Source organism: Micromesistius poutassou (assembly GCF_964030765.1).
Source record: "Micromesistius poutassou genome assembly, chromosome: 5".
Classification (NCBI taxonomy): domain Eukaryota; kingdom Metazoa; phylum Chordata; class Actinopteri; order Gadiformes; family Gadidae; genus Micromesistius; species Micromesistius poutassou.
In genome coordinates, this window is record NC_140275.1 from 15,326,238 (window position 1) to 15,397,986 (window position 71,749).

Genomic DNA, 71,749 nt, shown 5'->3' on the forward strand with positions numbered 1-71,749 from the left:
CGCGACAATCAAAGCCACAGCAAGCCTCAATCTTAATGTGTATCACGTTGTGTTTCGATTGCAACAGCTGGGAATTGAGCATGTTGAATGTGAATTATGTATTGCACACAATGAACGGAAAGAGAACGTTCTGCCCAGACCATAGGTTGAGAGGGTAGAAGAAATGCAACATGTTTTGACTGGAGCATAGCCGGTTCAACGTTCCTTCTGATTACACACACCAGTGGAGGGAGCAGCTTCCAGGCTGGCTGCCTGTGCCCTGTAGGGCCGCTGGAGCTGCAGTCTGCAGGGAGGAGGCTGAGCACCCACTCCCCCATCATGACTCAGGGCTGATTCACCTACACTGACCCACTCCCTAAAGCTTGCAACCCAACTCTCGCAACCCGACTCTCGCTCTTTATCTTTCCCCCATATGATCTCTCTCTCTTCATCTTTCTTACCCTTTATTCTCTCTGTCTTTTTTACCCTCTATTATCTCTCTATCTCTCTTTCTTACACTCTATTCTCTTTCTTTTACTTACCCTCTATTCGTTCTCACTCTCTCTCTCTCTCTCTCTCTCTCTCTCTCTCTCTCTCTCTCTCTCTCTCTCTCTCTCTCTCTCTCTCTCTCTCTCTCTCTCTCTCTCTCTCACCCTCTCTCTCTCTCTCCCTCACACACACATAGATTATTTCTCTCCAGATTGTTATCCGTTTGTTTCGTCCATCCATCTTGTTGTTCTCATGGCGGCTCTGTTGCTCTTCCCGAGCCGGGATGACGCTCGCCTCCCACTCTGCAGCAGCTGCATGCTCGCGGCCCCGACGCGCTCAGCACATCCCCCTTTGCGCGCGTGTGGGTGGGGTGGGTGGGGGAGCTATTATTAAAGAGCTGATCTGATCCAGTGTGCGGGGAAAGAAAGAATGAGCTTGTGCATTTTTATTGACTTGTGGTGACCCACCCCTCCACACACACACACACACACAGATACGTGCCCCCCGCCCCCACCTCTTTAACATACGCTATCATGGGATGCAGTTTTGTTGGCCGATATGTAAAAATGTTCGACGAGGATACAAGTTTAGTTGAGAAGCCGGAAAGTACATTGCTTGTGTGTTTTTGTTTGCTTGTGTGTGCATGCGTGAATGTGTGTGAATGTGTGGGTCCGTGTGTGTGTTTCTGCTGTGGACAGATTCACCATGGCTGAATGTTAAGTAGATCAGTTGGGCCATATTGCTTTAAATTCCAAATCCAAATCAGAAAACAACTGAACAGAAGAAGAAGAAAAATTTACCGAAATGAGCTGGCATTGACATCAAATTAACGATCCGATTGACTTGAGCAAGAGGCGTCCGATGCAGCTCTTAGATCATGCTCTCAGCTCCTCAGTTATTTTGCCTATCTGGCTTAGAGGAGCTTGTATTGGCTCAAACCGAATTCCAAAACCTTTCTCATTATTTCACTGAGCCTTGGGGATCCTCCACGACCTAACAAGGAGTCTCCACCTAGACCTGTAAAATATTAATTCCTCTTCCATCCAGCGGTTCATAATGCAGGATTTATTAGGGACCAGCAAGAAGGTGGTGTAGGTGCAGGGATCGAGCCGACAAGACTACAGTGGGTGTGGTTGTGTCATGATAACGTATGAAATACACATGTACTTTCTCCAGGGAAACGTTTTTGTACGAAAGGCTAAAGTGCTGAAAACACAAGATGAATTAACACTTGGTCACTATATATATATATATTCAATATGCAGTATGAGTATATATATATATATATATATGTCATATAAAGGCCTACATGTGTTTAATTGCTATTGGGAATGGAATTGACCTTGAAAAGCCTCTATTTGGGTAAGGAGGTGGCAAGAGCCCCCTGATGGGCCGATGAGAGCGTTGTGGTCTTAACTCTTCCAGTGATAATGCAGTCTGAAACATCTGACTTGCCAAATTTGTTTTGTTTTTCCTCCTACTTCACTTGCCCTCGTGTGTAGCCGAGGAATACCTTTTTCCTTTTTGTATATACTATGCATATTTATGCCGTTTAGACAAATATGGTGTTAGACAAGCAAATAGCCATGTCATGCTCACAATTGCTGTGAACATGCCATGACAAAATATTTGCATCTTGGCAGCTGCAGGGTCTACATCCTCAGATTATTGCTGCTGTGGTAATTAACACGATGACACCCAGCTCTCCACAGACAACATGATGTCACCCTGCTCGCCGCAAACCACGCAGAGGGTGCATCTGCTGGGGAGGTGTTTCTTTTGTGTCTGGCCTGTAGTTGACCTTTGACCCCCTCAGTGCAAAGTGCTTGCTGAGTGCCCGAGGGGTGATCTCCAAATGCTTTTAAGCATAATTGATGGTGTGACCACGAAGACACATAATGTCACGACAGCTTAGGGTTGCCAGTCTAAATCATAATCTCATTCAGTTGATGTGAACACCGCCCTACTTAGCAGCAAACGGAAGTCATTGGTCATATAGGATAGAAGCAGTCATCTAGAGAGCAGGCAAACCTTGTTTACTGACCAGGGGCTGGTTGGCTCTGCTGGATCCACTGACCTGTGATGATTGCAGCCGTTACCTTGGGCTGTGTTGGGCTGGCATCAGATAGACAGATTCATAGTCAATTAATGTAATGATTATTTAGTCTATAAATTGTCATAAATAATAGCAAATAATGTCACAATTTCAAGAATCCAAAGTGATGTGTTAAAAGTGCTTGCTTTATCTGACAGGCAGCCAAGAAACACTAAACTATTCATTTTATAATGATCCATGAACCAAATATTGGAATTAAAAGGCTAAATTAAGCAGCAAATATTTGTCATTTATACTTGATAAATGACTTAAACGGTTAATCATTCTATTTTTTTCTGCCAATCGAAAAATGTATCAACTGAATGATGTAGCCCTTGCAGTCAGTGCCAATTTATAACTCTCCGTTGTTACTGTATAACCAATTCTAGCTGTTTGTTGAATCTATTATCACTCATGAGTCTTTTCATCTAAGGTGTTGTCTTTAGTTATCGTGCTTGTTTACATTCCAGCGAGCAACACAATGCACAATACAAACCAACAAACATGTCAGTGTCAACAGCAGATTTTCCAATGAATATTAATAAGCTTTTTTCCTGTCAGAATATTGTTGGCGTTTTGTCATCCAAGATCGTATGTGTGTTTTTACTCATTCCTCGTCTACTTTCATTTGTTTATCCCTCTCAATTGTCTGAACTTCGTTAAAGGCCTTGAAGATAACATTTGAAATATGTTAAAGAGACTTAAAGATTGAACACAAGTGAAAGCAAAATGATTGTGTTGTCTACAGCCCAAGGCATCACATCTGCACTGGAGTAATGTGACATTACATAAAGAACGCAGAAAAGAAAACACACTTGACCTACATACTGTACCCACAAGTAAATTGTGCTAGTATTATACATGGATGCTGGCTTGTCTAGTGCACTGTTTTGCCTTTTGCCTTACATGTCCAAGGCAAAAATGTGTATGTGTGTGGGTGTGCATGCCTGTGTGTGTGTGCCCCAATGTTTGTATGGGCGTATGTGCGTGCACGCCTGTCAATGTGTGTATCCTTAGCTACATAAAAACAATACATTTTCTGTGTCTGTTCAAATGTGTGTGTGTTATGTGTTTTTAAATGAGGTAAAATGCGCATGACCACACTGTCCCTGTATGTGAACAATTTGTTAGGCAAGCGAGGTTGTGGGGAAACTAATTGAATCAGGGCCCCTTAACGCTTCTATGGAGCTTGTTAAAAACACTAAGGTGCATCAGCTGCACCTTGTTCTGGGTAAAGGAGAACCCAGTGTCCCCTAAAGTATCAGCAGTCACTGTGGCCCAGATGGGACCTAACTCCCTCCTCCACTCCTCAGAGAAAAGGCCCACTTCCAGAGCAGCCAAGAGGAAGGCTATTTTTCTTGTGAATTGGAAAGCTTTGTATTTCAGTCAGAATAAAACGGCCTGACAACCCAATTATATTAACTTGGATTAGTTTTGTGTGTGTGTGTGTGTGTGTGTGTGTGTGTGTGTGTGTGTGTGTGTGTGTGTGTGTGTGTGTGTGTGTGTGTGTGTGTGTGTGTGTATGTGTGCATGCATGTGTGTGCCCACTGGTTTGTGGGGGCGAGTGTGTGTGTGTGTGTGTGTGTGTGTGTGTGTGTGTGTGTGTGTGTGTGTGTGTGCGCACGCCTGTCACTGTGTGGGCCCTTTGCTACTTAAAAACAAGACATTTCTCTGTGACTGTTCAATGTATAACGTCATGTCTTCTGTTATCCTGCAGAGACCTTGGTGAAAAACGAAGAAGGAAGTTATTTTGTGAACTGGTCAGCTCCCATGTCGATTCACGAAAACGGTAACAGGTATTGGCTGAGCACATCCATCTCATTCCTCTATTTTATCGGGTTCTCCAACCATCAGAAGAGAAGAAGAGACAAGCTCTCCTCGCCATGGTAACCACGTTTTCTAATCGTGGTTGGATCAAAAAGGAACATAGTGGGCTAAGAAGTGTTAAACAGGAGAGGACAAGGTTGTAACCACATGGTAACAACAGAAACATATGTCCAGGCTCATGGTGTTACAGGTGCACATGATTACACCATGTGCATATTTTGTCAGGTGCAATAAAGATCATTTTATTGCATTCATGCAACATTATTTTTATTCTATGGTAACAGTTTGTGGTTCTGAAGGCCATGTGCTTGCTCAAGCACAGATTTTCTACATTTTAAACTTGTTTTGTTTTGTAAATAAGGTATTTTTGTATCTTACAATACCTTTTAGTGAAGAAGAAAAAAGAAATTCTCAAGTGTGAATAATGTTACTATCATCCCCGGTTTGAGCAACGGCTACAGCTGCTTCTGCTCTCTCTCCAGACTCCTCATCTATTATTCCTCTCTGAGGAAGGCCCTGCCTGGCTATGTGGGAAACAGGGTTCTTATATCAGCATATATCAGGCACATCAGAATGATGTCATTATGTGTTGCTCCGCACTCCACATGATGTGCATTATGACTGACTCGATGTCAGAAAAAATAATGGTTGGAAAGCGACGATGATGATGAGGATGGTGACGACGACGATGATGAAGATGAGACGATGACGATGCAGTCCAACAGACTATGTTGATAAAGCGTCTGAATCTATATACTCACCTGGTGCCACGCAAGCTGTTTCATGACAATATGGAGGGGATGTCTTGTGGCAGAAGCTACAGCTGTAGATGAATCCTTTTTACGAGGGGTATTAATTTGCATCAAATTTTCTTTGTATATAAATATAAATGTACATGTTTATTCTATATTTCCATCGTTTTTATGGAGACTTTAACATTTAAATAGATAATATTTTTGATAACGTGTTAAATGGGGGGGGGGGGGGTTAGGGCAATCAGATTTATCATGAGGTACATGATTTTTATTGCAGGGCATAAACAGAAATATATTGAAAGAGGTTATCATCATTGTATTCAATATTTTGAGATAAGTCTTGTGGAGGGGGTTGAACTGGCGTAAACCAAAATACCTAGTTGTGCTTTAGGAAAGCGGGGGGGGGGGGGGGGGGGTGGGGTGGGGGGGGGGGGGGGGGGGCATGACTATGAATGACCGCATGACTGACTCATTCACGTTGTCCTCCCATCACTGTGTTTATTTTCTATGCATCTCCCTGGAGAAGACAGTCGGACAGGGTGCCCAAATTTTATACATAACCGATGATAACCACGTCCGCCGCCCCCCCCCCCCCCCCCCCCCCCCCCCCCCCCCCCCCCCCCCCCCCCCCCAATCTATTTCCAATTATGATTAGAATAAGGTTACCTTTATTCCTGCCGCTAATCCGATTAATTTTAATCACTTCCTGGGTCAGGGCACAAACAATCGCGAGTACGGCTAGACACACAATAGAACACAATAGATAAGCAATTATCATATTGCGGGAGGGAGCAAACTATGGACCAACCAATAAGGTGAGCTGTGTTGACGGGGTCCACATTGAACATCGTTCACTTAAACAGCCGTGCTTAGGAAATGTTGATCGTTATGAATACTTGTCCTTTCCACAACTGTGTCGCAAGAATAATGTCGTTGAAATTAGGTGTTTTACTGATATCTATTTTTTTATTGGCTTAGAAACCAAATCCAAACCCAATTAAGGCATCTAGTTTGACAGTCGCTGTTTCACACAATTCGTAAACAGATGTTTTTTCTGTGTGTCTTGGTGATATTTAGAACAAAAGTTTGACTAACAAGGTATAGGCCTACCTAGGCCTTTAGAATCGACAGTCATGTTTAATTACGAGTGTCTGGATACAAACAATGGTCGACAGGGGCGAAACATCCAATGGAGAAGAACATCCAAACTGACCCTTCGCCAACACTCACTAAAAGACACCTTGACCGACCAATCCTGGACCAATTCAGAAGGTATGAAAGGTCAAGCAGATATCACTGATGTGTGTTATTGTGTGTATCCACAAACGTGATCAACTGTTGGATATGGAAAATAAATTGTGAGATGTACACACTTTGCACTTAAAACTTGTGTCTGTGTCGGTATGATAGTTTGACTCCTGCTGGAGTTTTGAAAAATGCAGTGTTTGTTGTTGTTTTTATTGAGGGAAACCCAGTATGAACTCCTCATTCTTTAGGAAAGTTAGCCTATACTATAGGCTAGTGTTGAGGATGTTTAAGTACTTTAATTTCCAAATGTTCCTTTAAATAAATCTGATTGATGATATCAAGACAGTAACCAGGACAACATTTATAAATACTTGAACTGATTCCAGCAGTAGGACATCCATGTTCCTGGAGCAGCACCCATATTATATAATATCACGGCCTATTGTATTATGTCATCATGCAGCATGACAACTAGCTAATTATCAATCATGCCGTATGTAGTTAGTTACTACTTTAATTATTTTAAGATAAATAGCCTAGTAGCCTTTTAAACTGAGCGCGTACACTGCCATGTGCCGCGTCTACGGGAGTGCGCACTAGCAGCCTGGTGAGCGTGGTCACGTGGCAGGAACATGATGAAGGGAAAAGGAGGATAAACCCTGATGAAAATATCTGACAGAGACAGAGGAGACGGCCGCTGCTTTAGGTACAAAACGCCGATTATATAACGGGTGCTGCATGATTATGTATGTGTACATCTATGTCACGTTAAAAAGTAACACAGTTGTTTGTAGTGAAGTTCCCTAAAAATGCTGACAGTGAATCGTTATAAAAAAAAAAATGCCTCAACATGTAGCCATCACAAGCTAGCCAATAATAAACACAATCACACAGGATTCTGACTTGAAACCCTGAAATATTTCCAGACAGTGAAGAAGTATCATGTTTTATTTGCGGCCGTATTAGAGCTGATGTGTCAAAAGCTTGTGACCAATGACGTTGAATCATTCCTGGATTAGCATGCATTTAACTACTGGGAAACTTGCAACTCTGCGTTCTGTGACTTCAAACGAAATGCGGATGTGCGTACCAATAAAAGGTGTTGTCTGCAGTGATCTCGATGCATCGGAGTTGTAAACAAAAGACTGTTGAGAAGAAACAGAAAGCAGAGATGCGAGATGTTGACTTGTAATACGCCGATAGAATTCCAAATAGCCCCTCGAGAGAGAAGTACGTGCCAATGAGATAAAGACGTAAGTGTATTTAAAATGTAACATTTGTATTACAAAGCCATTTGTGTAAGCCTATGCCTTTTCTGTGGTGAATAGCGTCTTTGTATGCTTTGTAAGCGTATAGGATTATTGAGTTTATCACATGTTGCTTGATCCCATTAATTAATGAGTTTTTCTAGATTCTTAGATTAGTTTTACACTTCATATATTCACTAACAACGCAATGTTTTGTTTGCCATTTATTCACATACTTTCATTACAAATTCCCAATATTATAACTAAAGCAATGTTCTTGGCTGTAGGGGGGCATCTTGACCTTGATATATAGACCCAGTGAATATACTAATCACTTATTAGATCAATACTTCCATACCCATAAGTGCAATACTTAGAAATACGTGGTCAATACGTTAAACCTACGTATTCTTTACATCAAATCTAGATTGAAAAATCCTCGGAGACGGAATGAAGTTGAACGAACGCAGTGTAGCGCACTATGCTACTTGTGAATCCCCGCCTGACAAGACTGGCTTCCTGGTCAAGAAGGGGGAGAGGAACACAGCCTACCACCGCCGCTGGTTCATCCTGAAGGGCAACATGCTCTTCTACTTTGAGGAGCGGGAGAGCCGGGAGCCCATCGGGGTCATCGTTCTGGAAGGATGCACCGTCGAGCTGTGCGAATCGGCCGAGGAGTTCGCCTTCGCCATCAAGTTTGACTGCGCCAAAGCCCGTGTCTACAAAATGGCAGCCGAAAACCAAGCGGCCATGGAGTCGTGGGTGAAGGCGCTGTCCCGGGCCAGTTTTGACTACATGAGACTGGTGGTGAAGGAGCTGGAGAGGCAGCTGGAGGAGATCCAGGAGGCCGGCAGAGGTGATTTGGTTGCGGTCGCTCCCGGGGGGGCGCTGGTAAAATCCAAATCCGCCAGGCGAAACCCATTGGCCCGCTCCAGATCTGGAGCATCCTCTGCCTCCTCCACATCTTCATCCTCCTCGTCCGGTGGAGCTCTCTCGACAGCGGTGTTCTCCAGCCAGAGGAGTGTCCAGGAAGAAACCCATCTCCCCTTAGGGCCCTCCAGAGAGAATGGAGTGGCGTGGAGCAAGCCGTCTGCTGCACTGACTAATGGCTTCGGGGACGGGGCCTCCTCCTGTGTGCCCTGGAATGGTTTTCCGGGCTCTGGGAACGGGGCTGATGGGACCCGGCCTCCCCCGGTGCCACCCAGGAGGAGAGGAGCATCCCTCGAGAGCCCGGTGTCGCCCGGGACCGTTTGCTTCTCAAAGCTCCATGAGTGGTACGGCCAGGAGGTGGAGCTGCTCAGAGGAGAGTGGCTACAGAGCCAATGATTGGAAAACAAACAAAAAAAACACTTCTTTACATTACTTTTTCATGTCATTCCTTCCAAAACATTCTACTCTGATGTTCCTCACATACATACATAATGTAAATCAAACAAACTCAATCAGAGAAATAAGATAAAATGATAGGAAGGGTTTTCCTTTGTCTGGCACAGAGGAACAAATTGAGTTGTGTATACCCGACCAAATAAGGAGAACAAAAACTTTTCACTTTAACAGCTGTGCCAAGTAAACAGGTTGATACGAGATGGTAAAATGTTAGGCATCTTAACTAAAATGTCAATGATCTTTTGGTACGGATGAGGACTTTTTTTATTGTGACCTCTTTGACCTCTAGAAACACACATTTCCGACATCACGTGGTCTTATTCAACCCAATCACAGGGCCAAAGAAGATAACATTTTGTATTTTGTATTATTCCGTGCTCTTTTATATTATTGATAGACAGAGTTCTACTACAACAGCAATCGTTTTGTTTCGTCTTGTGTGTGAGATGGCAATGATGATGCTCTTGGACTCTTCCCCCTACAATCCTCTCCCAACACCGGGGGTGAAATGGCCCTTGGCTAACCTCCCTATCAGGGTTAGCTTCAGCCTGGAGGCTATTGGTGCTTACAGTCAGAGAGCGTAACAACTCCGCCGACACTAGGGACCCCAGTGCCAGCTACACGCCTTGCTAAGAGCCCCGCTTTCCTGGTATTTTTAGCTCTTGTTTGCCAGCAGCTACATGATGCTGTGTCATCAACATTTGTCACTTAACTGCTGTTTGTTTCCATTCTTCCAAGGCAGTGATGGTTTATGGTGTCATTTCTTAACGCGTATGCTCATTTTAGTGTATGTTTGTATGTTTGTTTTGTAGAAACACTACTGCATTTGTTCTGGTAAATGGCCTGTGGGTGTTAAGAGAATGTGGTTCCTTCAACACACATTGGATTGTTTGCTGTCATTGTATTCAATGTCTATTAACATAGCATTTACCTGAAAATGGGAAATCATGTAAAACGACCATTGTTTCATTATAATCAATCACATAAGAGTTTAATCTTTTTTTTTTCAAACATATGCCTTATATTTGAACATCCCCCCACCCCCCAACACTTGTTTTCAGGCTTGTGTGTGTGTGTGTGTGTGTGTGTGTGTGTGTGTGTGTGTGTGTGTGTGTGTGTGTGTGTGTGTGTGTGTGTGTGTGTGTGTGTGTGTGTGTGTGTGTGTGTGTGTGTGTGTGTGTGTGTCTTTTCTTTTTCTACTGTTTGATTTATATGTTGTTGATTATCCAAGTCTCCCAATCCGCAATTGATTTGCGACAATAGCTGAGTATTTTCAGCCTGCTTAAGTGCACAAAGCTATCAGTGTTTATTATTGGAAAGAGAAGTTAAATGAGAAATAAAATGTGTTTTTACTGTTAGCCTAATGAACAGATTTTAAGAATCCAATACAAGGTTTCTTGATACTGTTGGATTTCAGTTTGAATGTAAATGTTGGTGGATTGGTGAATGTCTCAAAAGTAACTTTGTTGAAATGTCATTTACAGATTTGAGGGATATTTTGAGTGGATGTGACTTAATAAATAGTTTAATTAATCATAAGTCTTCTACATAAAAACATGTTTTCAATAATTGTACCAAAAAATATGCAGGGCAATTTAATAAACTAATCTGACTATGTTAATGATGTAAGCAGATCAATAAAGAACAATTAAGATCATTGTCTAAGTTTGATAATTTACTTGCTTAATAATTGGCTTCAGTCATACGTCTGTATCGTAGAATGGCCAAATGAAAAAATCTTAGAAGGATAGATCGGGGATTCTGGTAGAAAACCCGAGAAAATATTTTACAACCACAATATTTGGTGCTATTTTAAACAATGACCACCAGGTGTCTCACGTAATCAACTTTAGAGCTTATAGGTTGTATGGGCATTAACATATTGGTCTTCAGACGTTTATTTTATATTTTTAAAATAAATGTACATGCTATTGATCGTTCAATATCATGTCCTTCCTGGACACAAATTATACTTTAAAAGATATTCAATTTTAGTTTCTTTGTATCTATCTACATAATTGAAATGAGGTGTACTAAATTAACTGTAAATGTCGATAGTTTTTACGGTGCCATACTTTTTATTACTTTATTTGACTGTTTATTACTGTATTTATTGTAACAATTAATATCTACCGCCATGCGAATGGATCTACGATGTAAATCAGAAAATTATAAAGAATCTCCCCACAGCTTTCACTTTGGTTTGCTTAAAATAACTAAAATACTTCCTCCGGTTGTCAACATAAGTTATATTGACTAGCATCTTTCTCGTTTTGTCGTCATTGTTCACAGATTTTATGGTGGATTTATTGGGAATATGGGAAACAATATTAGTTAGTCAAGACAACACTATTAACACAGCCACTACCGCTATACTACTACCATTATATACAAAATAAAAGCACTGCATCGAATACCTCAAAAAGCCACTGATGAACGACGAAACATTTTTGAAGAGACAACATGTGACGTGGTAAAAGCGAGTGTCGGTGGAAGTGTAATTAAATAACTACCTAATCGTATATAATAAAATGACCAATTATTAAACAATAAAATATATTTCGTATCTAATGGAAAGGTTAAATATAGTCCAGAAAAGTTTTACGTTACAATTGCACAAATGAACGTCAGCTCCCGTGTATGTTACCGGTACTTGGCGTGCTGGACTTTTACTTTGGTAGCCATGTGACGCTATTGAACCATCGAGGAGCGCGCGGACCTCGCGGCACATTTTGACGAGTCGCCACTTTTCTTTCCGCGCATAAGTTTCCTTCCTGAAAGTTTTGGTGAAGAGGGATCTACTGCATGCATTCAATGCGATAGAGGCGCTAGCAGAAGATGTAGCATGCAAGTACCATTTCTATTCCATGTGTTTGTCTTCTTCACCGACGACGACGTCTGTTTGAAGTACTTTAAATGCTTCGCAACGCATTTCCGTTATGCGAAGTCCAACTTTCTGGTTTGTCGTCGTGCAGTGGTGGGTGCCTGTCCAAGATAACGGAGAACGTGAGTATGTTGTCAATAGAAAACCCCTCTGTCACAAAGTGCCCATGTTGTTTCCAAGTTACATCTACACGCCGCCCGGGACGCTCAAAAACGCCTCTGAACCTTATGCATCCCAACGGGACAAACATCATTTGTGTACAGTTTTAAAGCAGACATATATTTACTGACCAGATTATTCGTCGAATTATCTCAATGTTTGTGTGATGGTGGTGGCGTTTAAAGGGCTCCTTACTTTATAGACGGTATTGTTAGACTTTCGGCCGTATATTGTAGGCCTATTCTCGTATAAAACGTACTGGCCTGTACCCCCTGAGTGATTTTCAATTGTTATTACACAGTAATGCTTGCTTAGGTGAGCTTGTGTTCATTATTTATGTGCTGCCTTTTAAGTCTACTGGTCATAACGGGTTTTAGGGAGATTAGCTAAATAATAATGTAATTGCTTATGCTTGGCTATGGCTACTATGTGCGATTGTTTGTGGATAATACACTAATGTATGTACAGTCAAATAGATGGTTTGCATTGAAAATTATGAGTAAATGTTTCGTCCATTTTTAGTGAGAAAGACTTTTCAGGTTCAATGTGAATTTGTAGTAAAATAAACATGGGACGAGTGTGCGCCATCATGCGAGTGTCCGTGTCCCGTAATAGTACGATTGGATGATAATACACGAAAGCACTCAATCGTCATGCAAATCCACATTTCGGGTAAAATAGTAAGCTACTAGGTCTACATGTGCGGTTATAGTTCTACCAAAGCACCCACACAAGCTCCCTTTCCATCCATATGCGCCTAATGATGAATACATGTGGTTTTGTGCGCGCGCGCGTGCGTGCGTGCGTGCGTGTGTGTGTGCGTGTGTGCGTGTGTGTGTGTGTGTGTGTGTGTGTGTGTAGTCCTACGTGTGGATAACAGCAGCTAAACCAGTTTGCATTACTTTGTTTAGTATTCCTTTCCTATGGGGTCGAAGATTAGATGTTTTTAACGGACATCCAATGAGTTTATCGGTCAGTGTAACAGCCAGTGTAATTTCAATGCTGATGCACCCGTTCATAATAAGCAAGTCAGAGTTAGAATTGCAAATAAAAAATACTATGGAAGGATAGGTAACCAAATAGTTAAACTAAGCTTTATTGTTCTTTAAACGACCACTGTCTCAAACTGACTCGATCCAAAACCCATTAACCTAACAATCTTGAGTCAAAGTAGCTCTTTGCAAAAAGAGACAATGCAGTTTATGGCAAATGTAGTGCATATTCCTGTAAACACTTTAGCCATCCGATCACTCTATACCGCTCCAGACCATAATGAATATGTCTCAGCTCTTTGACACAACACCCAGAAAGTCATGTTATGAGATTGGAGATTGATTTAAAATACACCACAGACACACGCACACACGCACGCATGCATACACTACACGCTACACACACTGCACACTCTAGATTATTGACTATATCTTATGCCTTTGTTTGTGAACAATGATGACAAGTTTTGTCATTCAGATGTCTTTGTTGCTTCCTTTTTTTTGGAGCGTTGGAATATTTTAGTTCTAGCTTCACTTCTCTCTTACTCTGCATGCTATAGATACTGTAAATTATGAGTTTGCAATGTTTTTTCCATTAGCAGAATTAGTCCATGAATTTACACAGATATGCTATCCATTTGACTAATTAACAAATAGCATAAATTGCAAAAAAGTATTCATTATGTATTTCTGGACTTCCCAGCCACTCTTCAATACCATATTTCCGGACGTCTTTGAGACAGCATTTCAGCCATAGGCGTAGGCTAGGCTAGTTTTTAAATTTGATTATTGTACAACAGGCCTTATCGGTCTGTGTGTTTGTATAGACTCTTTTACAGTTTATGTCATTAAAAATATGTGCATGCATTTGACCAACTGAAGTGACGTTGTGCCCCATTCATTCAGATGATTATCAGACTATATATATTTAATTAAAACAGTTGGCAGAATCAAAATGACTGGTTGTTCTGTGTCTGGTTGTTAGAATTGATATCCTACCAGCTGACATTTCGTTCTACGGAATTCCGTCAGGACCACGAACATTTCAGAGCCACCGGCAACGTCTATGGCTTCAGGCCTATTAGATGTTCATATGACACCCCAAAAGCCTTTTAGCCTCTTGTCGACAATTGTCCTTGGCTGGGGAGGATTTCAAGACAGAAAACTGAGTTTAGGAAATATCTTTTGATGTTCTGTACGTGACCGCAGATGGCGTTGTCGTAAGCATTGCTCTGTCCATGTCCCGTTAACAAAGCCTAGTTCCGTTTAACATTTATTTTCAGAGTCAAATAGAAGTGATCAACAAAGTAGATCAAGGAAAATCATGCTTTCCAATTCATAATTGTCACTGGACACCGCCAGTACGGAAACTTGACTGTTAATGGGACATAGAAGAGCCAGTGAATTGTGTGGTTGTAATGTCTATCTGGTCTACACACTAGGTTTCTCCAGCAAATCTGTGAATATATCTGTCGACTTTGCCAGTGGCTTTTGTCTTCTAACTACTCACTAACTGTGCACGAATCTGAAAGTTCAGAGTCAATTTGTTCAGGTAGAATTCCTGATCTATGCTGGGTACTTTGCACACAAACCACGACACTATGCCACACAGTCGTTGCCTCATTGCGCACGCACACTACATACGTCACCATTGTTTGTAAACTGTTAAAGAGCCTATTGGCTACGTACTGTACATACTCTGCCACAGGCCACAGAGTGTAATATAGGTTTGTTTTCGGGCAGGTCTTCAGCCGTAGCTATCAGCAGCAGATCAGACTGTCACGCATGGCTCTGTGCCTCCGAACGAGATGTTAATCTCATGCTTGCACTTCCGCTCGCCCCCGGTTTCTAGGAATTCCACTGATGAGACCGCCAGGAAGGGACTTGATCCCGAGAGGCCCCTGGGGCCAAAGACAAGAAGAGAGGGAGAGAAGGGAGGAAAGGAAAGAGAGGGTGCGGGAGATGGATAAAAATAGGCAGTAGGAGAGGATTCTGGTCTAGAATTAGGAGGAGGGACCTGGGAGGTCATTTGTTCACACTATTTGTGTGCGCTTGTGAGATAAAATGATAGACACAGACACACACACACATACTTAAACACAAACGTATGACTCATATTTAATCTGTATGCAATACTTGACAATGACTCAAATTTCATCTGTATCCAATACATGACAATTACTCAAATTTAACTGTATCCAATGCATGACAAGTAAGAGAAGTGTTTGTGTGAGTGTGCGCATGTGTGTGTGTGTGTGTGTGTGTGCGTGTGTTGAGGTAAGTGAAGTCGTTACGCATGAAAGTGTTAATGACTCATTCAGAAAGTCTTTGCAGAATTATGGATGTTAAACAATATTAACTCAGTAGGCCTAGTGGCTAATGATGGATGTAGACTGAACATGTTAATGTTTTTGGGGCCTGTGTCCTCCCAGCTATCTCCTTTTTCCTTTCTCCCCTCCCTTACTCTCCCCTCTCCTCTCTTCTCTCCTCTCCTCTCTACCCTCCTCCTTTCCTATCCTCTTTCCTTCTCTACTCTACTATACTCAACTCTGCTCTACTCTACTGGGGAGGGAAAAGGTGAAGAGTGGTACTCTCCTATTCCCTCCTCTCTTCTCTTCTTGTTTTTTTCTTCACTTCTCAGCCCGTCATACTCGTATCTTTCTCTGTCATTATGTCTGTTTGCCCTGTACTTGTTTTTCACTCGACTTGCCAGGGTCTGTTCAGCTAATGAGAGGCTGAGCGACTATGCACAGATATTGTGTATTTGTCATTGCTTGACAGCTGGAAGTGTTGTACAAACCCTTTTTTTTCCTCTGGAATGTAACCAGTTTATACAGGAAGTATCACCTTCCTCTCACTTTAAACAAGTGTGAATACAGAGTGTGCCTGGTGTGGTTTAAATATCAATGTTGACGTATTACCTTGTTGTGGAAGACTTCTAACCTTTCCGTTCAATACCAACACGCACACGCACACACACATGCACACACGCACACACACACGTGCATGGCCTCAGATACAGTTCTCTATTCAAAAAGTCACATTTCCTTTACTTTCTCAACGTTCCGCATCCCCCTTTCAATAAGCTACACTTGGTTGTTCCCTGCCACAATTCTCTGTTTTCTCCCTCAGTCCTAGGCCTTTTAGCACAGCCTCTTTCTTTCCCCAATGCGCTCCTTCATTCCCAGACCACAGGAAATGGCCAGAGTGGCCGGGGACTTGTCTCTGTAGGCCTTAAGAATGGCGGCATTGTGTTGGGGTTTGAGCTAGCATTGTTTTGGAAAAGTCGAGGCAAACAAAGGCCCAATGTTGCCCAATGTGGTATTTTGCTGACATACGTAGACCTATGTATTTAAGCCATTGACTTGTGGATAGGTGATGCACAAACTTTGGGCCTGGTTGGACTGTAAGGCCACCAAGAGACTGGGGTGGAGGAAAGGGTGAGCTCATGTTATTAAATCCCATTTTAATATTGTATATAAAAATTACAATTGCTGCTTATTAGAAGAATGGGCCCATGACCTTAGTGCACTCTACGGAAGTCACAACCATAGTTATGTTATTCAATAATGCCCCATTACATCTAGGTTGATCCTCCTCGTTGAGAGAGAAGCACTGTTTTCAATTAATTTCTATAGTGTTTCTCTCACTCACTCACTCACTCACTCACTCACTCACTCACTCACTCACTCACTCACTCTCCCCAGATCAGCTGATGCTTGCCTCTAACTCTGGGAAGTAAGGCTGAGGTTATCTTGTGTTTCAGTAACACTTCCTCCTTCAAAATGTGTTCCTCAATTATGGAGGCCGCTCTGTTTTTTTTTCACTGGAGCACTCCTTCGCCACTTCCCATGCCTCCGACTCTGAGCATGTCAGCATGTGACCCTTGCCATACGGGTGCTTCTTCTAGCGATTCCGCCCATAATTGATCAGTTTTTAAAAACGTTTGGGTTGTGCTGGTACTGTCTAAATAATTTGATGATATTTAATATTATTTACAAAATTCTCTGTCGTAGTATACTCCCTCATGCATTGCCGGCCAATCCTTGTGCAACACGATGAATTTTTAAATATTAGAATTTCATCATCCATTTTCGGTGATCTATTTGTTAATGACGTTTTTCAATGTCATTAACATCAATGACACAATTTAGTTAATGTATTTGAGTTTATATGATATTGTGGTTGGATATTGATATTGCGTAAAGATTAGCCTGTCGAATATATTCAATTAACTGCGTGAATAAGTAAGGGATAATGTATAGAATGCCGGTCATTATCGGGAAAAATAGCCCCAACAGGGCAAACCGGACAAGGGGTTTACCCTGAAGGGGCTTATTTTCGATAATGACCGGCGAAGTTCTATACATTATCCCTCTTATTACACGACTACTTGCCAAAACAAAAAAATTACTTTTTACAATTTATTTGTTATTACCATTCGTAGTGTTGATCAGCAGAGAAATAGTCTGCCAAAGACGTTGACGTCGCTTAGCAACCGAATACGCTGGGGTTGACAAGTTACCGGACTACTTGTGGAGTGATACGAAAGATGTGAAAAAATAGATTTTCCGGTCATTATATGCTTAGCAATGGTCATTATTGAAAAATAATTCACCACCGGAAGTCGGGAAGACCCATGCAAGTGAACGGAGCGTTCCACAGCATTGAGAAGAGCCGTGTAATAATAATAATAATAATAATATTAGGGAATGGTATGGTAGGGTATGTGCAGCTTACATGCATCTCGGTTGAACATTCACTTGCTTAGTTGCTAATGTGTGCGTGTATACGTTCTGGAGGCGATTTTTGTGTATGTGTGTTTGTGTGTGTGTTTGGGTAGTGACGCTTGCAGGGCAGGGCTTCCTGTCCCTGTCCTTGCAGCCCTTTCAGGACAGTGTGGGGCTCAGGCCAGCTTAACTCTTGTTGTCTCAGGTTGGCCCCCAGAGCTCTTGGCCCTCAAGCCGACCACCTGGACACTCTCCCTTTTCTCTATCACTGTTTTCTCACTTCCTCCCTCACTTCCGTTTCTCTCTCTCTCTCTCTCTCTCTCTCTCTCTCTCTCTCTCTCTCTCTCTCTCTCTCTCTCTCTCTCTCTCTCTCTCTCTCTCTCTCTCTCTCTCTCTGTCACCTCTCACCTTGCTTGCTCATTATATGTCTCACCCTCACTTTCGAAAAGGAAGCCAAGCCAAGTGATTCGAAGAACGGGTTGACGGTTGTAACACAGACAACTCGTGATTTTCAGTCCTTTTTTTTCTTCTTCCTGGAAAGTCGACTCATGGCTCTGTGCTGTCGCTAAGAGTCTCAATAGCGTGCAGACTAATTGATTTGAGAGCAACAGATTTGATCCGGACTGAAGTTGGTAACGAGGTCAGCGCTGCATAAATGGCAGGAGGATGTGGGCTATGGGCTGTCAGAGATAATCATTTAACTTCATCACCCGTGTTAAGGCCTTTCCCAGTTCTCAAAAAGCATTTTGCTTGCAAAAAGCATTTGAGTAATGCTTTTACTCAAGTTTTTTCAGCAACAGACACACAAATACAGATCTGACATGCACATGCTATTTGTCTCTCTCTCTTTGTTACACACACACACACACACACACACACACACACACACACACACACACACACACACACACACATATTTGTGTATGTACTCATTGATGGTATTTAGTATTTATATCGGGGTATGTGTACAGGACCTGATGACCTTATAATGGAGAATAGGTTTTATGTGTATGTCCACCTCTCTTCAAAGCCTTTAAAACAGATCTTCCTTCCCAGTGGGGCATAGCAGGGAGCAGCGAGTGGTGTGTGAGAGCAGATACCAACCTCAGAGTTATAAATAGGTCCACCCTGCAACAGTGCTTCCACTACCACCACTGATAATTCTCAATCCAGAATTTGCATTTTTGTGTGTGTGTGTGTGTGTGTGTGTGTGTGCTTCTGTGTGTGAGTGACTGTGTGGGTATGTACTGTTATCGTTCTCCATACATTTGTGTTTGTGTGTGTGTGTGTGAGAGGGTGTGTCTTTCTCTTCATGTGCTCTTTGTAGGGGTGTAATGATACACTAAAGTCACGGTTCGGTACGTACCTTGGTTTTTAAGTCACGGTTCGGTATGTTTTTCGGTACAGCAGTTTTTATTATTTTATTAAACAATTTGATTTTGATTTGATTTATTAAATTGTATCAAACAAATGCCTTACACAAATGAAAAGACATCAATATAAATACAATTGAGGATAAAAACACAATAAAGTCCAGGACTTATTTCCATTGTGGTCCTCAACACAAACAACAGGACAAGACAAGACACTAACAGTGTGTGTGATAATCAATAAAAACATATTTCAAAAAAAAAAAGATTATTTTTTTTTTCTCGGTACGTACCGAAATGAAACGTGCATCGAACCGTTAGACCCATACCGAAATATTTTGGTTAGAATACGCATATCGTTACACCCCTAGCTCTTACCTTGGTAGTCCACGGCTTCGGTCAGAGCACAGCTGAGTCGGTGTGGACTGCTTGTCGTCATGGTTGCATGGTTGTATTTTTTGGTATGAACCCCCATATAATGGCATGCTATTCTAGTTCTCTGCCTCATCAGGTAAGTCATGCCATTGTAAGATAGCGCTCTGTGGAAAGTGGTGCAACAGGTAGACTGCAGGTTGTGAGCCAGATGTGAACCCATGATGTTGAGCGATAGGCACCCGCACCCTCAAACACACAGCTCACGTTGAGTCCTGACTCCCGATGGCGTTGGTTGATAATGGGACTTGGAGCGGTGAATGGAGTGCTGCAGGGATTGTACTCCTTCAATGTGTAACGTCAAATCAACATGCTTTTCTGCTCTTCTGTTGTTTCCTGTTTGGATGGACTAAAAGGACCTTCAGTTGTTTTTATCTGGCTAAAGGATAATACGTTTCTATGTGAGATAGTTGCCAGGAGTGGTGTTTTGCAAACATAATAGCCCCATTATACGCTCAGTTTATTTTAATAAGCTGAAATAAAATATTGTAGTAAGTTATTAAATTCAATAGGGATGAATATAAGGGAACTGTGATTGAAAAAAAAATAAAAGGTTATCGTTGACACACTTTTATAGTAGTTATAAAGCACTGCAGTACTACTTTAGCCTCCAGCCCTCTTTAGCCATGCTGCTTCAGGAATCAGATTTATTGCCCATTAAAATAAAGCCTAGATTCAGGGCTAGCATATGATATACACAGATAACGACCCGCTTCCTGTTTGTTGGCTAATTTCCACCACGGCCCATACATCAGAAGTTGAGACAGTCGAAGCAGCAGGCGGGACGTTCCAGAACATAAGAATACGATTGGTCACCGAAACTACTTCTCAGCAATTTGAATGTGGCCAAGGCCTTTTCTCTAGTGCGTGCCTTGGCACAGCACAGCTATAGTGTGAAGATCGCTGTTCCTGTTTCCAAGAAGCACACGCACAGAATGATATACACCAGAGTTTATGTTTTGCCCTCTCATTAACTGTGGATGGTTTTGACAAAGAAACAACCGCTGCTCTTGTGTTCTCTATGTTGGACAAACAACGTTTGTCCAACATAGCGTGTGTCGGACAAACACCGTTTGTCCAACACAATGTTTGTCCAACACAAGAAAAACGTTTCAGCTAGGGATCCATTCTTCCATGTAAACCTTCCAGAAAACAGGCAGGAAAGAAGGGATATATTACTGCTAAGGGATAAGAGCAGGGAATGCTGTCTCTTGATGAATCTGCCTAAATCAAAAAGCAAAAGTTATACAATCAACGTCAGATGACCACGTGTCAACAGATCTCCGCCTTTGTGTCTCGGCCTAAACGTGCATCCCCTCTGTCTCCGGCATGCAGCGTCCCTCCCAGTGAGGGCAGAAGGGCGGGCTCCACCAACATCTGGGGAGCCCCTATCTGAGACACATCAAACAGAAAAAAGAAGATGATAAAAAAAGAAAACGGAAAAACCATGGGAACGCAGACCACAGAACACCCCCCACACCCCCGCGAAGGGATGCAGAGAGGAAGTGTCGTCTCGGGTCTGCACGCAACGCATGCATATGTGCGTGTGTCTGTGCATGTGGCCATCCAGTGCTGAGTCATGGCTGGGCTGGCCACGCAGATAGAAACCGGCTAGTGGGGGGGGGGGGGGGGGGGGCCAGCAGTTGGGGGCGCCAGGGGGGGGGAGGGCTTAGGCTTTGAGCGTGCCCTTAGCCGCACACAGGAAGGGCCTCGCTTGTTGTGGTGCACGACTCATCCAGGAACTCGGTGGTGGTGACGCAACCTTTCACCATGCCAAGTAGTCCACCCTCAGAAGACGTGCGTCTTCCCCTGATATGCCCGGCGATAATTTAGAGAGTGTAATAAATGTGTCCCGTGACGGCGCGAGTCTCGTCCACATGTTCTTTTTGTCTGGCGCCACCAGCGAACAACATTGCGTCAAGGAGGGAAGAGGGGCGATTGGTGAGGAGATAAAAACACATTTCGCTCCATGTTTGGGCCAAACACACATACACACAACACACACCTCGCCGTTAATATTGGGCTGGTTTGCTCTGATCTGTTGGACCACAGTGAGCAAGTGCAACCCCTCTTACCCCCCTCCCCACACACCCCTCCATGCGCGCTAACCCACACAGACATGGAAACACACGACGAACACACACACCAACATACACATGCATTGCTACTTCCCTTGGTTAGCATAGAGCATTCTCTGCCGCACTGGAGGAACACTCAATGGTATGTAGGCCCACATTGTCCTTCTCGATAATATTTACCTTGGGCTGTAACCCTTGCCGTAGCTCTTTCACCCTGAAACGTTCTCTCATCTGGTCGTTGAAGGACGGTAGGTAGGCAGTGAATCTTACAGTCTTCTAGGCTGTTGATGATCTTATTGAATAAGCTATGGTGCCAACAAAACACATCTATGTGGGTCAGAGAAACTGAAAATATCTTGTGTTATTTACTTTCTGTTCGGCATATTATTTTAATTCATAAAATGCTGTAGAACCAGTGGTGTAAAAATGAACTAGTTAGACAATATTGTCACCCAATGTTTTGTTTTTAAACACATTTTACTGTGTCAACATTGTCAAAGTATTAAATATATTTTGTTGTTTAAAACAGTTGATTAGGATTCAAAAGATCTTAGGCGGTCTTCAATACAACCTCCAAGGGTTTTGTTGCTGATGCAGCATTATAATCAACCATAGCCTCTGCATATGCACCATAAACTCAGGTCTTGCATCAGCCTTTTTTTTCACTCGTCTTTGTGAATGTTTCCGTCCTTCCACTAATCCCCCATAACTATAGCTTGAGTCCATAAGTTTTTCTGTGCACATGAGGGAACTGCTTTGGAATGTTAAAAAATATATATGATAGACAGGGTACTCCCCCTCCACCTTTTTAGAAGTTAATCTATATGTTCCTGCCTTTAAGAAGTACATGCTAATGATAATGATGTGTTGAGGTGCAGATCTTGACATTTTTAGACCATAGCTCTGTGTTGTACCCACACAAGCCAGCCTAAATCTTAAGAGATCACCTCTGGTTTTCCCACAAAGTCTGCCTCATTAGTCTGGAATCAGCCCAACACACTCAGAACATAATTTAGTTGGCCGATCAGCGAACCCAGCGAGTAATGCAGTTTGACATTTCTCCAATAACTTAATTAATGTTATACCATTTATTGTGCTTTGAAAATTAGTTATATTTGCACAAAACATGTTTTTAAGTGATGAAAAATAGTAGTAACGTTCGCTAACAGCGTTTCCTTTGGAAATTCGGCCCTCGGGATTTGAAGGGCTTTGAACGTATGTTTGACTGACAACGCCCCTGCATCGACTAACACTGCACATGGCAGACTTTCTAGACCTAATGAGCAAAGCAATATGGTCTGGTTTGTGAGGCGATATGTGTGGTGGATTGTTGTAAAAATGAAACTACTATCGCTAGTAAGCAATAGTGTACACACAACCAACGGTTGGCTCTTTCAGTCGCATTTTGTGGTAAAGGAGTATCGAAATGACAACTTGTCCTGATAGGCTACATAACAATTCGAGACAATTCAAATGAAAAAGATGCTACATAGATTTTTTTGGTGCTAAAAACAGAGGGGAATAAACTATGAGCCAGTACATATGTCAGCCATGTCACATGTTCAACACATGGACTTGATGCGTGCAGGTGGACAGGCAGGCAGTGTGCTCCATTGAGAAATAATCATACCATACTTCCTCAATCAGGTCCAAATTCAATGGCAGCTTCACAGTGGAGGCGCTTTCTTCCTAACTAGTAACGGTGGTAGCCAGCTTCCAAGGCATTCTCTGATATAGAATATTGTAATCTTCTCCTTTTTACATTATCTGCAGCAGCAGAGCATTCAGTATCTGTTGCCTGGTAGTAGTAATACCATCAGCATACCACCAATATAGTACTACAGTGTACAAGCTATCACAGCTTTTGTGAGGTCTGACTGATTCACTAGTTATTCCATTACACATAGATAGAAATATAAAGCATAGAAAGAATTACATATTCCATAAAATTCACTTTTCCCTGCTACATATCCTATCATGTCTATTGTAACTGCTGTTCTGGGACACTCAGAGAATGCATATGTATACTTTTCTCACCTAATGTTATGTTCAATTTTGTTCCTTGTACCTTGTCTCTCTGTCCGCAGTGATTCTCAGACGGTCTGGTTACTGCAATGAATGGTAACACTGTCCATCCAGCCAACACCACCACCACCACCACCACACCAGGAGGAGGGGAAGGCGGAGGCCCGGGCCTGGCAGCACCCCCTAGAGGCTGGAGGGAGTTTTGCGAGCTGCATGCTATAGCCACTGCTCGGGAGCTGGCCAGACACTACGGCAGCTTCGCGAGAGAGCAGCCCCCGCAGGACGCCATCACACCAGAGAACTTCTCCAAGCAGTTCACCCATCTCTTCCAGCAGCACTTTTGCTACGAGGTGGGCAAGGATGGAGCAGCCCTCCACCCCACCGCTGGGTGCCCCGCCGCAAACGAGAGCAGCTCCCCCTCCGCTCCGGTGGGCCTGCCCTTCCCTTCCCCCCCGCAGGCCGTGATTGGCTGCCGGCTGGCAAACAACAGCATTAACTTCTCAGGTGCCCTGGACTACCGGGAGGCAAGGCGGCTGAGTGGTGGCGCCTCATTCTTCTCCGTTCTTTCGCCGAAGGCTGAGGCTCACGCGAGTCGGGAGCAGGAGCAGCCCCTGCGCTGTTCGGCGCCCATCCCCGTGTCGGGGAGCCCGGGGGCACTCTGGGGTCCGATGCGCAGCGGCAGCGGGGTCTCGCCGCTTCTCCGGAGCCACAGCAGCGAGGCGATCTCTGGGACGGCACGCTGCCAGGCCACTGAACGGTACTCTTGTGACGCCACGGGCTCTGGGCCCGTGCACGCCGAGGTCACACACTTCTCGGTGCGGCAGATCCGACAGAGTGTGAGTGGACTCTTCAAGAGCCGCCCCCTTCCCCCGTCACCACAGCCCCGCTCGTCCCCTCACGACTCCGCCAACGGCGACACTGGCAGTCCGCATGCGAACGGCGACAGGTTGGGAGGAGTGTCTTCAGCGGCAGAGGAGGAGACCCCTCTGTTAGCCTCCTCTCCGGTCACCTCCTCCTCCTCCTCCTCCTCCTCCTCTGGCTCCAACCCTGAAGCCACGGCCCCCAGCAGCACGCAGCGCAGGTCGATAGGTGCTGCTCAATTCTTTGATCGCTTCCGTTGGAAACGCAGCGTGGGGCAGAGGCACGTGGAGGTGAGCAGCTGTTGTAAGGAGGGTCAACTGAGGTACCTGCTGGTGGAGGACAACATCTCGGACGCTCCCCCTCTCTGGCAGCGCTGCCGCCTACTGGTCAGGAGGACCAGGGACACAAACGGAGGTGGAGGGGAGCGGTACCAGCTGGAACTTTATGATCCTCCGAAGGTATGAGACCTTTATGTTTCACACATTATGGACCACATTCTCAAAGTGACCACATAGTAGCGAGGTTTAGATACCATTTTTTTTTTCATTCTTTAAGGTTAATGGCGACACACAAAAAACACTGGGCATTGTCTGGTACCTTGAGAGTTGCCAGTTTGATCCTCCACCTGACTTCTAACTGCTGCTTATGATGAGCTAGTTGTCACTATCTGTGGTTGACACTGCCATCTGTGTGTGAGTGTGTTTGTTGTTGGTGCATGTGAGGCGTTACATTTGTTAAGCACTTTCAACGGTCATACAACAGTCCAAATACAGTCCATTCATGCATTCATTCATTATTGATTTGTTACATTGTACATTTGTTACACTAATTAAGCTGTATCTTCCTTATTTGAGTTGGTGATGCTACTCCTCTTCTTCTTCAATCTTAAAATTAATCCACAAAGGCTTCTGCACTATGCCAGTGCTGTTTGCAGTGCTATCGCGAGCAAATGTTGACCTATAAATGCATCAATTAACACACATCACACACACACACACACACACACACACACACACACACACACACACACACACACACACACACACACACACACACACACACACACACACACACACACACACACACACATTTCCTGTTTCCAGCTGCTTTAGTCTCAGGGGCTTCCCCTCTACCTTCAAGCAATCTCACATTTCTCTCAACTGTTTTGTTTTAACAATTTGTTTCTGCTCATTGTTTTGATAATACAGTAGGCCGTACGGGTGAGCGAGAAAGTGCCAAAAAGTGGTGCAACTGGTGTGGGAGAACAACGATTGTTACCATAGCGTTGAATCCTTTATTAATTTTTCTACAGAAGCTACATGTTGCGTGCATGTATTTCACCAAGCTATATTGGCATTGTATATTAGCCGTTTTGGTACAGGTGTGAGTCAAACTAAAGTAACCAGAATATAACTCACATTTCAAATAAAATAAACTGGTACGCAGAAAAAGATTAAAGTCAAAAGTGTATTGGAACATTTCTTCATATTGGCAACTTGTGGTCAAGTAGCTGTGATATTCTGTGAGACAGAATGTACTCTGTATGTGCCTCCTACACAGTTTCCTGTTTGTTTGGAGGTAACCTCAACATATAAAAACCATCAACAGTAGACAGCAAACTGAATATTACTGCCCCATAACGCAACTCAAACAGAATGCATTATTTTTCACTAGATCTGTCCTTGGGTAATGTGGACTTGTGCGCGTGTGTGTTTGTGTGTGTTTGTGTGCATGTGCGTGTGTTGTTTATTTGTGTGTGTGCTGGAGGAGTTTTGGAGGGGGGGTGGGGGCAATGAGAATGATAGCAGCAGCAGAAAAGCTCCTCTCAGAATCAGCAGAATGCTCTTTGTTTGTGTTATTTTGTGCCACTCTCTGAAATCGCTCCACCCTTCATACAACTCAGCACCACACACAACAAGTGACTTGCTAGTCTGTGCTAGCGGGTCAGTGCTAGCAACTCTGTGCTAGCATCCCAGCGGCACCAGATGCAGAGATGTCAGACCCACCCAGTCCCCCTAGATCCTCGATCCAGCAGTTCCAGTCCCAGATCCAGCAGTCCCACATCATGAACTAATATATCCATCAGTCCCACATCCCTAGTTCACAGACTCAACGCTACCCTGGCCTATACACCATGTGCAAAGGTCGTTGGAAACAGTCGTGTCTCTTCAGGGTGTGTGCAAGTTAGTTTTTTTGCACGGCATTATGAAAAGGCTGTGTGTGTGTGTGTGTGTGTGTGTGTGTGTGTGTGTGTGTGTGTGTGTGTGTGTGTGTGTGTGTGTGTGTGTGTGTGTGTGTGTGTTTTTTGTTGGTTGAGGCCACTCTGAATGTTGCCCTATACTAGCCCTATATAATGTCTAATTGTGTGTGCGTTTGTGTGCCAGCGTGCACTGTTTTATATTTAGCAGCCCTGCACTCTTTACCCAGCTGCTGCCTTAATAATGTGTGTGGGGTTCGGGCAATGATGGAGACAAGCATGGCTGTGTGTGTGTGTGTGTGTGTGTGTGTGTGTTTGTTTTACGTTTTGGAATCTGGTCTGTTGTGTTTAATAATTGCAATGTTTTTGCTAACAAAATGTCCTCATTTATATAGTGTGTGCATGCATGTGTGTGCGCATGAGTGTGTCTGTGTGTGGGGGAAGGGTGAATCCAGACAGGGTAGTCTTGGCTAGTATATCGCCTTAAAAGGAAGGAAAGCTGTGGAGTAGCTTGCAGACATTTATACATACTGTACTCGCCCTCTCCTTCTCTATCTCTCTCATTCTCTCTATATTGTGCATCTTTCTCATGCAATGACTCTATCTTGTGCACGCTCTCTTACTTTTGTGCATTCTCTTTGCTCTTCTGTTGATGATTACATTAAAACTAGTATTGAGTGGAATAGTTGTTTCATTGTGATGTGATGAAGCTAATCAGAGATCAAATACATGGATTATTTAAACTCAATACCAAGTTTCTTGTGTATTGTGTGGATCTGGTCATCTAGGGCCTAGAGGCCACTCAAAAGTCAGAACATAGCAAGAGTTAGTTCGAATAGGCCTGGAATATAAATATTCCAGCTAGCCCTTAGGCCTAATCCAGCTACATTTTGCAGTGTTCTGACTTTAGATGCTTGGCTTGCACACAACATAAATGAGTTGTTAACAGTTTTAATTATTGGACATATATAGCATTGTGAAGTCATGCTGAATTTGATAAGATATTGCTTTGTACATTTATATGTACATATCGACATATTCCTTGACTTTATTTTACCTATAAACTCTAAACTATATCATAGAATTGTTCCACTGTTCCACTCCATTGCCAGGATTTGTGATCTTATCAGACATGTTTGAAAAGGCATGTTTGTTTACCGAGTTTGGATAATACGCATATAGACATAACTGTGTGTAGTTAAACTGATCTTTGCATGTTTGGCTGCAGGTCAACATAAAATGGCTTGATATGTGACGTTATTCTTCAGTCTGTCTGGACAATGGTAAATAAATATCCTAATTTTGCACCACCATTGCATTTTCACTCACACTCACACGCTCACATACTCACTCACTTCCTCATTTACATGCTCAGTCACTCTTGTTCTCTTTCCCACTCTGTCTCTCTACCTCAGTGTATTATGCCAGGAAAATCCTGGTTAGAGTGTGGACTTCAACAGGCTGCGGCTGTAGGCTACAAGATAATCACACTTGTTTGTTCCAGTATCTCTAGTTTTCCCTTTTCTTCTTAAATTGGCTTCAATTACTCTCACTTCTCTCTCTCTCTCTCTCTCTCTCTCTCTCTCTCTCTCTCTCTCTCTCTCTCTCTCTCTCTCTCTCTCTCTCTCTCTCTCTGAGAGATCCCGCAATATTGCTCATATCTGTTTCACACAGAACCAAACAAAGCCAGCGTAAGGCCGCCCCCCATGTTTGCTTTGACATTGAATGAGTTGGGCAGCAACATTGTTTTCTAAACAATAATGGCAGGTGAACTGAGTTTTGACTGAGTGCTTTTGCTAGCCTTGTACATGTAAACCACTCTTCAAACGCAAGGAAAGTGGCTGTGCATGCATCATATACAACATGTTGATTTGCAATGGCGGATTGGTGCACACGACTTTTGAGCGATCAGAACTTTGTCGGAGGATAAAAGAAAGAGAGGCAGGGAGCGGTTTGAAGCAGAAAGGTGTGTAGACCTAAGACTGTAGATGGAGAGTTTAACAAGTCTATCTCTGTCTCCCTCTCTCTTTGTGTGTGTTTGTGTCTCTATCTCCCCTGAGATCTGTGCATATCTTGCTCCTCGCTCGGCCGAATCCTCTTGATGTGGGTGGGTGTACTTCATGTGGGATTCATGGTTGGCCTGGCTTTTCGGAGCATGTTGACGTTCCTCCATGGGTTCTGACTAATCCAACGTGGTTTCTTCTTTTTCTTTTAAGTGTCAGGGATACCTTGAAACCTACCCTGACACCTTATAGAAACCTGAAACCTAAGGGAAACCATCGCTAGTAACTTGAAGCTTGCTTGAAGAATGTGTAAATGTGCCACATTTAGCCAACTGAATCGCATTCTCAAGTTTAAAGTCCAATACTCATATTTCTTTATGAATATTCAGACTCACAGGCAATAGATTGTGTTCCGTTCATTCTATCGCCTCTTCGCTCACTGACAGCGGAGAGTTTGCTACATCAGTGGAAAATATAACCTCTTTTCCACAACCAAACCCCTGTGATCCATCTGTTCTGCGTTACTTGGTGTACTTGAGTCTCTCCAATGGCAACATGCAGCGTTAATTTGGCCCTCGCTGCATACCACAACTGAGGCTCGGAACACATGGGCCCAGCCGTCGTTCTGCATTATGAAAAAAGTATGCAGCAATGTACAGTTTTATATATATTTGCATAGCTCATGTGAGTACGTGGCACCGCTGTTATGGAAACAGAAAACGTGATTGTATGGTTTCACTTAAAATCTTGATGATTCATCAGACTCTACTACACTATACTGATTGTGTGACTGTGTTTGTATATTTGTACAGATATGACTATAATAAGATTAAATGTGGCCACAAATGTCACCAACTTATCTCTGAACTTGCTTTTGCAACTTTTCGCGTGAATTTCTACGCATAGATGTGGTTTATTTTCACTGGAACTGACAACCCGATTGATTTTTCAGATGCTGGGGACCTTAAAATAATCAAGGACATACAAGGAGATGCCCCTGTGTCACAAACATATTGTAGTTTAGCAGGGGATTCTGATGGAAAGAAGTAAATACTCAAAGATGTGTCTTTAGTGTTTAAACCAGAGGGAGTGTCCTGTAAACATAAATAAAGGCTGGATAGTTGGTCATTTTAACCTCCGGTTTGACATTATTAAATGTGTTGGCATGGTGGTAATTTAAATCAATGTTGGTCAAAGCAGCCTCAGCCTCCAACCTTACAGCAAGGTATTTGGATTTTAAATATAGCCAAGGCCTCAGAACAGAGGCCACAGCTCCACTTGGTTTCAAAGTTGTGCGGTAGCGGCAAACACGACTTGGGTCTTTTTCATCAGACTTTTCAAAGAGAGTCAAATGCCTACAAGAGATTGTTGATCTTTTTCATCACATATTTCTGTGTGCAGAGCCAAGACAAACCTTAATGGCAGCCCGTATTATTATTTTTTCCATAACTTTCAAGGAAGCTGAATTTCCTGATTTAGCTTGGATTAGCGAGAAAGCGCAGCTGTTCTGTTCTTCATTGGAACCAATCGCTTTTTGGATTGTTTTGAATTGTTGTATTTTCCCTGGCACTCTGTTGGCTATCTGTGATTCCACAGTCACGCCTAAATGTGTTCTGATGTCATAAAACTAAAATGACTGCAAAGCAGAGGGAATCTGTACTGAACGCCAAAGCATTGTTTTTAAATCGTAACACATTTTTATGTTTATTAATATTATTATTATGATTTGTTTGAGCGTTTTTGTGTTTCACGCTGACATACAAAGAGAAGGGAGACATCTCTAGAGCCAGTGAAGTGGGTAGGAGTCCTATGGCTCAAATGTGCATGGCAGATCTTGTCTTCGTTGACGTAGTTCTCTTTTGCCCTGCAAAAAACACATGTACTCTGACGACTTATTTTTCATACATGTTCAACCCAGTACATATTCATTGCATGCTGTTTATGCTGCGATACGCATGCAAATATGTACGCAACCCAGCTTCCTTTCAAAAGTGTGTGTGTGTGTGTGTGTGTGTGTGTGTGTGTGTGTGTGTGTGTGTGTGTGTGTGTGTGTGTGTGTGTGTGTGTGTGTGTGTGTGTGTGTAACAAACTTATAACCACATTTATATTGCACCTGACCTTGCCAGGCAGCCTGTGGAAAGCCCCTAAAGGAAAGTGATCTTTACATCCACAACTCTCTCCTTCCTGTTCCTCTCTCGAGAACATAATTTCATGTCATTACATTACATGTGTTACTCTATAATACACTACAATACATAACTCACTATATAACATATTGCTCTATCTTACATTACTCACTACATGACATGTGACTATAGAACATGTTAGACAATACATTGGACTGTTTTCTGCCATTTTCACCTTTTCTTGTAATCAAACTGTAAACTCCAGCACCTCTACAATCCCACATGCAGCCTGCAGCCAAAATTCAAAGAACCAATGTAGTGATTCCCATATGATTCCTTCCAGCAGTGGTGCTGAGGTGTGTGTGAGGTGCACTTTGTTGTTGTGCCTGACTGCACGTTCATGGTGCCGATGTGCGTTTCAAAGGTGCTGATGTGCATGTACACAGTGCAGATATGCGCAGAGAGGTTTAAGTGTGATCGTTGATTCTAGTAGGGCACTGGTGCATTCCAACAGTAACACTCTCATACAATGGTATAACGACACAACTTTACAACACATGGCATGCAAGCGCACTATGTGTGTGAATCACAAGTTCGCTTCTTGGCATTAAAGGGGTAGTTCAGGATTTTGGACATCAGGTCTCATTTCCAATTGAGCCAGTGTGTTATTTATCATTGGAGACCGTTTTCAACACTTTTCATTCAGTCCTTCTAGTTGCAGAAATCGCTGGTGCTAGGCTAGCGCAAGTCGAGGGGAACTGCTAGCCTGCCAATAAAAACAGTTTCTGCACGATTCACGATTTCACGATTCACGATTTCTGCAACTAGAAGGACTGAATAAATAACACACTGGCTCACTTGGCAATGAGACCCGATGTCCAAAATCCTGAACTACCCCTTTAATGTAAGAATTTTATATATATATATATATATATATATATATATATATATAACGGTTTCTACTAGGGTTGGGCATTTTAATAAATTTCCTTGATCGATCATCGATAAAATTAATGATCAATTATCGATTTAATCATTATCTTCTACCAAATTCCTGTTGGTAGAAAATATAAAATGCAGCATGTTTTTCTCAATGAAGTCCTTATTCCAACAAGTATTTATAGGCCAACTATAATACAAGACAGTTAGCATGTAGACCTACAACTGTTTTAACAGTTTTAAAATAATAAATATAGGGCTTATAGGCTATAGTCCCATGCAATGCTTGTAAAAGCCAAACAATGTGTGTGCCAGGCACGTCTGCGCTCCGAACGTGTGTTCTCCGCCGCAGGTAACATCGTGAATAAAAAGAGAGCCACACTTGATTCAGATCAAGGTGATAGAGTGGTGTTTCTAGCAATCAACATTAAGAAACTATTCATGTAGATAGGCTATAGGCTTTACTCCTGCTGCTGTCTCCTGTTTAAGTTGTCACGTCATTGTTTGCGCTGTGCAGTTCCAATTCCATTTTAGTTTTTCATTGCATAGCCTCATTTTGTGATATGCATAGTGGCACTTGATATTGATTAAGTTGATAACCTGTTTCAAACAAAGAGGATATGGCCTAAGTCCTGTTTATGTCTCCCCTTGTCATGTAATACATTTGTGATTGAATTAGAAATGTCCCTACCATAGCGTAACTTGGCCTAAGCTAGTAGAGACATCCTCAGCCCTTGAGCCTCGTCATTATACTCCACTGCCCAGCAACCCTGGAAATTCTAGTTCACGTCCTCATTATTTGTTTTCACGGCAGTAACCGTTTCTACTCGTTACTTGGAATCAAATCAGTTTCTCTGAATGTAATATCCACCATACTACTGCTTTCTACAGCTACCCTTCTCTCAGTGATTCTGAGAAGTGTGTGCAGTGAGATCACGACAGACGTTCTCTGCAGTGAGAGGCCATTTGGACGGTCCCTGGTTTCTCAGAACCTCGTGCGGCGCCTCAGAGACATCCCTTCACCAGCGGCAGCGCAGGCTCTGCGCCACTTCAATGACGGTTATCACTCTTCCTCAGTCGATCACGCAGAGCGATAATGAGACAGATTTAGTGATCAAAATCTGTCCCAGTAATTTAATCGAAGAGATCAAAACCAAAGTGTGGCTCTCAAGACGGCGGTGGTTGTATTTTGTATATTGTATTTTATGGGGGGGGTTGTTTTATTTTCGAATAAAACTAAAACTAACTTGTGTTGTAAAGTAAGTACTGCTCTGAATTGTGTTTACAATACCAGTTCTAACGGGCCGAACTGTGCTGCGCTGCACCCAAGATGGACCAGCCCGACCCGCCTCCCAAGTGGGCTGCAGGGTTAGGGTTGTATATCATCTTGTGGTTAATGTAGACTTATATAAATACAATAAAATGTGCATTCTTGTGTATGAGATGCATCGCCAAGCAGGATGAATATGGCCAGAGTAAACAACAGCTTGATTCATTATTATTTGTTTGTTTAAGCCTAATTAAAAAGGGTAATGAAGGTTTAATTGAAGCGCACTGCGGTGATGTAAGTCTGACGATATTCTCTTGCAAAACAAAGTAGAAACCTATCACCAATAGAAACCACCTGTAAGACAGAATAAATTGGAACTCCTTAAACTCCTTAAACTCTTAATACTTGACATCAGATGATACACTTGACATTACCCTTTATGCTACAAAACTATATCATATTATACAAAAAATGTATTAAGATTTCACAGAAAATAGACGTCATTCATATTTGTCTTGGCTAGCTGTCTCTTGATCGCATCCCTCATCTCATCGGCATCAGTAGTACACAATTCGGTGCTCAGTATCTCCAAAATGACACACACAAGCACACACACACTGCATTTGGTGATGCGTTGCTTTACACAGACTATGCTAAACAGGGCGTAGGCGTAGTTGCAGAATAAGTTTAAGTTAAGTTATCCTTTATTTATCCCTTTTTGGGGGAAATTCTTTCTCTGCTTTTGACCCATCTGGGAGCCGGTGAACACCCAGAGCAGTGGGCAGCCGCAGTGCAGCGCCCGGGGAGCAGGTGGGGGTTTCAGGTGCCTTGCTCAAGGGCACCTCATCCGTGGATGAGGACGTAGGAGAGTGTTGCACAACCACTCCCCCCATCCATATTTTTGCCTACCGGTCGGGATTCGAACCGGCCACCCTCCGGTTACCGGTCCAACTCTTTAACCAGTAGGCCACGGATGCCCTAAGTTATTCTCCAATGGAATAACATACCATTGGAGAGATGTCTCACAGTATGAGAGTGTTAAGTCTTTTCTATGGCTCTGATTTACAACCGATTGTTTGTTGCTGCTGGTGCTGCAGGCTTACAGGTGGTGCTTGTTGATAGCAAAGTAGAGGAATGAATGCAGTGGTCAAAGTAGTGTTCGTAGTAATCGATTCGGAAATGCACTGCTGCATTTCCATTGACCTCATGCTTAAAAAACAAAACCAGGAAGGTGAGGTTGAGTTTTTTGTATGTTTTATCGCTTTATCAGATTTAAATCAGTACCAAAGTGTACTGGTGCAGTTTGCTGTGTCCATGCCTATCTGCATAGGTGAGACACTAGCGAACACTATGCCTGTGTGTGTGACTTAATGTGTCTTTAAACTCACTCGGCTGTCTCTTCCAAGACCAGTGCGGTATCATCTCATTTTAACACACTAGTACACATGCACACCCCGGACAGTGTTGGCTACGGTGACCCTCAAAGGGATAGAGGAATGTTGAGTGTCAGTCAGTTGCCATGGAGATGGCCTTGAGAAAAGGACCCTGGGAAGAGTTTTTGGGACTCCAAACATCCTGTGTTTCACCCTTGTGTGTGTGTGAGAGCGTATGTGTGTGTGTACACATTTAGACTGTGTGTGTGTGTGTGCGTTTTTGTGTGTGTGCATTTGTGTGCGTGTACTTATTTGTGATGTTTGTTTGTTGGTAGGTGCAGACATATGATTGACATGGATTTATAGCAATGTTTTTTGCTCATGAACCCTTTAAACAGTATGCTAAGAATTGCCCCTATATTTATACATATTTAAAAATGTATTCAGTTGGGAGTAGTTGGTTATTTGGTTATTATAAGTCGATGTCTCTCTTGCTTTTACGCAGGAAAAGTTGGTAACCTTTATTTGTATGATTCTGGAAACCCTCATCTTTTTTTCACTTGTCGCCTTTCAGCAGAAACCATTGATCAACCACGTTGATTAACTTTTTCCTCACCTCAAGTATTACTGCCAGACCTAAAATGAGTATCAGTGCCAAATAATCAAAACACTGCTTAATGCCTCTCCATACGCCAGTCCATGAAAAACCCATCCACGTTCAGTCCCCAGTAATTTGTACAGCACATGTCTATAATTAGCTGTTATGACAGTATGTCAGGCCATGCCACGCGCAACAAACGCTGTGGATGTGAGAAAGGAAAAAGCTATTGAAACCAGATAGTGAGATGGTTGACTCAGAATGAAAAGAGCCCGGTAGAGAAATAGTACGGTATCAACCCATCAAGATGTCGTAGAAGGTGAACTCTTCGACGCTGTGCCCTGGAGTGAAGTCATTCAATGCCCGTAACACACCAAATGAGGAACTTCCTTGTCAGCTTAAATCTCTTTGTCTCGTTTGTCTCATATTCTGGTACAGTCATGGTGAAAGTGATCCATAAATCATGTCAAACTGCAACCATGTTTTTCATAGCCTTACAATATGGGGTTGTGTTGGATTTTTAATAGCTTTCAAATCTCACTGTAAATGGCTTTAGCTCAATGCTGTGGTTCCCCTGGCTTACAGCATGCAGTCTTGGGGCTCAGTTCTCCAAAGCAGTGCTATGATGGCCTTCCACGGCACTGATCGTTATAAGGCCGTGGTCTGGAAGAAGGGCTGTGAGGGTACAGAACAGAGAGCTGTGAAGGCAACATCTCGGAAATGTACCGATACATGTACCCTGAATCAAAAGAAATTGCCTTAAGGTCTTTTTTTCCCATTAATAGTCTTGTGGTTCTTTCACAAAGGGATGCAATGATTTTTCGGTAAATTGATTACCGGTAGTTGATGTGTAAAGCACATGTGTACGGCACAAAATGTATCAAATCAAAATTGTATAAGCGATTAATTGTTTAGTTCATTTATCAAGTACAAATAACAAACCACATTGAAACTCAAGCAAGCACACACATACACACAAACACTTTTATGATTCACCCTTACTCACCTCTCACAATAATGACACGTTCATGTCCTCACCACAGACGGAGACACACACACACACACACACACACACACACACACACACATATACACACAGACAGCTGCTCTTTTTTTAACAAACGACTGCCGCAGTATTTCTCGGTGTTCTACAATGTGTCTATGAACTTGTTGGGCCATATCTATTAGCAATCCCCTCAACCAATCAGGCACTCTGATATACAGCCTGTTGTTGCTCAACCAGACAGACATCTGCTGCGTCCGTCTTTTTTTTTCTCCTCCCGCCCCCTTCCTTCATCACCCCCCCCCCCCCCCCCCCACCACCACCCCCAGCACACACACACATATGGTTCCTCCCAAAAACAAAGTACAGGCCCGGTACACACATATGGCCTCCAAAGCCCCTGGCTGAGTCACTGGCCCCCTCGCAGCACGTTCTCCCCAGGGTCAGGGTCGTCTTGTGGTGCCATCGGCGCCAGAAGCCTTCACAAACACTTAACCTTTGTTACCTTCGATCAATCGCCACGCCTCGAGTCCCATCCACCGACGGCGCTCAAGTCTCGACAGAATACTACAACAACAAGAAAAGTCTCAATGAATTCATTGAGGATTTTTTTTGGACCCTGTTTCGCAGCGGCGTGGCTCAGGCTGAGGCTTGCAGCGTAAGTGCACCTCCAGTCCCGTCTCCTCATTGACTCACATATAACTCACTGAATGAGTCACCGGTGCGTTATCTCTGCCAGTCTGGGCCTTTTATTGGTATTATTGGCCAATGTGGTGAAGCAAGGAGGGTTTTCTTTGGAATAAGGATCTTCATTAATCCAAGAGGCATACTAATGGGGAAGTGTTTGATGTGTGTAAAGGTCTGGCCTTACCATATTTGTGCAAGTGTTTTTTTTATGGGAGCGTGTGTGTGTGTGTGTGTGTGTGTGTGTGTGTGTGTGTGTGTGTGTGTGTGTGTGTGTGTGTGTGTGTGTGTGTGTACTCCTGGGATTAAAGTAGACGTTTCTCTGGCTCACACACTGTCGCACAGACTCAAATTCATTCAGGCACTAAGCAGGAAGATCCGCCTCCCTCCTCTCCCCCTACTCCCCCCTCCCACCCACCCAGCGCCGTGTCTGTCCCTGTCTTGGCCGCTTCCTCTCTCTCTCTCTCTCTCTCTCTCTCTCTCTCTCTCTCTCTCTCTCTCTCTCTCTCTCTCTCTCTCACTCTCGTTCTCTCTCAATCTTTCTCACTCTGTCTCCCTCCCTCTCTTTCTCACTCTCTGTCTCCCTCCCTGCCTCTCTCTCTCTCTCTCTGTCTCTCTCTCTCTCTCGTCCTCTCTTTCTGTGTCTCTCTCTCTCTCTCTCTCTCTCCATGCAGCCCATAGAGCATAGTGGCTGTGATCAGACTGCTCCTGGCTAGGATGGCGTCGGCCTCCTCGACCCTCGTGTTGTCTGGTCAACTCAGCTCATTCTGATGAGTCAGTGAAACCTCCTCTGGTTCTCTGAACGTCCCTGGAGATCTCTCTCTCTCTCTCTCTCTCTCTCTCTCTCTCTTTCTCTCTCAGTGGTCAGGCTGCTGGAGATGGTGTGACTTCCGCCAAGAACAGTCAGCGACATTCCGCAAATACTTGATTTCCTCCTCCAAACAAAAAGCAATTTACACAAAGTGACAAATGGGGAGATTAACTATTAGTACACCAGCAAGGTTAACCAATGAGGTGTCAGCGGTGCACTTAGGGTGCATGTATGTGTGCTTGACTGTGTGTGTCTGTGTTTGTGCATTTTGTGTGTTTATACTCAATATTTATGTATATCTGTAGGACGAATGGTTCTGCTGGACAAAGTATTGTTTTCCATGTGCCGTTTGTGTGTGTCTGTGTCTACATTTAGTTTAGTTATTCATCGTTTCCCTATCTTCATGGATGTACGATACACCGAATAGTTGAATCTCATGGTACCTCCACATTGTAGGTTTTTTATTCAATTATCCTTCTACAACAGTCTGCATCTGCCGTCGGTCATGTGATCTCCTTTCTTGTTTTCTCCATAATCTGTCCACCAGGGGAGCTGTCGTCCGCTCATCAAAGCAGAGAACAAATACTTTCTATTTTTTTGTGTTTGTGGAATGCTCACACACACATTTTCACACAACATTCACACACACACACACACACACACACACACACACACACACACACACACACCAACACCATCCACACACACACCTGCACACACACAACAACTCACACACATGCTCGCGCAAGCACACAACACACAGCCACAAATGCATACACTCAACATGCTCTGAGCCCCAGTGTACAGCTGCTTCCCAGAGCTGTGGTGGGCCATCTGGATATTCTGTCCTAAGTTTGGAGCTGGGGGTTGGAATGGGCCACATGCATGTTGTTTATTCACGTAAACAAGTCAGCTAAGCTCAAAATGTGTCTTCTGTGCTCCGTGTTGAGTGGTGTACTGGTCAAGACGTAAAAGGATTTAACAAAAAAAGTCAACAAGTCGTAGGACTAGTACCGCTCACACTACAAAGATTGGAGTCGTTTGTCCAATCTTTCCAACTATAAGGTGCGATTACATTTTGCATGCTTAATTAAACTGAGGTAGCCTCTAGACTGCGAAGGATAACTGATAACTCAGTTAGTAGTACGGAAGTATGAGTAATACAAGAAATAGTTAATTATTACTGACTGATACGCAAACCACAGTTGGTCCTTTGTTTGACAACTGTTTGATTAGTTTTTACATGGAAATATTTTTAGCTTTTGAATTGCGTTCCATTACCACAGAGGGTAACATTTTCACAAAAACAAAAACATTTTGTTAATTTTGTCTTTATAAGAGCCCATCTTTCTAACTTGTCTTTTGTTACCTTCTTAAAAAGGGGAAGAAACTGATTGGTTTGATTTTGAACTGGTTTTGAGTTTTCCAGGCTATACTATGGATTGTTTGCATGGACAGTGACCTGAATAAGTGCATGTATTAAATGTGTGTTTTTTCTGTGTGTGTGTGTGTGTGTGTGTGTGTGTGTGTGTGTGTGTGTGTGTGTGTGTGTGTGTGTGTGTGTGTGTGTGTGTGTGTGTGTCGTAGGCCTCCAATCCCAAGCTTTCAGCTCGATGCTCAGACATCCTTCAAGTAAGACGCTGCAACCGGCTGGAGATGCCTGACAATCTCAACACGTTTGTTCTAAAGGTGTGTTCACTTCTCCTGTGAAGTATATATATATATATATATATCGATATGTTTATATTTGACTGTATTTACATGTTGTTTAACTATATGTTATTAGCATTGTCATTCTGTGAGCCACCTTGTGATGCACTCAGTATCTGGGCCAGCCGGGGTCGGATTCACCAAGGTATCTTACGAACAAAAATCATTTTAACTGCGGTTAAAAAAATAATAAATAAATTGAGGAAAAAGTGCAAATCCTGAAAAAAAAAACTGTCATCCAAGATGACAGTTAAATGTCTTAGGTTGTCGCATAAGTAATGCCTAAATGTGGTGATATTGAATTTATAGTTTGAATTGTTTCTATTTACAATATGTTTTTTCTCTCTGTAAGGGTTTGCTACGCACTGATGAAAAAAATCGAAATTGAAATAATATTATTATTATTATTATTATAGGCTACTAAATGCTATGCAAACTACACAATATGTTAATCACTTCTCAGGGTTGTGTAGTATGATAGTATAATATTACTATTATATAGAAAAATACATAGGATTCTAGGCTACTACAGGCTATGCTAACTACACCATTTGTTTATCAACTCTCAGGATTTAACGTTTTTACAATAGACATTTCTAGTGATTAAGTTACACCAAACAAGGCCCAAAAGAGAGACTACTTAATAAAAAAATTAGTGTGAATGGAATAAAACAACTACTTATGAGGTTAAGTAGTTAAGTAGTAAATATATGAGGTTCTTAAAAAAAAATGAAAGGGTCTTAGGAAAACATTGAGGAACTGCAGTTGAGAACAATAACAAACTTCTTAAGAGTGATCTGGCCCCAGGGCAATGTTGTGTTGAATCAAGTTCCAAGCAGAGGCTTTTGAGAAATATATCTCTTAGCAACCTGGGGCCGCCTGCAACTGACAATAATTGTTATTGTTTATATCTGTAAGTAATTCTTCTTTTAGTGTTTAGTCTGTGACCCATTGGGGGATCTTTAGTGTCCTATCATATGTAGACCTATGGATGTCCCAACCTCTTTAGCTGTCTAGGGGAAACGTCAGGGGAAAGAAACCTAAACGGTAGCCTGCTGCTATTGAAACATCGTCCATAGAAAACTGTCAGTGTGGGACAAACAAACCACCCGGTTCCCTTTCAAAGCCAAGCTCAGCAGTTGAGTTGATTCCTCGGGCAGCGTGGACATTAAGGGACATTAAAACAAACACAACATCTCTGTCTCAACAGGTTAGTCACTATCCAGGAAGTCTGATATTCGAGACGGAAAACGATCAGCAGGTCAGCTCCTGGACCACAGAGCTTAAAGAATGTATCAGCAACAGGTGGGATGACCAGCACACACACACACACACACACACACACACACACCGGTTGCAGCTGAGCCATAGAAGAGTGTTTTGTAGCCATACTTTCTGTGCTTTCTGTGCTTTCCGCTCTTGGCTTATTCATGCGCGTGTGAAAAAAACAACAATTTTGTACTGTTTTGCTTACGGCCGTCTTTCATGAATCCTATTTTTCCATTTCCTTCTTTTGTGTTATTGTGTGTGTGTGTGTGTGTGCGTGTGTGACCTTACCACTGCTGGCTAATTTATAATTAGAACAACATTTTTATACTCAATTACAGCGTGAAATGATTTATTGTGGAGGCATTGAGAGGTCAAACAGATTTGTATAATCTTATCTATGTGGGAATCATTCAGGCGCACCACGTTTATTTACATAACCACTAGCAGCTTTAGAGTGGAGGCTCCCAGAGACCAGCTGTCACATTTGAATAGGCACTACATTACTTAATTTGAACACAGTCATCAGGATACATGTTAACATAACATTGACATAGAACACTATTTCAAATTTGTTTCTGTAAAGATCCCACAGGTACGTTTGGGTCTTCTAGATAGTATGTTTTCAGTCATAAGTATAAATGTTGAATCGCTGAAGGGACTACTCTGAAGAATCAGTTATTCCTTCTCATTACTTTGTGCATTGAGAGCGCTGGAGTGCGAGCTTGGTGCCACCGTGGGTGGAAACAATGACAATCATAAACTAATTGCTCAACCGATTATTAGTTATAATCATAAAAGAACATTAGTTATAAACAGACGATGGGAATAGTGTGGGAGAACGGTGGAAGGTCTCATTTATATTTTATATATTTTGATGGGCTTTTCTGTGCCTTTATGGATTGGACAGAGAAGAGTGATAGGTAATGGATGGAAGAAGAGAGGGAATGACATTTTCCATAGGACCACTGGTAGGAAACAAATCGCTACAAAGCACATGCCTTACGTGGTTAGCTCACTAGCGGGATGAGCCAAAGAGCTGTCACTGGTCTAATTTTTGAAGTTAAATAACAACCTGTTTATACAATTTGTCAATATGTATATTCCCTTATGTAAAATTCCCACTTGTATTCCCTTTAAAGCCCTTTCATTGTTGTCCTGTACATTAGCTAAGAGTAATGGTGGCAAGGCATACTATTCATGAACAGAACTAATAATAACTAGCTACTGTTAGGAAGAAAACACCTTGAACACAACATTGAACAAATGTTGTAAATAAAGAGTCTAAATCAAGACCACTGCATATTTTAAAACCTATCAATATTGACCACGGAGAAGCGCACTGTGTGGCCTCATGGAGGATGTTTTTGCTCCTTCGGTTTTGGAAGATGGAAGATGTTTTGGAAGGTTTTGGAAGATGTCCACAATTCAACATCAGGTCCAAAAGACCTCTTTAGCTTTTATGCAATCAGGCCTTTTTACTTCGGCTGTGGTGAAAATGGCGATCAAAAGTTTGTCTGTGTGTGTATCTGTGCATGCGCCTGCACATTGTTCTGTGTTATCCAGTGTGTGTGTGAGTGTGTGTGTGTGTGCACGCGTCCTTGCACGTGTGTGTTAATGTGTGTGTGCACAAGCGTACTTGTGTGTGTATGTTGTACTCACTATGAAAGGAAGTGTGGGGGAGCGTATGAGCCTCAGTTGGGGGATCTCAGGATTTATTTTAATTTCGACAGATGTGGGGAATATTCTTACACACACACAAATACACACACACACACACACGTACATTAGACACTGATCCGTTATTCTGTCTTATTCTGTCTGTCTGTCTGTTTGTCTGTGTGTCTCTCTCTGTCTGTCTCTCTCGGTCTGTCTCTCTCGGTCTGCCTCTCACTTTTAATTTCCTCTTCTCTTCTTTATCCTTCTCACTGTACCAGTTATTTTTCTTATTTATTGTAACTTTCTATCAAGTGTTTTTTTAGTGTGTGTGTGTGTGTGTGTGTGTGTGTGTGTGTGTGTGTGTGTGTGTGTGGAGGGGGATTTTTGAATAGATTGAGTGGCTCTCTACATTCAGGGTGTGGGGTATAAATATGTATAAAGACTTCACTCGCCACCTTTGTCTTCCTCCCTCACACAATCACACACACACACACACACACACACACTCAGGTAAGCTGAGTCTTCCTGTTATGCAGAGTTGTTAAGTCAGCATTTTCGCCGGATTTGTTCAGGCTTCCCTTATCTAACCACCATGCTGTGTGTTTGTCTGTGTGTCTGTGTGCATGTCCGAGTAAGTGTGTGTGTGCAAGTGGCTGGGGGGAATATGAGTATTATACTGCAGAACATGAAGGCTTAGTTCAGGTATTAACTGGACTTATTTCCGGTCCAGCCAAGTTCCTTTGTGCTTGTAAAGTCATTCCTCATACACTCTTTCTTTGTTGTTCTTTGTGTTGTTTGTACAGCATGAATAACTGTAGCAAAGTCTAAATCGTAACTTATTCTTTGCCAGGCCTGTAAGTGTGGCTCAGGAGCCCCTCCCCTCGCCAGCAGACAACTCCGTCCCAGCCAATCACAGAGGGAGCACGGACACAGGAAGTCATGGTGGGTAGAAGTTGCAGCGTTTCACCGTCCATCCATCACCGGGGGCTGGAGCCTATCCTGACATTTCCACAGTGTTTTTAACGAGCAGTCATCATACACAACGTGTTCCTTGGTTCTGACCGAACGCCAACACCCAAAATGTCTCCTCAGGCCCCTTGACCTTCGCCTTGCCGGGGCTCTTGTACCACAAGACGGATCACTTTCTGTGTCCCTACCCATGGTTCCACGGGCACATCCCGCGGGTCAAAGCCGCCCACCTGGTGCAGAACTCAGGCCTAGACGGCCACGGAGTGTTCCTGGTCCGACAGAGCGAGACCCGCAAGGGGGAATATGTGCTCACATTTAACTACCGGGGGAAAGCAAAGGTACCCTTGTCCGTTCTCTCTTACGCTGTGCATCTCTCGCTCTGTCCAACTATTTCACTTGTCTCTCTGTCTCTCTCACTCACTCACTGACGCTGTATACGGCAGCATACGAGTCATATTAGTGCCAAATTCTAAGTATTTTCAGACACAGTTGTTCTGGGACCCTTCTCAACTGTATGAGGTACAATATTTACATTTAGAGTCATGGTTGGTTGATTAAGGGAATTTCCCCACTGAATCCTTTCAGTTGAAACCCCTCTAAATTGGACAAGAGTTCCTTGAATTTGCAACTCAATTAGTATTTTGTTTAAAAAAGACAAGCTGCTGACTTTGTTTGGGAAGAACCAGCACAGGAGCAAGAAAGCAGTTGTGAACAGCAACATTTACATACCCTTCCAGTCTTCTGTTTGCCAGTTTGTGTTGGATTGTGCCACGACCATGCCTGCCATATCCCTGTGTTTACCAGGAGAGATATGACGGGCATGTTGCTGGCCAAAATCACCTCGAACTGGCCAAATTCAAATCCTTACGTTTGAGAAGGTGTTGCCTGGCGTTAGAAGCAGCATTCCCCCCCCCCCACCGTCACCTGCTCACCTCACCCTCCTTGTCCCGGCAGCACCTGCGTCTGTCCCTCACTGAGCTGGGCCACTGTCGGGTGCAGCACCTGCACTTCTCCTCCGTCATGGACATGCTCAGCCACTTCCGCATCTGGCCCATCCCGCTGGAGTGCGGCGCCGCCTGTGACGTCCGGCTGTCCAGCTTCGTGGTGGCCGGCTGCAGACCCGCGCAGCAAGGTACAACCCCCCCCTCGCACCGCAACACACCACACATCAGGAGGGGATTCAAGAGTCCAGGTCTTTATTCGTCACATGCATATCACAGTGACACAGTCCAAAACTGTGTAGGTTGTGTAGGTTATCACGCTCAAAGTATGATTGGGGTTATGTATGCCTGTTACAACCCTACTTCATAGTATTTAAATAATATTAGCATTTGGCCCGCGTGTAAAACTTAAGGCATGTCGATTCAAAAGATGACTCAAGCTGTCCGTAGAGGTGCAATATTAATGAGTTTATCAATGAGTTAAATACGATCAGATACAAATTATATTTTCATGAAAAGGACACTCTATGGAGGGAATGGGGACTAATAGGTCGCAATAAACTACCTGAACTCTAATGCAAACGTCCTTAAGTCACTGGAGGCCAAGTTCCACAGTGATCCTTGTCATAATGGGTTAGCTGTAACCCATAACTGTATCACTGTAATACGATGATGTCCCTTGTTGACCTGGAGATAGTTCCGCTGAAGCATCCTAGAATGATGCAAATAAGAACATGTCAACCCACTTAGCTGTTTTGCATAGCTTTATTCACAGGCCGCCCAGCACACCCTGCAGCGGCTCCCATCTGCAGCTCACTCCCAGTCAATGGAATAACTGTCACTTCTAGTAGTCGAGAAACGTGGAGAGAGAACCGTTGGCCTCCCTTTGTCACGGTGCAGTGGTTTAGGCTTTCCTTTTGTTTGGGTTTTACGATCAACGTCCTTTGATGAGGATAAATATTGACACACATTTGCATGGTGGACTAACTTTGTTCTAATGACATACATGATATCATTATATTGTTAAATATATTTAAAAAAATGGTTATGAGAAAATGATGAGTCTTTATAAAAAGATAATTATAATATTTTAATATTTATTTTAAATATATTTTTTGGGAAAAGAAGACAATAAATGAATAATACATATACAAAAAGTCAAATTTGCAATTGTTTTCTAATTTTCCAGGCCAGGTCTCCGGTGTGGTCCTGGTCCCCTTCTCCCTGCACCGATGGAGCTCCGAGCCCAGCTTGGCTCACTGCAGCCTGGCAAGAAGCCCCAGCCTGCCCCCTCCCCTGTCCTCCACCGCAACTACAACAGCCACCACCACCGCCCCTAATAATAATAATACCCCGGGGGGCGGGTCCCAGGCCAGCCAGCCCCCGGGGCCGCCGCGCTCCAGCCACCTGGGGGCGGCCCCAGCGGCGCCGGCCCCCGGGCCCCTGAGGAGGAGTGGGTCGATGGGACGAAGGCCCCTCCTGCGCCACCCCAACCCGCACCCCCCCCTCTTCCCCCAGCGGGACTCAGACTATGAACTGGAGCCCGAGAGGGGACGCAAGCGAGCCATAGACAACCAGTACATGTTCGTCTGACCTAATGACCCCCCTGTGCTGCCCAGGGCTTCACCCACACCCGACAGAGCATCACACATGACACCTCACACCCACAAACACCAAACACCACACTTCTTCCTGCCAGCCTTCTGGGTGCATGCCTGTGTGTATGTTTTTTAGTGTGCCTGTGTGTGTGCGTGCGCCTTTCTATGTTTGTGTCTGTGTCTGTATGTGTGTGTTTCTGTGTGTGTCTGTGTGAGAGAGAGAGAGAGAGATAGATGCTAGTTATTATCGATTATCGGGTGTCGCTATCGATTAGCGACACCCATGAACTAGAGCTTAAATAAAAACAAAAAAAGCCTAATCAATAAGCAGCTTTGTGTACAACATGACACACACACACATATACGCTTGGTGCTGTGTGTATGTTTGTTTCGGCAGAGAGTGGGGTGCCAACAAGCTCTACCAGGTGGGTCCACAATGAATGTACCTTTTTTGTAAATTGTATTATAGCAGGGAATATATTCCTGTTTTTTAAGGATACTGAGGTAATCCATATCCTATGTTGAGAAGTTGATCAAACACTGTCTCAGCCAATCATCTTCTGATGTCCCTCTCTTCTGACTTAAGTCATCTACACAGTGGATAGTATTGTACGTCTCGTTCAGGTGTGTGTGTGTGTGTGTGTGTGTGTGTGTGTGTGTGGGTGGGTGACTTTGCGCCTTGCAATCTTGTGCTAATTTTAGTCTTGCCAAATACCAATTCCTGTGAAACCAGTCACCAATGCCTGGCGGTAGTTCCCCTAGCTGTACGTAAGTGGTACAGATTGAGAATCTCTTGAGGTAATCGTGATGGTCACATCACGCTGCCAATTCTCACACCCACATCTTGTTTGTTTGTATTTAGCTCCAACAGCATATGAAACACTCCCCTTCATTGAACAAATACACAATTGTCAAGCTATAAAGCATGGTGGAGGGGCCGGGGAGGTAAAGTCTCACGGTGCCTTTCTTCGAACCGCTGAAATATATCGGGGATAATCCTTCACGCCAACAAGACGGAGTGGCACTTAAGGTGCGCGACACAACTCTCTGGGCTTTGTACAGCGGCAATTGGTGCTGCCATTTTTGTATGACCGGGCAATCAGTCACAGTATTGATCAGTCACAGCTCGGGTCAAGGGTGTGAAACAAACACACGGCGCCTTCATCTGTTCCGTCTCTCCCGTGTTGTATTCTGTTTCTCAGCGTGCGTATTTTGTCATTGAATGAATGCACATGATTCCTTAACAATAGCGGGTGTGAAGAGGGTTCCTTTAAACAACATGGCCCCATTCTCCACTCCAGTGTCTGTTGGGAGTGTTTGACCTGTGTTTGACCTCTTCACATCTCTGAACTATGTTTCTGAAAAGCATCTTGAATGTTTGATTCCAAATTCCAATGAGGTGTGTTTTCTTTGCCCTTCGGCTTCCAACGGCTCATATTCCACCTTCACCTTTATTGTCTATTTATTGTAGGGAGCAATGGGTCACACATTATGCACCTACCAGTTATGATATAAAACGGAAGTAAGTAAACAGCATTTATGGGGGTAATGTCTGTAAATGTGACTCACAGACTAAATATATGCCTTATATAAATGTGCCTCATAGAACATTAACAAATAAAATGACTGCAGGTCCATTAGGGCAAAAACTGGACATAAAAAACACAGTGAACGGGATGTTTTATGCAAAACCCTAACAAGCGCTTTTCCTTCCCATCTCTCTTTGTATCCATCACCCGCACTCCCCTCCATCCACAACGCTTAACACTAACTTAGCTCAATTATTAGTAGCATATGCTTGATTCATGGTGAAGCTCGCTACCTGTCTTCCCCTCTGTGCAGTTTTTTGGTCAGGTATCCCAAGGTCTGCTTTCTCTGACCAGCTGACCGTTCTTTCTGTGACACATCGATGTTGTTTACTTAATGAATCGTACAATGGTTGTGTCGTCTTAAAGTGTGTTTGCTCTGCAGCACAATCACGATTTAAATCGTTCAGGAGTTATAGTGGGAGCGGGGTCGGAATCAGAACAAAGATGAGGTAGCTTGGACAAAGTACGGTTGTTTTCCCTTTTGCTGCGCTTCATTCTGACCGCCTGATGGATCCTTGTTTGTCGTCCATTGGGTCTTTTCTCTGCGTGTATGTTAAAAAGGAAAGCAACGGTAGCGACACCAACAGCCGTGTGTATTCCCATGCCTTTTCTCTTGAAAGATTTTTTTTTTACAAGTACATTTTCCTAAACCAAGACAGACTTCCAATCAAGCTATATAGAGAGCTGATCATTTGTAGCATTATTGTATATATTGGAGGACATGACCTAACCATGTGAGTGTGGTTAGTTTTAAACTTGAGAACATTCCCACATACTAGGGTGTTGACGTTCAGGCGTTCAGACATTTTGCCCTCTCCACGCTCCTAACGGCAACCTTTGGTCTCGCCTGCGACCGTGTACGTTTGAAATGGTCCAGTTGATGAATGCGTGTTCTCAATACTGTTCATTCTGTGTTTGTTATTCAGCACTGTAAACATTCCACGTCATTCTTCCCTCCTAAACAATGACATGTCAAAGCTTTGTAGTGGTTTCAATAGCTTGTGTTCACGTCCCCCTTTGACTTCTAAATTATATAAATATATATATTATATATACATAAACTGTATATTTGACGTTTTGTAAAATAAAGCTAACCAAAAATCATTGATTGTGGTTTGATTATACCGTCTCATTTTTAATTGTGCTTTTTAAAGATTTTGTAGATAATTGATTTAAACCGATTAAAATGCAATATTGGCTACAATAATTCAAGCTACTTATACAAGAATACAGGCACATGTGGTTTAAAAATGATCTGAAGCAGTGTGCGAAATACCCTTCAATATTCGGGGGGGTCCCCATCTCCCGATTGTTGCGCAATATCGATCTACATTTTTCTCATGCAGTAGGCCTATAGCATACTTAGCAGACGTCAAGGCGCAAAGTCAAAAAAAGTCGTTTCTCAATTCGCGTTCTCGTGTGTTCTCGTGTACTTGCGTTCTCGATAAACGTCATAAGTGGTAGCCCAAGCACTGTTCCAATTCCAAGTACGCGAGTACTGTCGTAAAACCCGGAAGTGTTCTCGATGAGGCCGTTCTACCGAGGATGCATCGGAGGTGACTCGTGTGGACTTGGGACCGTTAAATATCCCAGAATGCATCATCGAGTCCGCTGCTGTTCCAATTGCAGGTGCGTACTCGCGTTCTAGGAAGTCTGTACTTGAAAGTCCGGACTTGCCAAGTACGTACTTCCAAGTCCGCGAGAACGTAGTCCGCGTATAGTAGGCCTACTTGGTATTGAGAAACGGCTAAAGTACTTTGTGGGCGGTTCTATGGCGCTGTTGCTAGTATGACGGCGAGATAAATTATCTTTGCGCCAGGCGCAAATCTAAAATGTGTTGGGCTGAAACCCGTAGGTGTGTTTTGGGCGTAACATGCAATCAACAAATGAGAGTGGCATCTCCCATCCCCTTTGAGAGCAATTTATAAAAAAAAAATTATATATAAAAAAATATATATAAAAAAATTAATTATATTTTAAAAAAAATATATATATAAAAAATTAATTAAAAAAATTAATTTGACCTGCGCATGAATGTTTTTTTTGGACATGCGCGCATGTCCAAAAAAAACATGCGCGCAGGTCCAAAAAAAAAAACATGCACGCAGGTCCAAAAAATGGAGGGGGGTCCGATTTTTCTGTCTCTCACTCAAACATACGCGCACACACAGCTCCAAGTTGTCTCTATATTATATTTCTGCTCCTTTCTCCAGTCATAAGAACATTACTGTATGTAACCGTGGCTATCTGTTGCGTGGCTTTCCCACTAAGATAGCTTTCTATATAAAACATAAGTAGGCCTATTCATTTTTAGTGTTTCTCATGTCACAGAAACCACAGTGAATCCTGTGTTTCTGTGCCCCGCTGTGGTGTCGACAGCACAGAGCTCCGGTACCGTTACAGGACAGCGGTGGTTTCTTTCAGCTTGTATTGTATTCCAATTTTAGCAAAAACACACATAACATTAGCTTGAAAGAAAAAAAAAAGTTTAAGTATGCTTATCTTTGCGTGAATTTCGGGATGACTCGTCTGCCAATGCCTTCAAGTTGGTTGTGTTTTAACCGGTGATTGTTGCCAAACTGTTTACAAAGGGACACTTGCTTGCGACGCAGCAAGTGCCTGCTAGTTGACCTGCCGGGCGGGACGATCAGTAGGCCTACTTCCCCACATACAGAGCTTAGTTCTGATTGGATCGCTTCCCAAATCGTCCCGTTTACATTTTCGTCTCGTTTTTATTCGTTAACGAAAGTGTCAAAAGATTTCGTCGTAGTTTTTGTCATCCTAAATTTATTTTTATTTAGTTATCGTCTCGTTTTCGTCAGACTGTAGACCCCCACCCCCAATGTTTTCTCAATGGATTTCCATGAATCACGAGTCGCCGAAAGGTGACTAGTTTGCATGCCTGTGTGTAGCCTACGTGTGTGTAAGTAGGCTATGTTGTAGTTCCGACCTGCCAATGGTACGTCAAAATAGCAACAACAACTGCGCTATCCGCTATAGACCAGGTATTTTTCGGTCAGTGGCGCAATTGCATTGGCGCATTTTTTAGATCACTAAAATAGCACCAAGTATCATTTGCGCCGGAACACGCCCCTGCTTTTCGCCGACACGCCTCTCCAGGCGCAAGTGGTGCCTGGTTGCTGCTAGGGAAAATCAGCTATGCGCCGGGTGCAAACTAGCAACGACACATGCGTCGGTGTAGAAAGTCAATTGCACCGGGCGCAGGATAGGGCCCTTCTTCTGTTTGGCGCACATGGCTAATTTGCATACGCGCACAGGGCTGGCTGGTTCCGCTTGGCAAAAATAGAACATATTTGTGAATAAATGTTTAAAATTCTGAATACTGGACATGGTGAGCTTAAACACATTTAAATGACCATTAGTGACAATAAAATATATATATTTATTTTTTTTGACGAAATTTGAGACCCCTTTAAATTTTGCTTTTGCTTTTTTGGGGGTCTCATGGGTTAATCGGGGGGACCCAGCCCCCCCCCCGTATTTCGCACACTGATCTTAAGTATCATTTTTAAAGAAAATTGTTTATAAGGTCACAACTTCAGGTCAGTGATGCTGCGACAAATAAATGTCATGGCAATAATTGTGAGTTATTAAGGAATGTAAGCATTAAAACAAGGATCACACACGACACAATAGTTCAGTTTTTAAAACTTTTTTATTGTTTTTTTATTTTTTTTGCTCATTTTTTAAATTATTTATATTATCTACAAAGTAAAAGTTTCTTTTTTTAACTTAAAAGTTACATAATGGTCGGGTGAGAAGTGGGATCCAATCACCTCGGCCATCATCGTTTCATAAATAACTGTTCTCCTCGTCTTCGGGCGCCAAAAAACGACTTTAATAGTTGTGATTTGGTTAGAAACTTGTCACGTAACTGGAAACAAATGCAGCACATAGCAGCAGCAGCAATAGTTAAACAGTAGGATTAATACTGTCTAGAAGTTGGAAGAATTTTTTTTTTTTCCATAACAAGGTGCAGACAAAATACGTTAAGTTCCAGTTCTGTTCTTTACTCTCCTATAATTGCTTACTCTCTCTCTTGCTCCTCGCTCGGCAAGCTGACTCGAGTTTAAACTCTGTTAGGGACCCTCTCAAAAATGTGTGTTGACGTATTTTTTTTATAACGGTTATGTCTGTATGTACTGCATATCTGTGTCTGTGTATGCCCATATCTTTAACAGCCAACAGGGCCATAAAACAGTTGGTTCTTCCCGTTAAATATTAATCTTGTTAAAAGGTTTCGTCACTGCATCAATCTGTTAACATTCTCTTATTGCCTAGACTTGGAGGGGAGGGTTAGGAGGAGGGGAGAAGAAAAGCTGATGAGTATCATGTCTTGTGTGGATGAAGAAAGAGGAGGAGGAGGAGGAGGAGGAGGAGGAGGAGGAGAAGGAGGAGGAGATGGAGGAAGGGGGTCGTTCTTTTCAGCTTCTTCTGGGTAACAAGTGCGAGGCCGAGGGTCCTTCAGCTCACCAGCGCCCCCTGTCTACAACTGCTGCTGGTGATGAGCCTGCACTGCATGGAGGACAAACCAAGAACATTAAAGTTCAGGTTTAGACGCCAGCCGTTGAACATGACAAAGACCTGCTTCTTCTGTGTGTGTTGATGAGCACCGAAAACAAACAACCTATTCATAACCTCACACGTTCTCAATTCTCAACACATCCCCCCTCTGCCTGGCGGAGCGGACCCGGGAGCCTACCTTGTGGGTGTGCCAGGTAGGAGAAGTGTGTGGTGGAGGAGACGGGGATGGGGTTCAGGGCGTTCTGGGGCATCTGGGGCTGGGGCCCCCCGGGGCCCTGCGTGGCCATCAGCATCATGGGGGGGTGGCCGGGCGCGCCGTGGTGCGACTGCACCATGCCCGACTGCATATGAGCCTGGGTGACAAAGAGCAGGCTGTCTGTTAGACGGGGCGGCTGAGAGGGGGCGCGTTTGTGTGCAAGTGAGGGAGAAAGCGAGAGAGAGAGACAGAGACAGACCGAGACAGAGACCGAGAGACCGAGACAGAGAGGGAAATAAGGATAAAGGGACCACAGGTTACTAGAAGAAAAAAAAGACGGGGAGGCCCTGATGTTTATGCACGTAGCACTCGTCAGAACAGCGGCACCCGAGTAGCTCAGCTCGGGGCGCTGTGGATATAGCGCAGCCACAAGAGCAGTCCTCAAGACCAGACAAAATGGCGCCCTCTGGCAATCCATGCATTAATACAGCTCAATGAAAAGCCATGAAAAACAATTACAAAATAAAATGGTATTTCTCGTTCCTCAGGAAAATGAACGGCTGCGTTTTGTCCTAAAATATGCAGAGGATATGTACAGAGAAAGCCAGAGGGGGTGATAATAATCATAACGTGTATCTTGGATTTAAAAGTACCTTGCATGGTACCCAAGGACTACTATGTGCACGCAAGAATGAGAACTGAGGGAACACCAATCAACAGGACACGGCTAGAGGCGCTATATTGGCTGGGAGCTACCTGGCAGTCGGGGTGTGTGTGCGTGTGCGTGTGCGCGCGTGTGTGCGCGCGCGCGCGCGCCTGCTAGCGTGCGTGATGGAGACGAGACTCACCTGTTGGACGTGCGGCATGTGGTTGGGGTTGTAGCTGTGCTGCACCTGCACCTGCTGAGGGTGGAGGTACACTGTCTGCTGGGGGGAGGGGAAGGAGGCCTGGGGCGACTGGGGGTTAGGCCCCTGGTTCATCGCTGGGTTGCTGGGGGCCAGTGGCGAGTACATCTGCTGCTGGGGGGCCTGGTTGGCCATGTGGAGAGCCTGGGCCGCCGCCGCCGCTGGGAAACACACGCACACACACGCACACACACACACACACACACACACACACGGACACGCGCACACACACGGAAAGAAAGCATGCATAAGAACGACGGCTCGGCGGGCCTCTTCATACTGAGGTACAAATCAACGCACAGCGAAGAGCCTCCGTTCTGCCGCACTCGCAGAAGATCGAGAGCGACGGGAGACTGTCGATAGGCTGGACCCGTGTTTAGAAACGTCTGTAAATCACAGTCAAGGCCTCGACACACCAAAGCTCAGAGACAGAGCGCAAATGGAAGCGGAACTTCCTCGAGTCCTCGTCTTCACACAGGAGGCGTGTGAAATCCCGCCGCGCGCTCGCTCGCTCATCAAGGCCGTTCAGATGGATCCGCCAGGCAGAGGTGGAATAAATACACCCTCCCCCCCCCCACCACCACCACCACCCCTCCCCCCACCCCCCCCCCCACCGCTGGGGAGAATCTGCGGCAGCGAGGAAGTGTTCATTGATCAGCGTGGGAGTGGACCGAGAGTGGACGTGGTTAACGATTGCGCTCTGGGCGTTGAGCTTTGGTGCGTTGGGGCGGTGGTTGCTGTTTTTTTTTTTTGTTTTTTTTTGGCGTTTGGGCCGGAGCGTGAGGAGCTACGTGAGGCGCTGGAGGCAAGAGGCTGATGGGAGCTCGGAGTCACCTGCTGCCGCCTGCTGGTGCTGTGAGTGCTGGACCGGGCTGGCGGCCTGGTGGCTGGGGGGCCCTCCGTGTTGCCCGCCCGGCTGGCCCTGGCCCGTGGGCGTGGCCGAGGGCTGAGGGTGCTGTGGGTGGGGGTGGAGGGTGGCATTGGGGTGGGGGTACTGCTGGGGCATGGGCCCAGGCGACACTGGAACACACACACACACACACACACGCACACGTGCGCACACACACACACGCGCACACACACACACACACACACACCACAGAGCGGAGAACGTCAGCGCCGGGAACCCGGGGGTACCTGAGGCACACGAGCGGCGCTAGGCGGCCACACGACCCCCCCCCCCCCCGCGGCTAGTCCGGTTACCGCGGCGACCGGATGCCCACACATGCGGTGAAACACGATCAGTGACTAACGGATCTCCACCCCGTCGGAGAGAGAGAGAGGGTTTCCTGGCACCGTTGCTCGACAAGCACCCGACGGCGTCTCTACCAATCACAGAGTGCTTCTGGCGCTGCAGTTCCCAGCGGGGGGAGAACAAAAAAAAAAAAAAAGAGAGAAAAGAATCCCAAGCAAACTCTCCTCTCGTATCGTCATGTGCGGAGGCGAGGGGGGTTTGGCAGCCAGAGTGCGACGGAACACCCACACCTCACCGCCGCTGCGTGTAGCGCAAGGAATCACCCGTGTTGTCCACACACTCACGAGGGGGGGGGGGGGGACCGTGTGGCTCGACGGGCCCAGGACGGGAATCATCGTGGGGGGGGGGGGGAAGGTGGGGAGGGTTGGGGGGGGTGAGGGAGTGATGGGCAGACCTACCATACATGGTGTGTGTCTGCTCAGCGTACTGCGTGGTGGAGGACGACACCATGCCAGGCTGGCCGTGGGTGGGCGGAGCCATCATCCTGGCGCTGCCCTGCATCACCGGGTTGAACACATGCTGAGCCTAGCGGCGGGGGGACAGACGGATGGGACGGGGGGACGGGCGGACGGGACGGGACGGGGGGGGGGGGGGGGGGGGGGGGGGGGGGAGGACACAGGACAGAGGGACGGTTACAGATGGACCAGACCCCAAATGAGGTCAGGTTTGGTCATGGGGGGGGACGGACCCTGGAGACGCCCCCACCAACTCAGTTTCAATAAGCTGAGGACAAGTCTGTCGTATTGATGCCAATTCAGCAGGTGACGGGGTAAACCCGTCAGCCAATCAGAGATTAGGCGTGCAATAGCATGGGTTTAACCTATAGAGGGAGTCCTCTGCCATGCCAATGTACTTCTGTTTGATCAGAACCGCTTCAGTGTCCCGTCAGACAGCTGGGAAGCCATCAGGCTGCTTGTATTAACCTAAATCCTTTAATACTGATATTCTTCCTCTTAATTGCGTATAACTTTTACTTTTGCACATAGCTGGATCTGAACATAATTGGATTTTGTATATGATTGGATAAGTTAATTTGTCATTAATATTATAAGCCTGTGATATACTTATTGCTTTCTACTAAATCTCTTTATTTTTGTATCCTTGTCCGGGATTTTTTTTAATCTTTCTCCAGTACTACGCCCAAAATCAGTAGTTGGCGTTGACTTGTCCTGGGAGTTTCAGCGGCCAGTCTACGAGCCTTGACCCTGACCCGCTGCTGTCGCTCACCTGGTTCTGGTAGTGGGGCATCTGCTGCACCAGGGGCTGGCTGGTGAACTGCTGCGGGCTGCAGGTGAAGTACTGGGCGGAGTAGGCGGGGTTCTGCGCTACAAGGGGCGGTGCTGCAGCCGTTACCGGGTGCATCATGTTGGGCGTGCCGGGAGGGTGGTGCTGGTCTGACCTCTGCTGGGGCATGTTGGGTACTGGAGGTCACAGTGGGACGTAGAGCAGCCGGGTGGTGGGAAGAGAAAGCATTTAGTGGTAGCAGTGGTATCATCTCACCTCCACATGAACGTAATAGAAAGTAAAGAAGCGTGCAGCGTCTCAGCTCTTTAGGAATACGTCACGAGTGTGGAGATGAAATGTTGACCTGAATGATGGGGCTGTGCTCACCTTTACCTTGTCTGTAAGGTTTAGACTGGCTGACCGTCATGTGGGGCACCTGGATGTGGTACATGGCCGGAGACTGGAGGGGAGGAGAGAGAAGAGAGGGGACAGAAGGGGTGAGACACAGGACAACCATGGACAAAGGCCTCTCCACTCATTCCCACTGTCACTCAACTCACTCTGCCCTCCTGATTCAAAAACAAACGGGAGGGAACGTGACCGGGCCATTCGCAGGGAGATGGCCGGGTTTGTTTTGAATCGAGGACTGCGGGGGAGGGGGGAGGATACGGCGCTCACACTCACGCTCGTCGTGTGGTCCGTGACACCAACATACACACAGAACTACAACACCAGGTGGTTGGCGTGTGTGGGTGCCGACACATACCCACACATCCCAGCATGCCTTTTGGGCCAGGGTCTGAGAGGAGAAGTCTAATCCCTTACCTGGGGTTTCATGCACTCTCCCTGCTTCCTCCCGAGTCTATCTCTGAAAGCTACACCAGTGTACGAGATGCACTCTTTATCTTTTGACACTACCACCCGAATACAACGCGTGTCAAGTCCATGTCTCAAGTGTGCCATGCATCGGTGGTAAGCCATCCCCCGTCACTGCTCATCAGCGAGCGCATCCGTTACGATGACAGGGTGACAGCGGAACACTACGGTAATGGTGGCCCCCGGTAACTAGGATGCAGATGAAAAGGACCCCCGTGGAAAAAAAAAAAAAAAGAGGAAAAAATGAAGGAATTGCAGTAGGAAGTTGGCAAACCTCCGACGGGCATTACTTCGCAGGGGCAAGCAAAAAACATGTCAATGTGGATTTGTGTGGCGGAAGGAAAAAAAAGAAAAAGATATAATAGAAATCTTAGAAAATGTCACAAACCTTCCAGATTATGCTTTTCTAATGGAGAGAGACAGAGAGTAGATTGAGAGGAGAGAGGAAGAGAGGGAGTGAGGAAGAGAGGGAGAAGGGGGGGAAAAAAGAACCAGTCTTTAGTTTGACACCCATGCTGCTCATTTGGTCTTGACTGACGTTGGTTCACCAAGTGTTCCTTAAAGCCACTGGCAGGACAACTAAGATATGGACGCTCACAAGCTGTCGGTTTTCTGCATCGATGGAGCCGTAGGCGGAGGCTGCAGCCGGCTGTCGGCTCGAAAGACTTTTCTGCTTAATGGGCAGTTTTTAAAATGGACCGATTAACAAATGGTAAAATACAGACACGCCTACAGCAGCCTTCTAAAGAAAGTCAAAAGTTTTTTTTATTTTCCATTGATCGATTGAACTCGCAGTGCTTTTCTTTTGACGTTTTGCAGAGGTCCGTGACCATCAGTGAAACACGTGTGTGGCCACTCCCTGACCGCGGTTCAGTTGTATTGCATCTAAATAATTTAATGTTATTCAATTATTATTATTACAAGTTACCTTTTTGATGGGATTGTTGTCATGCTTTTTTCCAAATGGTGAATTGTGAACAAAATGTTTTGCTCACTATGAGTTAGGGAGAAAAAAAAAAAAAAACACTATAAAAATAGCATCCTGTCAAGGTATACTAGGAGTCTGCATTTTGCTGGAGACATATTTTCACAGTGGTGCTGCGGAGTTAAAGGGAAAAGCACAATATGTATAGTGTGTGTGCGCACGTGTCAGATGAAAGAGTTGACAGAACAGCATGAAAAGAAGCGGCATCTCCTGTGCATTAAAAAATGATGTAGGAAAACAGCTTACAAAACAACGCACAAAAGGTGTGTGTTGGGGACAGAGAGTGGACACAGAAAGGATAAAAAAGAGGTAGCCCCATTCTCCTGGGTGGAAATAAACAAGGACAGAAGATGGATGCACAGAGAGGAAAACAATGGGTAGGATTCAAACGTGTGTTGTATGGGAGAGAGGGATAAGGGGAAAGAGCAGAAGACTATGTGGAAGCATGCTGAAAGATGTGGTTTGGATGGAGTGGCAGTATGGTCTTTGTTATGATTGCATTAATATCAATATACTGCGTGTAGCGAGTTTTAAACACTAATCCGAAGGACCCCACGGACGTTGAGTTTAAGAGAACACAGCTTTCTTCCAGCGTATTCCATATTGGGGGACTTTGGTTCTTTATACACTTTATTGCTTTTCAGTTTTGAACGTTTGACTTGCAGGCATCAGTGCTGCAGTGTATTTACTTAACCACGCGAGCGATGCGATCAGTTTGTTTAGGACTTCAGGAGTGACCTACGGTTCAGACCGCATACGCAATCATTTTAGTGTTTTTTTTTTTTAATCTGTGGCCGACACACAATGAAAGATGAGGCTTGGGTCTGCACGCGGGGGCCTCTCTACCGCAGGGTTCTGCTGCCTCTCACCTGCACTCCGGGGCTGACGGGCGTGAGGGGGTACATCTGGGGGAAGCAGACCGCCTGGCTGTACACAGCAGGGGGCTGCTGCACCACGATGGAGGGGCTGGGCTGGCCCTGCGGCCGTGGGGGCGTGGGGGTGTTGGCGGGCTTCGGCTGGAAAGGAAGCGAGACGCGGCTGAGTACGCTCCACATGTGGGGCCGGTCGGGACTCTTTTCAATGCAGTTTATTTTAATCCCATGTCTGCGGCCTCCTTTGACTGACCTGGGCATTGAACCGAGGCTTGAACTCGTGGGCGTTGGGGTTCAAGGTGGACTTCTTCACCTGCCTGCAATAGGGAAGAATAAACATGAACAATTCTCCCTCCACCTCCATTCAGGTTTCCCCCTCCTCCTTGCCACGCCCTCTTCCCTTCCTACTCACTCTTGCACGGCCTCCTTCTTCTCTTCCCGGTCCTCGGACTTGGTGAAGGTGGAGGGAGAGGTGGTCTGGACCCCCTGCGAGGTCACATCCGGCCCCAGCCTCTTCTGGTCGGGCCCGGAGGGGGAGGATGCTGCAGCAGACACGGTGGGGCTGCCCGGCTTGCCGGTCGAGGCGGGGGGGCCCTGGGCGGAGCCGGGGGCCGCCGCCGCCCCCTCATCGCCACCGCCCTCCTGCCCCAGAGCGGAGGCCTTGTCTAGGGGAGGGTCCTTGGGCTTGTCCCCGGGCTCTCTGGGGGACTTCATCTGGTCAAACACGGGTTCAGCGTTAGAGCTGGACTGCAACTGGACGTCATGGAGAGAAAGAGCGAGAGAAGATGATAAGTGGGTAAGGATATATCAGATTGCTGATAAAAATGGGTAGGGTAGTAAGTTGTGAATACAAGACTGTATACAAGTTGTGTTATTGTAGCTGTACACGGCCTGCGTTTGTGTCCCGCTCAGCATGGGACTGTGACAAGGGTGCGTCACAACACCATTTGCATCTCAACATGCCTGAACATTTTACTTTAGAAGAAAGAAAACTGTGTTCAACTTACCCTAAAGTCTACGCTAAATTTCTTTAAATTGTCTATTTGTTTTCTGTGGTCTTGAGCCATGGAAGGTGGTCCTGCAGGGGAATAAGAGAAGAGACAAGGATTGTGGTTTAGTTCCTCCACTAAACTCATCAACAAGACCAATGTCACCAAATCAGATGAAATGCAACAGTGACTGCAAGCCCGAGTTCACCTTTACACACGGGTCTAGTTATACTAGGGGTGCTATCAAGGGGCTTGATGTTCTCCTTATTCGCCGTGGGCGACGTCTGTCTTGTCTCCTGGACCCGGCTCTCTTTCCCTTGAAGAACGCAGAGGGAAAGCACAGCGTGAGTGAGTGAGTGGGAGAGACGAGTCCTTCCTCTAAAAGCAATGGACAAACTACCTTACACATGTAATGAGAGAAAGCAAGGAAACAGTGGAGGCAAGAGCAAGGGTCTCACCTTCTGCAGTGGGACCGGCCCCCGTGCCAGGGATGGGGATGGCAGCGGCAGGAGAGGTGGCCACCGGCGGGGGGGCGGACGCTTCCATTGGAGCTGCACCTGTCTGGGGTGAGGCCAGGGAGGCGGGGCCTGGGGAGGCTCCGCCCATGTTGTTTTGACGGGGGGAGCGGGGTCTGTGGACTGCAGGGAGCATGGGGGTAGAAGGATGGGTTTGACCACATGTATTGTAAGTATTAGCAAGTAAAAGCATTTGTATGACGGATCCAAGTACTTTTGAGAGCCTTTATCTAACAAATTAATCAATTATTACTTAACTGAAAAGGTTATTTCAGATGTGACTCATGTATTGTTTCTGCATATTAAAAAGTACAATATAATATTCTGAAAGGGCTTTAAAACAAATAGAGAAGAGAAGATGGGTTAAACCCATAACCCATGTGCCTTACCTCCACTGACCACAGAGGACCACGTTCCCCCAGAGGAGCTACTCCTAGACTGCTGGGTGACTGGCACCTCACCAGGGGCATTGTGGGACATGAAGTCCACTCCTGCACTGGTCCGGCAAGGGGGTACTCTGTGGGCGCGGGGAGTCCGCTGGGACTTTGGAGACATCCTTGGTGGACCTGAAGATGGAGAGGAAAGAAACATTCAAATAAAAATATGATTTTAAAAAGTAGACAGCATTAACCCCAACGGACTGATATCGCAAAGCTACAGTCTTCTCTGTCCCCACGCCACCTTGTGGCAGATATCTAACAAATCCAGTCAGAGCCTTTATTTAGGGCTGTTATAACAGCATATGTAGGAGCTGGTAATCTACCGATCTGCCACACACACACACACACACACACACACACACACACACACACACACACACACACACACACACACACACACACACACACACACACACACACACACACACACACACACACACACACACACACAGGGTGACCCCGTGTGTTGCCACAGCACACTGTACACATGGCAACCAAAGGTGAATGAAACAAACAGGCAAAAAGGGAAACGAAACAGAGGCGGAAGTGGTAGAGGAAGAAGAAAAAAAACAGCTGTCGGACAATGGGTGGGAGCCAGGAGATAAAAGTGTGGCAGAAATACGGACCTCTTCAAGGGTCACATTACCAAGCTAATGAGATTTAAATGGTCTATAAAATATATGAACTAATCACCCCTGGTGTACTTTAGCAGGTCTGATGTGAGTGGTTGAAACAAAGAGGTGCAGCTGAAGACCGATTCATTCTCCATCCATGCAAAGCCTTGTAGAATGTGTGAGACACTCAGTCGATTCGGGATAAACGTTTCGGTACCAAATGTATCGTAAAAGCAAACTGATCACTGAACGTTGCGTCACAATGTGTGATGAAAAATGTCCAGCCACTGGGGACCTGTTATAGACTGTGGCATAACTTCCGCTTGACGGAAAGGCTCTGCAAAAACTGGGTGACACTCTCATGCAAGGTGAAACCTTGTGAAGCCTTATGCATTGACAAAAGATCTGTTTCTCACTACCAATCCTCACGACAGGGAAGCGACTAAACTGCTCTAAGGTCAGTTGTCAAAGCAAAATGTTGTTCTGCTGTTTTGTTGCTCCACACTATGTCCGGGCAAAAACATGTCTCAACGAGGGGTGTCACAACTCTGGGTTTAAGACACCTTTGCTTTCATTTAGCCAACTCTATGCCAACATCAATCCATGTGCCTTGAGCTAGTGTTTCTGCCCGGGACTACTCCCCACTGTTGTGGGTACCTTCCGAAGACATGCGTTTGGGCACAGTGGAGCCTGGCGGCACCGGCCCATGGTGGGCTGAGGAAGATGAGGAGGAAGGATAGGAGGGATAGGAGGAATGGGAGGAAGGTCTGGAAGGTCGGGAGGGGGGTCTGGAAGGAGGCCTGGTGGGCGTGGCGGCCCGGGGAGGCAGGGAGGATGCACCAGACTGGTAATGAGAGGGGGGGCGGGAGGAAGGAGATGGACAGGGCGAGGGCCAATGGGATGGACCTAAAAAGAGGGATGGACAAATGATAAAAGGATGATTGACAGAAGAAAGGAACCATTTACTGACGACGACCATACATCACACTAACACAATGGAAGAGGAGGATGGATAAATGGAGAGAAGCAAGGCAGCAACAAAATACCTCAATTGACAAAACAATTTAAAAAATAAAAGCTATTCTATGATTAGTGACAGAAGTGGTTGCTCAGAAGTAAATGATTACAACAACTGTGCAGATGTCTTTCAACCAATGACAAATCAAAACCTAAACTAAATGCATTGCCTTATTTGGAAGGACGGTTGGGTTGCATTTTTTGTCAATACTGATCAACTCCACATCCATCCATACCTCCGTTGACCACACGCTGATCCGCCCCAGCGCTGGGGCTGTAGTCGTGGGCTCCCGGGCGAGGCGGTGGGGGTCCGGCGGAGCTCTGGACCAGGCGTGGGGAGTTCTGACGCCCCGCGCCCCAAGACAAAGCCTCTCTGTTCCTTTGGCCAGGGGGAATGTACTTGTTCTCTCTATACGAGCACACGGATGGCCACGCCCATCACCAGGCAAAGGTGCAAGACACACGCGTTAACAGTTCTGTTAGTATATATTCTCGTCAATACAAAAAGCCGTATGCGAAAAATGTGCGGCACTGAAATGTGTATGAGTGAATTTGCATTCTAGTGCTGAAAGTGAAAAGAAAAGTATGCGAGCTGTCAATAACAAAAGAACGCATTCCAAAGAAATATAATAATCAAGCTTTTATTATTTACACATTTTTTCTCTGCCAAGTGCACATGTTTATATATATATATATTATATGTTCAAACCGCAGTACGTGCGTGTGCTGCGGTGCGGTGTGGTGGTGGGGGGGGGGGGGGGCGAGCGTGCGGGCCCTGCATCACCTGCTGAGCGCATGCGCCTCCCGCTCCCCGCGCATCACCGCCGTGTACTTGTCCTCCTCGGACCGCTCGTCGTTCTCCAGGGCGACGCGGGCCTTGTACGTGGAGCTGGCCTCGATCTCCTCCGCCAGCTGGGCTGCACGTGCCTCCCTCTTCAGGAACTCCTCCGAGTTGTCCCGCTCCAGGGGCACCCTGTGGGGGGGGGGGAAAGAACAGCCTTCACATCAACAGGTGGCCAAGGTGCCGCTCTGATAAGGCGGGAGCAGAAGCAGTCCCTCCAGCTACCCGCTGCCGGCTTTAGCCTTGACAGGTAGGGTTTTTTTTTCTTAAAATAAAAATGCTTTATTCCTATTTGTAAAATGTGCGTTCCCGTTTTAAATGAACACCCACCATTTCTTGCCAAATTGTTTAAAAACCTACAAGAAACAGGAGCAGACTACAATATATATACACAATATACAATAACAGGGGTACGTTAGTGTTTTTAATATTCGGTTTACCAAGCATTACATTTCATTTCTAATGAATTCACTTTGTCATTTGCTTCTATTTTAGGACACTGGCATCCAATCAATTAGCTCTGTGAGTACTGATGCAAAACAGAAGACACGATTTTCTGTATCTGCTACTTGAGCAGAGTTCACAAAAATGAACGTTCAACACAAATACATGCTCTTTTTTCAAGGGCACAGCAGCAGTCTCTCTCCTCAAGCAGCCCTTCTCTGGCTGCCTCAACGTAGTCATCGTCAAGCCCAGCTGGTCCTACAAAAGCTGATAGTTCTCCACGCACACCCAGGAGCATGATTCAAAGCACATTACTGTTGTTTCCAGGTGGCAATACTTGGCATAACAAGTTAAGATAGATACCGTGATTTATTTAGAGAACCCGACTGTTTGGATACACACAAGCTCCAGTGTATCCAAGACGGAATTCACCAGAGTCAAATAAGCTTCCGCCGCTACGATTCAGTGGTTTAACGAGGCAGAGTTTAGTTTAATGAAGAGCTGGTTCTCTCAAATTGGGCTGCTTTGAACAATTGAAGTTGAGGTACTCCTTTTTGTTGTGTTAATATTGGTTATGAACAATTGTCAAATGGTTAGTAGGCGAAGCACAAGTCCATGTTTCTTACTAAACCAAGTATGTGCACCACCAATTTAATGTTAATGAAATAAAATGCAAACATACATAAATTATACATGTTTTACCATCTTAAAGGGGGTGCTCTGGTAAAAACTACTGAATCTTTGCAAAAGTCAAGCTTTCAAAACCCACGACATGCACGAGGCGAAGGGGCAGGCTTACGTATATGTGGAGAGGCTGCTGTCGTACGTGGACAGCACGCCGTACTTCTCTTCGTTGTATTTAAACATGTCATTGGGATCCCAGCCGTTGGACTAAAGAAGGCAAAACAAAGAGGCATATCCGGTTAGCCCTCTTCTTTAGTGTAGAGAAAAAAAAAACATGTAGATTCAGAGAAGAATGCTATAAAATGGTGTATGTATGTACAGTATGTATGTATGCATGCATGTCTGTCTGTCTTACTACGTCCGTGTCCAGTGATTCCAGACTGCCGGAGGTGTGTGTCTCCCCTCCATCCCAAGGTTCCAGATCTTTCTCCTTGTGCTCCCCGTTAACACGACCGCTCACCGCGGCGTCTGTAAAGTTGTCTACGGCACACACACATACAGTTATCTATATGCTCCAGTGGAAGCAGTATGTAGTATGTATGTTTGTGTGCACTATTGCTGCGTTTATAGTAAGGCTCAGTGAGTCAATTATGAAGAGCCTCAGCATTGGGCTCTTAGGAATCCCAATGCCTATAAAAACACCGGATTAATTGCTTGAACCGGCCAAAGTATTACTGAATGAAATTAGGCATATTATGGCCTCGTAAATACAGCCCTACTCACTACTTTGCCTGTCAAGGAGAAATCGACTTCTTCCAGCGGAGAGCAGAAACCATTTTATTGCAATTTTGAACCGTTGTTAGAGGTGAGAGATGCGTTTTTAAAACCATCCTTGGTTTCATCCATTCAATATTCTAGCCTCTATGTCACTAACACCCAACACCCTAACACACTCTCACATTCTTATGTCCCTACTTTGGGAATAGCTTAATTAAGCCAGGCCAATCAGGGAGGGGGGGATCAAATGTATTTGCAAGGAAATCTAATCTCAGTGAACCCAGGTCTGATCTCATTCCAGCACTGGCACAGATGGGCCGTGTGCATAAAGCATACCAGGCCCTGGGCTGATAATATTCAGCTCTCCCCCATGTCCCCCTGTGTTCAGCCTTCTGTCATTAAGTGGTAGGGAGAAGGCTTGATCCATCACATAATACATGATCAGCACTGCAGTGCAAGTTGGCCTGACAGGACCTGACCATGTCAAGCTCATAGGTTGAAATTGTGTATTCACACAGAATGTTGTGAGGTACAAATTAGGCAAATCAGCAGACAAATCAAATCAAAGAGGGCTTTGGTGGGAGTAAGCAAACATGCATTACAATTGACTGGAGTTAAGAGAACTTTTACATTCCACATTTTAGCCAAAACAATGTAATTGCAAGGCATTGCTTTGAAACAGGAATTTTAAGAGAGGAAAGGCGCATCATCTTTAAATCAGATATCACTTTCCAAACCAGGAGGGAGTTAGAGAAACAAGGACATATTAGAGGAGATAATCCGGAACAGGACATTCAAATCAGCAACAAAAGAAAAAGAAATGGAAGGATTAAAGGAAAGTTCAAACGACTAGTGCGTATTTATGAGGAGTCCATACCCAGCCTTGTGTCAGCTCATGCAGGGCAAAACACAGCCAAGTAACAGTGCCACATGTGTTTGAGTCAAAGAACCATGGAAAATAACCGTTTGGAATCTGAATTTGGAAGAATAATAATGACACGATACATAAATCTTTTTTTGTATTACTGCTCGTCTAGTAGCAGAGCTCCTAGGAATCTCCATCATACCCAACATGAAGCTTAAAGTGGCAATCTCTGAGATCTCCAAATATTCAGTTAAGTCACCATCTACTGCCAATTGAGGCAGTACCATGGTGATTGAGCATATGGACTGCGTTTTCCACCCCCACAGAGAGGGTATGATGGAACTACCGCATCAGACTCACTCTTCAAGTCACTTGTGTGTGAGTGTGTTTCGCTGATTTTTTCCACCATAGGTGGCGCCAAAGAGAACTAATTGGAGATCTTTGTGATTGCCTCTTTAAAGGCTACAGTAAACTCAGGAAGATCCCATGATATTGAACAAAATATAGTCAGAGGTTACATCCATGCGTGCCTCATTCCAAACACAAGTGCTTTTTCCCCAATCATATGTTGTTAAATGTTAATAATTATATTGTTAGAGGTGTGGGTTGTATCTTGAAATGCATTTCCATCTTTAAACAAAAAAAGGTGCATGTGAATTCAGGAATGTGCAAAGACAGAAAACAGATATATTACCTGCATCTGATGAGACTAAACCGTGGGAGAAGAGAAACAGAAGTAGGGTAAGAAAGAGTGTCAGAGAGTAGGCACTCTACCGCACAGTACACAGTATCGCACACTTGGATGACGATTTACCTATTGATCAGTTATGACTGACTAATCTATCCATCTACACAATCCAAGTATACAATACTGCACATCTTACTCAATGAGGACCTCAGTCTGAATCTCTCATAGAAATTGATGAATGCAGTGTTCTAAATACTGTATTTGAAATAGGATTACAAATGTATTCACTACCAAAGACTCTTGAACCTGAAATATCTTAGTGGAGAAATCTGCTCACGTAGTAAAACAATACACAATACGTCACTTGATGGTGAGACTGATCGCATCGTTACATTTCTGGATGGCATAATCTTTGATAAATGCAGTGAGCCTAGTCACATCGGTGGCTCCTTATCACGTCCATCCTAAATAGACCGGCGTATTTCAAATGAGAAGCTGTGCAAGTCCCAATGAATTCTATGAAGGAGGCTCATTCAGTCTTTATTGAGTGCCCCTGCTGTGCCAGGGAGACCTTTGCACCGATCAATAATTCACATTACTTTTCAATGGCTGACCACTCTGAACAGATGCAATATAACAGACTGCTCACACTCATTGACACCAATGGTTGTAAATACAGGCTAAACTAGATCAATTTACACAGATATTCATTCAGTTTTGCGTTGGTTTTGTCGCATTATATATTAACCAGACAAACTATCCATGTATGTGGCGAAAACAGATGCTGAAACAAGTAGAACAGGAGCCATCCTTTTCTCTGACTTTATACCTTTCCGTGCAAAATTGGGGTCCACATCTTTGAAGGTCACCACCACCACATCGGAGGCCTTGAAAATAATGCTTTCCACAATATCTTCCTTTCTTGGACCCCCGGCTGGCTCGGGACTCTTTCTGTGGGCCGCGTCCAACACCAGGTCACACTGACGGGCACAGGACCAACGAAAAGGTTATGTTTTTCTTTTTTCACCAATGTATTAATAATAAACAAGAATGCATATCAAGTCAGTCCCTTCACAACACCTCATTAAGGTAATAAACGGATATGAATGATAGACGAAATATAAATTAAAACGTTTAAAAGCTGTTTAAGATATTAATGAAGTATCATAAAACTGCATTATAACCCATCTCTGCAATTACAGCTACTCTGAACGTCATATTCTGAGGCTAGGTTCAGTTTTTGTACAAACTGCCACCTAAAAAGGGGAGGTATTGGGAAAATAAAACCCCATAAAAGGAAGAATAGAGGGACCACATACTTCCTTTCCTTAAAAGGAAATATGCAGGGAGTTATCTTTATATAATCCACCTTAGAGGTGAAGCTGCATACAAGTGCTGCCTAGGCATGAACTTCCCTGATTAACTTCAACCGCTGGCGTTATTTAACTTTACAGTAAAGCACTGTATACGTTAGGGCCGAGAAATATTTCACGTCATCCTTACCTCTGGACCATAAGTCTTAAACACTCCTTCATAAACTGCTCCGTTCTTCACCTTCAGCTCACACTTGGTCCCCTATGAGAACAAGAGTACATTCATATCACAACAGTAGGGAACCACGACGATGATTGGAGCTGATATCAATTACGCGCCAAGTCCAAACGATCTGCAAAGCTGTTCTCCGGAGAATAAGATCAAATCTTTGATCGGATAACTGCTTTGTTTTCGCAACCAGCTGTTTTCTAGTAATTACACAGCTTTTGTTTACTGCGGCGCAGAGAACCGTTCCGAGAGGACAGCATGTTGGGCATGACAAGCTGTTTGACAGACTGCATGGCATGCTGCGGTAGGAGATTCATTTACACTAAGCATAAGGCGGATGCAAACACGGGCGTCTCTGCAGTGTGCAGGATACTCTCTTTGACTCATAGTGGATATGCCAATTGACGGATGCATTTACCCCAAGTGTGTTACAACACCATGAGTGCATTGATTCTTAGCATGCATGCCCACCCATAGTGGGAATTCTATCAATAGCAGATAGACAGGACCATAACTACAACTAGCTCAGCATAACGGATACAAGTAACCCTAGCATAACCCTACAACTAAATTCTCCAACAAATGCAATAAACATACCACCACTGATGTCAACACGTGGACCATCCTCATGTTTGCATACACACCATTGAAGACAACCTCAAGAGAAAAGAAAATTCTATAGTTATGGTTTAATTGTGTGATAATTAAGAAAACGCCCAAGATAGAAATGTATATACAGAGGCAAAATGTACCCATGTATTGTTATACACATTCATCTGGGTATAGTAAAATGTACTGTATTTATTTTTCTGTCTTGGAATATTCAGTGTGGTAAACACATTGTTTACTCCAACACAGGTTTATCAGGGAGACAGGACAATTAAGACTATTTCGACCAGTATGTACCCATGTTCTTGACTTTGGCTGCCCCCAATTGTTCTGAACATCGCAGTATGCAGGTACGAGGTCCAATACAGAAAAGCTTTGTGTGAAAGTAACCTCAAGCCCATCAAGGAATATCTAGTAAGTCAATTACTTACTGCTGCAGAAGGCCCCTTGCCACTGTGCCTTCCTCTGAAATAGAAGGGAAATGCATTTTAGATTGATCGGCAATTGAAAAATAAAAGAAAAAAGTGGGAACAATATGGGAGTAGAAGTCCTGTATATGGGTCATCTTTGAATCAAGAAAATTAAAATTAAAATGTATAAAAAAGGATACAAATTAATATCATCAATCATCACATAATCGCAATTTTCTCTAGATTTTAAAAACAAAAGCATCCCTCATGAAAGATGGTTTCATTCAGACATAGCAAGTACAACTGGATACTGATGATAATGTGGCTGTTGGGAGAAAATAAACGTAACCTCGATTTTTAACAGTATGTCCTGAGATGCACCTTGTACATCCGATGGAAGGGCCAATTTGAGTCAATGAACGCTATATTCCAGTTCCCCCGAATACATGTTTGCCAAATTCCGATAAATTCCGATAAACCATCATTAATATCATAATGGCATACAGAAGAATAAAAGACAACGCATCGTTTCGATCACGATTAAACCCCTCGACATATTGAGCATGATTCTGTTGGAAGACTACGCAATTAATGCGAACTACTGTCGGGGACCAATAAAATGAAGGCTATTCGGAACACGCCAATGCCACGCACTCGCAATATGTGTGCATAGCCTGTAGATTTGTAGCATTGGTTAAAATGACACATGCATAAATGTCATACTTCAAGGACACTTTCTCACACATAGACCAACGGCAACGTCAAGGTTGAAAGCCATCGGCTGGTTTATCCTCTCTTCTACCCCATAGCCACCCCCGCCCATTTATTTCATGCATGCGCCTACACATTTTACATCAAATTCTTGGCGAGTCAATGCCACGTTGTGGCGATATATAGCTACGTGCATGCCCTTATTAAAACGAGTTGTGTTTCGTTGCAAATTGGCGAATATCAAAATCGTCACGTTGCATCATGTTGGCGCCGCACCAACCCCAAATGAGCATGACATACAAGCACGGACTGTCAATCGGCTAATTAGCTGGCTATCAAGCCATGAACTTCGTGCAGGGCAACGTGAGGTTGAAGTAACCATTAATAAATAAGGAACCACCCAAATGCTACAACCTCACACGAAAACCACAATCGTACAGGGAATGCAACACAACATACATGGGGTGATGTCAACAGACGTGGATAATTTAAAGTACATTAATGAGGCATCATCTGGTCGAAGTTGCAGCAGGCCAAGCTAACAGCAACGCTCGGCGGCCAACACATACCAAGGCCCAAATACGTTCTCATTCATATACATAGTTTTCCACAACGTTACAAACTGTCCCAGTTTAAAACGTGTGCCGTTCCCAGCCCTTATTGTAGTAATTTGGGGATACGTTGCATTTGCATCACAGTCTCTCTAATTACGCATATGCATTTTTTTCACTGACCTGCCCAAATTGTGTCGGCCCCCGCCGCTTCCTCCGGCACTAGAAGCGGTGGCACCGCCGATGCTGCCACCGCCGGGCTTGCGATTTCCACCGGCCTTCATTGACATGGTGATCCCATAAACGACAACGTTTGCAGTGTTATCTAATGGTTCAAAACGACCAGCTCCACGCTGCAGTTCGGCGGCGATGTGACGGCGTCCACCTGCGTGACAGCTCGCTAGCAGTCTAATGGTAGCTAGCTAGCAAGCTAATGTCAACCTGCTTATCTACCTTGGCTTCTTGAGAACGATGCTAACAGGCTAGCGCTCTAATAAGGGCTAACTAAATTAGCAATATGTACAATCCGTATTAAAAGAGGAAACGGAATCTTTAAAAAAGACAGCGAGTGCCAATTACTCTTCGGAAAATAAAGTGTGTTTTGCACCCCTTGTCAATATGTAATGTTAACGCAATAATATTTTTCTGATTATCTCAAAATCGGGTTTACAGCTATCTCGGGTTCTCTCCGTTGCTAACAGCGAAAAGACCAAAACAGTCTGAAAGGAGACAAAAAGCCGCGGAAGGATATATGACAGGCGTAATAATACATCTTCAACGAAACATTCCTATAATGTATATTGACACTCAAAATACTTTTTATACTTGTAATAATGATTAAATGTTGCATCAACTGAGCTAATGGAAAAGTACATTTAGACCTTTTTGTAGCATATAAGAGAGACATACTACATGGCACTATTTACAGGAAGTACACTAAATGTCGGCGGCTGTATCGTAGCATCCACGTGAGCCGGCGAACCCACTGGCAGAGAGACGCACGTTGCCGTAGTGATTGTGTGTGAATGTGTCAAATCTAGTGTCCAACAATTTACAGTTAAAACACACAAAAAGCTGGGTTTGACAAACAATAAATGCTTAAAATGTCTAATTAGTTGACAAGTGCATCAAAGGCTGTGTGTTAAACACTAAATACCCAATTGCATACAATAATGCAACTGTTGAAAACCGATCATTTAAATACCCAAAGTATAAATGATAATATTATTAAAATCAGCAAAATAGATAACGCTTGACACCTACAAATGTAATTACTCCGCTACTGCTGCTATTTAGTACACGTATGATTTTATTAGTATGAAAACATACATTTTATGTAGATAGGAGAGTTTGCGAGAAGCCTAGAATGGGATTGTCTAAAGTTTATTTACAACGACTCTACAATGTGGAGGTTTTTAAAATGCTTCAAAATTAAGCATTTCAATAATTTCCCATCACATAATAGATATGGTCATTTGGTCCAAAATAATATAAGTTGTCATCTAAATTCTTCAAAAATGTCATAATAAACAACATATTTTATAAGTTGTCATCTCAATTCTTCAAAAATGTCATAATAAACAACATATTTTATATTTGTCAGCCTGATCTGCAGAACCTTCCGTTTCTGAAGGTTTACAGCTAAAAAAAAAAAAAACCTGACATTATTGATGAAAATGTAATGGTGAATTATTTGTATCTATTGTTGTTCTTCTTCTTCTTCTTCTTCTTCTTATTTCTTCTTCTTCTTCTTCTTCTTATTATTATTATTATTATTATTATTATTATTATTATTATTATTATTATTATTATTATTATTATTATTATTATTAGTAGTAGTAGTAGTAGTAGTAGTAGTAGTAGTAGTAGTAGTAGTAGTAGTAGTAGGCTACTACAGTTGTGTATTGTTATTATGCATTTCCAAAGATTTACGCATTGATCCATCTTTGTTTAACTCTTAT

General features: G+C 44.2%; 3 protein-coding genes across 11 annotated transcripts; 2 read left to right on the forward strand and 1 right to left on the reverse strand.

Annotated features, from left to right (window-relative positions):
* The first annotated feature begins 7,013 nt into the window (after nucleotides 1–7,013).
* LOC311343003 (sesquipedalian-1-like) lies at nucleotides 7,014–10,646 on the forward strand. Of its 2 annotated transcripts, XM_084467854.1 has the most exons (3): nucleotides 7,014–7,099; nucleotides 7,506–7,646; nucleotides 8,068–10,646. In XM_084467854.1, exon 3 carries the CDS (start codon nucleotides 8,091–8,093, stop codon nucleotides 8,964–8,966), a length of 876 nt encoding a protein of 291 aa, XP_084323980.1. In that variant the 5' UTR covers nucleotides 7,014–7,099; nucleotides 7,506–7,646; nucleotides 8,068–8,090; the 3' UTR covers nucleotides 8,967–10,646. The 2 variants fall into 2 exon arrangements, with proteins under 2 accessions (XP_084323980.1, XP_084323981.1); XM_084467855.1 differs by having other exon boundaries at nucleotides 7,063–7,646.
* Nucleotides 10,647–11,808: 1,162 nt separating this feature from the next.
* Nucleotides 11,809–48,391, forward strand: sh2b3 (SH2B adaptor protein 3). The gene is made up of 8 exons (XM_084467773.1): nucleotides 11,809–12,032; nucleotides 23,759–25,015; nucleotides 39,149–39,250; nucleotides 40,482–40,576; nucleotides 43,047–43,138; nucleotides 43,289–43,503; nucleotides 44,120–44,297; nucleotides 45,296–48,391. The coding sequence occupies exons 2-8, from the start codon at nucleotides 23,786–23,788 to the stop codon at nucleotides 45,697–45,699; spliced, it is 2,316 nt and encodes a 771-aa protein (XP_084323899.1). The 5' UTR covers nucleotides 11,809–12,032; nucleotides 23,759–23,785; the 3' UTR covers nucleotides 45,700–48,391.
* A 2,587-nt stretch (nucleotides 48,392–50,978) lies between these two features.
* Nucleotides 50,979–70,472, reverse strand: atxn2 (ataxin 2). 8 transcript variants are annotated; one of them, XM_084468483.1, is made up of 26 exons: nucleotides 69,972–70,472; nucleotides 68,548–68,581; nucleotides 68,105–68,164; nucleotides 67,469–67,540; nucleotides 66,795–66,945; nucleotides 65,972–65,986; nucleotides 64,051–64,175; nucleotides 63,811–63,902; nucleotides 62,511–62,699; nucleotides 61,963–62,135; nucleotides 61,367–61,615; nucleotides 60,045–60,221; nucleotides 59,599–59,778; nucleotides 59,349–59,456; nucleotides 59,159–59,229; nucleotides 58,564–58,865; nucleotides 58,405–58,468; nucleotides 58,149–58,295; nucleotides 56,683–56,700; nucleotides 55,806–55,878; nucleotides 55,422–55,615; nucleotides 54,593–54,719; nucleotides 53,774–53,959; nucleotides 52,883–53,100; nucleotides 52,017–52,191; nucleotides 50,979–51,829 (listed from the first exon to the last, which is right to left on the reverse strand). In XM_084468483.1, the coding sequence occupies exons 1-26, from the start codon at nucleotides 70,076–70,078 to the stop codon at nucleotides 51,801–51,803; spliced, it is 3,336 nt and encodes a 1,111-aa protein (XP_084324609.1). In that variant the 5' UTR covers nucleotides 70,079–70,472; the 3' UTR covers nucleotides 50,979–51,800. The 8 variants fall into 8 exon arrangements, with proteins under 8 accessions (XP_084324609.1, XP_084324606.1, XP_084324605.1 ...); XM_084468480.1 differs by having other exon boundaries at nucleotides 50,980–51,829; nucleotides 55,812–55,878; nucleotides 58,564–58,904; XM_084468479.1 differs by having other exon boundaries at nucleotides 50,980–51,829; nucleotides 58,564–58,904.
* Nucleotides 70,473–71,749: the final 1,277 nt, after the last annotated feature.

Bases quoted from the DNA above. Each gene is read 5' to 3' on its own strand.
- LOC311343003 (XM_084467854.1), top strand. From the start codon at position 8,091: ATGAAGTTGAACGAACGCAGTGTAGCGCACTATGCTACTTGTGAATCC.
- sh2b3 (XM_084467773.1), top strand. From the start codon at position 23,786: ATGAATGGTAACACTGTCCATCCAGCCAACACCACCACCACCACCACC. The intron at 43,139-43,288 runs GTGGGTAGAAGT...ATGTCTCCTCAG, and splicing joins CACGGACACAGGAAGTCATG to GCCCCTTGACCTTCGCCTTG. The intron at 43,504-44,119 runs GTACCCTTGTCC...TTGTCCCGGCAG, and splicing joins ACTACCGGGGGAAAGCAAAG to CACCTGCGTCTGTCCCTCAC.
- atxn2 (XM_084468479.1), bottom strand. From the start codon at position 70,078: ATGTCAATGAAGGCCGGTGGAAATCGCAAGCCCGGCGGTGGCAGCATC. The intron at 67,541-68,104 runs GTATGTTTATTG...TTGTTCTCATAG, and splicing joins ACGTGTTGACATCAGTGGTG to GGGACCAAGTGTGAGCTGAA. The intron at 66,946-67,468 runs GTAAGGATGACG...TGTGCCCGTCAG, and splicing joins TTAAGACTTATGGTCCAGAG to TGTGACCTGGTGTTGGACGC.